This window comes from Vombatus ursinus, unplaced genomic scaffold (assembly GCF_900497805.2).
Source record: "Vombatus ursinus unplaced genomic scaffold, bare-nosed wombat genome assembly UNPS02005204.1, whole genome shotgun sequence".
Taxonomy (NCBI): domain Eukaryota; kingdom Metazoa; phylum Chordata; class Mammalia; order Diprotodontia; family Vombatidae; genus Vombatus; species Vombatus ursinus.
Genome location: NW_020944982.1, coordinates 149,435 through 221,523, shown reverse-complemented (window position 1 = coordinate 221,523; position 72,089 = coordinate 149,435). Strand labels below are relative to the sequence as shown.

Genomic DNA, 72,089 nt, shown 5'->3' with positions numbered 1-72,089 from the left:
GAATCCCATCCTTAACCCACAAGCCATGTTGACTCTCACCCCACCATCTGTTAGGGACCTGGTACCAGAGGCTCCCGAAAATCCAGAAACCCTCACTAACCTAGGTTCCCCCATTTTTGATACACTCTCTGCTGTCCACTCATTCCTAAATTTGTCTGATCCAAACATAACCACCTCCTGTTGGCTGTGTCTGAATCCTGCTCCCCCCTATTTCGTAGGAATTGCTATCGAACTCAACATCACCTCTGTGGGAAAGTTGTCTTTAAGTAAGTCCAAACAATCCTCTGCCATACCTGCCCGCTGTAACCCAGACAAGCCTAGACTTACCCTAGACGATGTCCAGGGCAAAGGAATGTGTTTGCTCGGGCCTGACTACCCGCTGCGGTCCTCCCCATTCAATGCTACGTGCACTTCAGTCATTCTTATTTCCCCCACATCCAAAAGCTCTGACCTCCTGTTAACCGCCCCACCTGGAGTATGGTTCGCTTGTACCAGAGGACTCACCACCTGCATACAGGACATTCGTTTCCTCAACCCGACCGAGCTCTGTGTAGTGGTGCGTGTCTTTCCTCAGGTATATGTCTACTCAGAGGAAGGGGCAGCTGAGCATATTGGCTTAACTCGCTCCAGGAGGGCTGTACCCTTTTTGGTTCCCATACTGGTGGGACTCGGAGTGGCCGGCTCCGCTGCTGTTGGGGCCTCAGCCCTGATACAGGGGAAAGCCAACTACGGTGCCTTGAGTGCACAGGTAGATAGGGACCTACGCTCCTTGGAAGAGCTAGTCTCACACCTTGAGACTTCCCTAGACTCTCTGGCCGAAGTGGTTCTCCAGAACCGCCGAGGCTTGGACCTACTGTTCCTCAAACAGGGAGGCTTATGCATGGCGTTGGGAGAAACCTGCTGTTTCTACGCCAATCGGTCTGGAGTTATTCGGGAGTCCTTGCAAGCCTTTAGGCAGCGGTTAGATGAGAGGGACCGCGCACGGGCAACGGGGTCTTTTTGGTATCAGACCCTATATAATTGGTCCCCCTGGCTAACCACCCTACTCTCCGGAGTGGTGGGCCCTCTGGCCCTTCTCCTCCTTGGGTTACTCGTGGCCCCTTGTCTCATAAAATGCATCACCCGCTATGTCCAGAAACGAGTGCAAGCACTCCAGTTGTTTGTCCTGCGTCAATCCTATGCTCCTCTGGACTCTGATGAGTCCCCCGTCTGACTCTTTTCGTCCGTGAAAAGGGGGGAGTGAAGTGGACTGAGTTGTCACAAAAAAAAAAAAAAAAAAACAACCCCCTAGCCTAACCTCCTCAGTTTCTACTTCAAAGGATCGCTAATCCCAATTGTAAACTGCTCTACCTCAAAGGATCGCTAATCCACAATTGTAAATTCCCCTACCTCAAAGGATTGCTAAATCCACAACTGTAAACTGCTGGGTATAAAGTTTTGTTATTTCCCTTGCTTGGGACTGCTCTCCTAGTATTGCATCCAGGGGACAGTCGCCGGCCGGCTCCAGTAAATGCTCTCTATTTTCTAATTTGGCGTGTGTCTGGTTACTCTCGGCCCGTCCATTTCAGTCACCCCGTTTGTCACATAAATTAAGTCCTCATCTACAAGGCTCAGAAGGATACAGGCAAAGTAGGCAGACTCGGTATGGTCTGCTTGAGAGACTTGTTTGAGAGATTCTGTATGTCAGAGGTTGAGATAGACCAGGAATGGGGAACCTGTAGTCTTGAGGCCATATGTGGCTTTCTAGGTCTTTGGGTGTGGCCTTTTGACTGAATCCAAGTTTTACAGAACAAATCTTTTTATTAAGGAGTTTTGTTCTGTAAAACTTGGATTCAGTCAAAGGGCCGCACTTGAGGGCCTAGATGGCCACATGTGGCCCCGAGGTAGCAGGTTTCCCACCCCTGTTATAGACTCTCACTTCAAAACTAAGTTTTGGAAGCATCTGTACAGTTCTTCAGCTTCTTTATCTGTGACATTTCTTGTGCCTATGCTGGTCTTAACATCAAAGTGATTGTTATTTATTATGATGCATTTGCCAACCTACTTGTAATCCATATCCATATTATATTGGAATTTGGACACAATTACTTGTTTATGATTGGTCAAGGATTGGTTTTGACTTCTTTGGTACATTCTCCCCCCCCCCCCCAAGTCCCAGTTTTGCATCCATCATCCTAAATCACACTCTCCCTGCTCCATTGAAGATTCCAGCTCATTTGCTATACTGAACACTGTGAATCCTGGAAAGGAGATGGAGGGAGATGCGGCAAACTGGCGGGGCATGCTGCGCCTAAATGTGAAATCGAAAATGGGCTGAGGGGCAGAGCTGAGGTCAGCTGCGGGGCAAGACTCCTCTCCCCCAGGGCTATAGCCTCCACCCTGGCTGTAGTAAGCCCTGTGGTGACAGGAGTGGGGAAAAGGAGGTGAAGCAGCAGCAGTCACTGCTCCAGTCCTGAGGCTTGGAGCCCCTTGGCTCTTTTTTTTTTTTTTAAAGGCTGTGGGGAAATGAATGAACTGGTCTTGTGATTTCATTAGTGCAGGGAATGCTCTGATTTCCAACTTCTCAGTTTAGAGAACTGCCCAGAACATGAAGAGGTAGTAAGCTGCAGATCAGTTCACTTTCTCCTTCTCCACTAAGCCTTTCTTGAAAAGAAGGTGCCTTGAAAAGTAATTACAAGAACATGAACCTAACGATGGCAACGGGACCTGGAGTATTTAAAAGTTTATGCAATTCTATAGTCAAGCCCACTTTTTTTTCTTGCAAGGCAATTGGAGTGAAGTGACTTGCCCAGAGTCACACAGCTAGTAAGCGTTATGTGTCTGAGGCCAGATTTGGACTCAGGTCCTCCTGACTTTAGGGCTGGTGATCTATCTGCTGCATCACCTAGCTGACCCCTATGCAGCCTATAAAACCCTTAAATGTAAAAGCTAGCTTTTTGGCTCTACCTTCCTGCCCCAACTCCCTCCACCCCAATCCCCTCCTCCCAACCCTCACAATATCAGACCAATAGGTACCAAACAAAATTCACTGGATCGGTATTATGGGGATATGGGTCACATTTTGTGGCTAGGACACTTGTGGGTTCCAAGGAGGGCTGCAGACCACTATGAAGGACAAGGTTCTGCTAGTGGCAAATATATCTTTCTCTCTATATATATTAAAACAAAAATTTAAAAAAGGAAACCTCAAAATTTGAGTTCCCTCCTGACAATCAAGTAAGAGGTTATGGTGTATTGGAAGCAATGGAACTTGGAGAGGATGTTTTGGTGTGACCTAGAGATCCAGCTGTCTTCTCACTGTGGTTAAGAGTAGCTGACTCAGTGTGGAACCTAAGGAAAGGCTTCTGCCACATTTGTGCCTTAGTGATCCCAGCTGTGAAATGGGGGCCTGGGACAGCTAGCACTCCCAGGAAACCAGGTGGAGGAGCTACTCTTTCCTGGATCAGGCAACAAGAAAAGAATAACCCCAAAATGCAGTCATGGTGCCATTCTCCAATTCTGTTGCTCTGGCTTACCCTCTGGTCACATTGGATCAATATTGCAAAGAACCATGATTTGCAAACAAAACCTATGACAGTCAAATTCATTGAAAAAAGGGCACTGGTATCAGTTTTTTTTTGAAATTGAGGGTTCCAATTACTCAGTAGCAGCATGTTTTTGTTTGAATGTCATAGGCCATGGAAGTGTAGCCACAGATTAGAGTGTTAATTGAGAGCTTTGGTGAATTTTGGAATCTCATGCAAAATATAAAATTACCACTCCTGGGCACCTCACAGGCAGAGTACTATCAATTGCTTTAAAAACTTTTTTTTTTTAAAGAAAGGAGACTTATTTCCTTGAGATCTTGAAGGCAGGATTTTGCATTTAGGCCAGGACCCAGGATAAGCTTGGGAATCAGTTCCCCACTGGAGGAGAGGCTACTTGCAGGGTCACTGCAGGGAAGGAAGACACCCGCACCTGTGTTTCCAGAGAAACTGTGAGATGTGCAAATTTAGTGACATCTCCCTCCTAAACCACCTTTTGGACTGTTTGTGCCCAACCTGTGGTAGAGCCTTTCGAGCTTATAGTGGTGTGATCAGCCATAGCCAGACACACTGTACATTGACCCCTCCCCAGCCCCACATTGTATTGTCATTTTGGAAAGGACAAACACCACCACCACCATAACTTACGGTCATCCATTAAATCATGGACACTCCCTCTAATTCCATTCTTTGCCACCTCTAAAAGAGCTATAAATATTTTTGTACATTTTTAGAGTTTGTTTTGCTTAGGACTAATCCCTTCCTTAGTCCACCCTCCCTCTAATTCCCTCTCTCCTTTCTTCCTTTCCCCTCTATTTTCTGACTGAGAGGAAAGTAGTTCTGCACTTCATTCTAAACCTAATTCCCGTGCATATGTATTTATTCTTCCTTCTTTTGACAAGTTCAGATGAGAGTAAGGGTCAAGTATCAATCACTCCCTTCAACCTCCTTGTTTGTGTAGATGTCTACTTCACACTTTGATCATATGAGACAATTTTCCTTAACTGTCTTTTTTCTCTCCACCCCACCCTTCATTGTATACATAGCTCTTCTCCTCTCCTTCCACTCTTAGATCATCAAGACTTAACAGAACCACTCCCAGACATTGTCTAATTGGACTTCCTCTATGACCCCAATGATGATAGCATTCAGAGGGGACACAGATATCATCTCCTCATATTTGAATATAAGCAATATGTCCTTGTTTAGTTCTTCATCATTGTTCATTCATATTTATGTTTTAATGTTTTTCTTTACTCCTGTGTTTTCATTTCAAAGTTTTTCATCTTTTCATCAAGAACGTTTGGAGATCCTCTATTTAACTTCTGTTTCAATCAAATAAAGGTCCACTCTCCCCCACCCCCCAATAGGACTATACTCAGTTTTTCTGGGTAAGTTTATTCTTGGTAATAAGGCCATATCCTTTGCCTTCTGGAATATAATCTCCTATGTTCTCCATTTCTTTATGGTGGTAGCTATAATCTTCTGTGGTTGTGACTATGGTTCCTTGGTATGTGAATTCTTTCTTCCTGGTTATTTACAGTAATTTTTCTTTGACCTGGAAACTCTGGGTTTTGGCTATCGTTTGGGAGTTTCTTTAAGGAGGTGACTAGTAGATCATTTTGTTTCCATTTTGCTCTCTGGTTCTAAGAGATCTGGGCAATTTTAAGATTTCTTGAAATATGATGGCTGGGTTTTTTTGTTTTTGGTTGTAGTTGTTATGGTATTTATTTGGATAGTTTCAATGATTATCAAATTTTTCTCCTCAATCCATTTTCTAGGTCAGTTTTCACTAAGAGACGCCTTACATTTTCTTCTGTTTTTCCCTCCCCCAGACTTTTGGCTTTGTTTTAATATTTTTTGTAATCTCATGGAGTCATTGACTTCTATTTGTTCATTCCAATTTTCAGTGAGTTTGTTGCTCAGGAAGGGCTTTAATCTCTCTTGTGCCAAGTTGTTAATTTTTCCCACAACTCTTTTGTCCATAGCTTTCTTTTCTTTTCCAATTTTTCCCAAGCGCTCTTATTTCATTTATGAAAATAACTTAAACATTAAAATATCTTTAAACTCTTTATCTCTTACAGGAATTCTAGTTGGATTTTTGCCCAAGCTGCATTTTTCTCTGAAGCTTTGCTTGTAGATGTTTCAGAGTCATTTTCTTCTTTTGGGTTTATGTTATGAGCCTCCCTGTCACTATAGTGAGGGATGTTTTTGATAGTTTTTTGGGGGGGCACATTCTTCTATCCTACCTCCTGATTTCAGACTTGATGTTAGGAATGGGCTTGGCTATGCTTCAGGAGTGAATATCTAGGTTAGTCCTGTAGCTGCTTTCTTGAGGTATTAAATGCTGATTTATTCTAGGATCTTAAGGACAAGTTCAAGTTGGAATCTGCAAGCTTTCACTGCCCTTACAGTGTTGTGATCCATTGCTCCTACCTGATCTATGTTCTCCAAATTACTTACTGACCTGGGTTTACTTGTGAGCAGCAGTAGACTGGGCAGCTAGGTGGAGCAGTGGATAGAGTGCTGGGCCTGGAGTGAGGAAGATCTGAGCTCAAATGTAGCCTCAGATACTTACTAGCTGTGTGACCCTGGGCAAGTTACTTAACCCTGTTTGCCTCAGTTTCCTCATCTGAAAAATGAGCTGGAGAAGGAAATGGCAAACTAATCCAGTATCTCTGCCAAGAAAACCCCAAATGGGGTCTCAAAGAGTAAGATACAACTGAAAATGATTGAACAACTGAAAAAAGACTGCTACTAGATTCACCTATCGTTAGTCAATTTGGAAGCTCTGCAGGTTCAGAGCCATGGAACAGCCGATTCCCCTTTGGCCTGGGATTTTTGCCCTGGTTATTCCTCTGCAGACTTCAGAGTGGACTAGAAGTTGAGACCCTGCTTTGCTTTTGGGTCTGAGCATCACTGCTGCTTGCCTTTGAATTTGCTCTTCTCTCCTTACATTGCCCAGGGACTGTGGCCACTCCATACCCTGGAACTCCTTCTCTTGGCACAGGTCCTCTTTTGCAATCTTTGCTGGACCTGTGACCTGAAATGGGGTATTGGGTAATAAATCTGCCAGATGGGACCTCTTCCAGTTAGAGTGTCTCAGTATGGGTCTAGGATCCCTTCTTGCCCCAGTGCACAGCCTCTCCCTGGGTGCTGCAGTGCCCTGCCTGGCTCTCCACTCCTGACCAAATTCTGTTCCCAGTGTTTGCAGATGTCTCTATTTGTGACAAACTGAGCCGTACAAATGACTCACTTTGACTTTTTCCCTTGGGTTTCCCCAGCAAGATTAGGCCTAGTGCATTTTCTAGACCTGTTTGAAAGACTTACCCCCTCCTTCTCCCCCCCCCACCAAGTGCTGCCTGCTACTCTGCCATCTTGGCTCTTTGTTATCAATGCTTACCTTTATAGTCCATGTCTAACAATTGTATGCAACTCTCTAAGACTTTAACTATAGAGGCAGGTATGTGGCACAGTAGATAGAGAGCTGGGCCTGGACTCAGGAAGATATGAGTCCAAATATCCCCTTAGAGACTTTGGTTGTATGACTTTGGGCAAGTCACTTACCCCCCCCCCCCCTTTTTTTTGTTTCCCCCTCTATAAAATGGAGACAAAAACAGCACTTACCTCCCAGGTTTATTGTGAGGATCAAATGAAATATTTGTAAAGGACCTAGTACAATGCCTGGTTCATAATAGTTGCTAAATAAATGTTATTATTATTATTACTTTTACAATCACTGTCAATTTGTATCAGTAGAAGGATTTTCCTCACAGGAATAATAGATTCAGATCTAGAAGGAATTTTCAAAGTCATTTAGTCCAACATTTTCATTTTATAGCTAGGGAATCTGAAGCTCATAGAGGTTAAATGATTTGTCCAAAGTCATAGAACTAGTAAATAACAGAGACAGAATTTGGACCTAGGCCTTCTATTATTGTTGTTTAGTTGTTTCAGGCATGTCCAACTCTTTGTGACCCCTTTTTGTTTGTTTGTTTGTTTGTTTTTTTGCAAAGAAATTGGAGCAGTTTGTCATTTCCTTCTCCAGCTCATTTTTCAGATGAGGAAACTGAAGCACACAGGGTTAAGTGACTTGCTCAGGGTGACACAGCTAGTAAGTGTCTGAGGCCAGATTTGAACTCAGGTCTTCATGACTCCAAGCCCAGCACTCTATCCACTCTACCACTGAGCTGCCCCTAAGGTAACTGTGTCATCTAACTGCTTCTAATTACTAATTTTTGGTCATTTTAATGATTTCCCACTATATCACACTTACCTACACTGATGAAATCATAGTTCTCAACTCTCCCTTAATGACATAGTGGAAAAAGCTCTATCCTGGGGTCAACAGACCTAAGTTCACATCCAGACCCTGTAACTTAGTAGGTACAAGGTCTTTGGCAAATTAAATAAACTCTTATTAGAGTCTCTTTCTTCACTTTAGTAAAACCTAACTTGTATACCTCACAGGGGTGTTGTAATGGTAAAATGAAGTAATGAATATGAAGCATTATATAAGTAAGAGTCATAAATTCTATCATTAAAAGTTATTTTTATTGAGAGCAACATGGTAGTGTGGTTAGAGATTCAGTCTTAGAGTTAGGAGGATCTGGTTCAAGTATTGCCTCTGACACATACTTGCTCTGTGACCCTGGAGAAATCACCTTGATCCAAGGCAAGTCAACAAGCTTACTTAAATGCTTACTATGTGCCAAGTACTGTGCAAAATCTAGGGCAGAGGTATCAAACTCGTGACCAGCAAAACTCTAGACCAGATCAGACCAAACTGTAATTGGAAATTGTTTAACAAGATAAATAAAAATAATATACAATATATAATGTTAATTTGTGTTTTTTTAAGTCAATATGCTGCTGCAAGAATATATTTAGAACATTAATTTGACACCACTGGTCTAGGGAATAAAGAATACAAGCAAAAAAGAATTAATAATTGTTAAATGATTGACTGGGGAGGCACTGTTACTATCAACAGAAATATGAAATCCTTAGGAGGAGGGATGACTTCAAATTGGAAAGCTGATGATTTCAGTCTTGGACATATTGATTTGAGGTGCTAAGTGTCATTGGAGATGTCTAGCAGGTAGTTGGAAATGCAGGACTGGAGTTCAGATGAGAAACCGCTTCAATTAAATTCAAATCATCAGACATTTGTTGCATTTTTCTGTTGTAATAACCACTGTGCTGGGTGCTGTGTATGCAAAGTTGAAAAAGATATATTTTCTGCCTTGGTTAGGAGTCCTGGAAGACTGGTATAATCATTGGGAGCTAAATCCCACACCCATCACTGATACTACTTCTGTATGTCATGGGGATCTTTGAGATCGGGAAGAGAAGTTGTAGCATTGGCTACATTCCAAGATGAAAAAACTCCTAAGGAAGACAAACATGGGTGTCTGGAGGTGGGAATCAACCATAGTGAGAGTGATAATAGTCAGGTTGTTGATGACACTGAACACATAGATGAGAAAGAGAAAGAGAAAAAGCACAACCTGGAAATCAGGGGCATCTGTGAGACCCAGAAGAATGAAGTCAGTTAATGTGGTGAGATTTTTCATTGTGACCTTAGCTGAATCTGAAGATGGAAAGGAGAGAAATCAGTGGTTCAGATGGGATCTCAGGATGTCAGGCTTGGAGAACCTGTGGAAATAGCTCATGATCATTTTCATTATTTATTATACTTTGTTGGTTCCTCCCAAACTCCTCTTTCACATATAGTGCAAATTGTCCTTAAGGTCCTTTTCCAGGGTATTCCTGTGCCACCTCTTCATCAAGGATCACTTGAGGAATCATTCTAGGAAGTACATCAATAAACTAAATAGCAGCCAGAGGAAGTTAACTTGGTAGTGGAACCTGAGGGATAATGCCATAATAGAATTGGCTGAATAAACGTGAGGTTGGGAATGTTCAATGTAACAACGTTTTAGGGAATATGAACCTATCTTCAAGTATTTGAAAGGATCTCATGTGGAGGAGAGATTAGATTTGTTTGTCTTTTTCTTAACCTTTTTTTTTTTGGTCTTGTACCCTTTTGGCAGTTTGATGAGACCTATGGACAGCTTCTCAGAATCATATTTTTAAGTGCAAAAACAAAATTTATCACTTTACAAAAAAAAACCCCAATTTTAAAATAAATAAAATTAAAAATCCAGCTGATGTGACTAACAAGATGCAGGATTAGACATTTTTTTCTGATCCTTGCTACTTCTCAAATTTCTCCAAAATTGGAATTATACTGAAGAGCTAAAGAAATTTCAACTTTCTTAATGATTTTTGACCCCCATAACCTAAATAAGGTAAAAAAAAAGCTTGATGCACTTAAAGTAGAAAATGCTCATGCTTAACCCCTTGCTTGTTTTCTCAATACCCTCTTTCCCACAATACACCACAATTCCAGTTTCTCTTTTGTGCAAGTTGAGCTGACCCATGTACTTGCAAGAGAACTCATCTCTATACCTCCACACTCCTCCCCCTACCCCTGTCTCTAGCACTTCTGAGAACCAAACGGCAGAATTTTTGTCAGAATGCATAGCAGAGTTGAAGAGTTATGTGATGTTGTGGAACTTGGCAAGAGAATGGAGGAACAGAGGGAAAGGGGGGTAGGCCACATGTTTGGCTACATGGCACTCCAGTAAGCCTAAGGGAAAGAGTGGAGCATATATTGAAGGCCAAATATGTACCCTCAGAAGTCACTTAGGGGTAGAGACTCAGGCTATTGCCTCATGAATTGCCCAGTTTGGGAGGAAGTTGAGAAGATTTGAGATCCAGCTCTTATGGAAACCACCATCAAAAGGGAATGCACCAGAGCAATAGGTGTGTTTGTGGGGGTGAGGGGGGGGGAGAGACTGAAATCACTAAAAATCCCAAGAGGAAGAAAACTCAGTTAAAGACCTTGAGAATAAACAGATAAACCAATTGAGACTATATTAATAGCAGAATGAATAATGTCCTTTAGATTAAGTAAACGAGTTCAGGCTTTTATGAACAAATATTGCAAGAAAAAGAAAAATAACTTAAAACCTGCATGTGCAGAGGACTCTGTGGATTCCCAAGAGAGCATGGAATCACAATATGACGTTCCTGAAATTTTAAAAAAGTGAAATAAAAATTATGAAAGCTGAATCTATGGGCTGCACAGCTGAAATAATAGAATAAAAATTTTGAATCTATGGTGGCAAGTCTTACCAAAGAAGCAAAAAAAAATATAACTAATTGGATGTACAAATACATGGAAATGAAAGACAATTTAGAACAAAGGAAAAAAGTCAGTAACATTAACAAAAAGTATGATATCTACACAAGCAAAACATACTCATCTAAAGATAAGATATGTATAGACAACAAAAGAATTATAGAGTTCTCAGAAGAACATCACGACTCAAAAAACCCGACCGTGATAGGGCAAGATATCACAAAACAAAACTTCTAGAACTTTTAAGCACTGAAAATAGAGTGCCAACAGAAAGAATTGCTTCCAGGAAAAAAAAAAAAACAAAAGAAACCAAAAACAAAACTATCTTGCAAACTTCAAGACAGTGATGGTTAAATTTAACATTTTCCTTGATAAACAGCAAGTTCCAAAATTGACCAGAAGAAAGATTTATAAAATATAAAGGATGTGAAATTCAAATAACACAAGTCTATTTTGCACCCACAAGAAGTCACAGAAGGTAATGGAGTAATGTATTCTAAAATGCAATGAAATTTTGTATGCAGCCCTTGGTGACCTTCCCTGAAAATCTGAGCCCAGCCACAAATGCAAAAAAAAAAAAAAAAAAAAAGCACAATTAATAAAAAAGGGCACTCAAATCATTCTTAGAAGAAAAACCAGACCTGAAGAGATCATTTGCTTCTCAAACAACCCAGACGACATAAATATAAGAAAGATAAACAAATCCAGCAATCACCAACAACATCAACAACAATAAAATAGTAATAGGGAACCAATTAATTTCTAAATGTGCATGAGAAGACAAGGATGAAAGTAGACATCAAATAGAAATAATGGGTAAAAAATAAGCCTGAAACATCATGGACTAAATCTCTTAATTCCCTCCCCACCGAAGGTGAATTAATTTTTTTTTTTGTAGGACTAAGTTACACAATGGAAAGGAGATTAAGAGAGAAGAGGGGAGGAAGAAGATAAAGGCTTTTTTCCTGGTTGGGCAGGTGTTCGGTAGGGCGCCAGCATGGGAGTCCACATCCGCCATAACAAGGATCGGAAAGTCCGGCGCAAGGAGCCCAAGAGCACGGACATCTACTTGCGGCTGCTGGGGAAGCTCTACCGGTTCCTGGACTGCAGAACCAACTCAACTTTCAACAAGGTTGTCCTGAAAAGGCTGTTCATGAGCCGGACCAACCGGCCCCCTCTGTCCCTGTCCCGAATGATCAGGAAAATGAAGCTGCCCGGCCGGGAGAACAAGACAGCTGTGGTTGTTGGGACCGTGACAGATGATGTGAGGATCCAGGATGTCCCCAAGCTGAAGGTGTGTGCCCTTCGTGTTACTAGCAATGCCTGGAATCGCATCCTCAAGGCTAGTGGGAAGATCCTTACCTTTGACCAGCTGGCCATGTGCTCACCGGAGCACTATCTTGTCTTCTGGTCCCCAGAAGGGCCCGGAGGTATACAGGCATTTTGGGAAGGCACCAGGCACTCTCCACAGCCACACCAAACCATATGTCCGATCCAAGGGCCGCAAGTTCGAGCGTGCCAGGGGCCACCATGCCAGCCGAGGCTACAAAAACTAACTCCCTTCCTCCTTGTTACATTAAAGATTTCTTGACAACAACAACAACAACAACAAAAAGAAGATGAAGAAGAATATATGATATATCTTAATGAAGTCAAATCTAACATTGAAGGGAAGATAACTCCTGTACTCTCTCGGGAAGAAGAGTGAATAGAGAAGAATGGCTAAGGAGTTAATCAGGAGGATTGAAAAAGTGGGAAAAAAGGGAGAAATCTTATTTCAGTTGAGGGATTGATTAATGCTTTCATGGTGGAAGAGAGTTATTTTATAAAGGAAGGTGGAGTGTGCAATATGTGCAATTTGCAGGAATTTGGTGCTTTGAGGGACTACTTATCTTGCCACGAAAGAATGTGAATCAGACTGTTAGAAAGATGGGAGGGCATGGAACCAGGGAGATTTTGTTTTATATTGATTCCTCTCTTATGTTCTCCTGTATACATGGAAATGTTCTTTTTTATTCTTGTCTCATTTTGTATTTAAGTTTAAAATGAATAAAAAATTTAAAAAATAAACAATAAAAGAAAATCAAAAGAATAAAAAAATAGAAAATGTGAAATATTTCATCAAAAAAACAAAAACAAAAACAAAAAAAAACAACTCACCTGGAAAATAAATTGATGTGAGATAATTTAAGAATTATTGGACTATTTGAAAGCCATGATAAAAAAAAGAGCCTAAACATAATCTTTCAAGGAATTATCAAGGGGAGGATTCAGGAAGATGGCAGAAAACTTTTAGCTCTCCAAATTTCCTCCACAAAAAAGACAGAACATTGCTTCAGAGAAGCAGAAATAACACAGAGTAAAACAGTTGTCTTCCTAAGACAATTTGAGAAGAAGGAAAGTCCACCACCTCTAGGCACTAGAAGGTTTGGCCTGAGTGAAGTGCAAACACTTCCAGGCTGACTCTGCAGAATCAACAAACAAGAAGCTCTGGGGGGCAGCTGGGTTGAGAGATAGCCTCAGCCTTAGAAACTTTCATTTTGCAGACAGAGGAGGGGATCTGATGGCACATTAGGAGACTGAAGGACCTTCTGCTGTTGAGGGATGCCAAGCACAGCTGTGCTGACCAGACTCATCCTAGGCTATGGTTTCTGGTAGAAGGAACTATCACACACCTGGTAAGAGCAGAAGTGAGGGACAGGGACCTTGTTGGCTGTGGGCACTTGCAGGACAGCAGAGTCTCTGGTTTTATTTCCAGGGCAGAGAAGACAGCTATAGTTTGCAGCCACCAAAGGGAGCAGGGAGCAAGATCATTTGTGAGACAGTACGGCTGGGGGCCCTAACCATGGTTTAGGAGTGGAGAGGAGAGCCTAAGGTTGGGCCCCAAGACAGACCTCAAAAAATAACAGAAAGAAGGACCTGAGACTTGGGACATCACTCCCCATATCTCCGTACTATAACTTGATTACATTAATAGCTGCTAAAAACAAAATAAAAAAAAATTTGAGCAAGCAAAGGAGAAAGAACCCAAACATAGATAGTTACTATGGGGATAGAGAAGATCTGGGTTCATATTCAGAGGAAGGTAATGGAGCTAAAAAAGCTGCTCCCTTTTCAATAAGAAATGCCAAATGGTCTCAAACATAAAAAAAAGTTCTTTCAAGAACTTAAAAAGGACTTTAAAAACCAAATAAGAGAGATTGAGGAAAAATTAGAAAAAAAATTACCAAGGAAAACTGACCTGATATCCTACAACCAGAGAGTAAAATAGAAATTAAAAGAATCAACTTATCGTTTCCTAAAAAGATCCCAAAATGAAATCTCTCAGAAATATTATAGCCAAATTCTAGAACTCCCAAGTTAAGGAGAAAATATTGTAGGAAGTAAAAAAGAAACAGTTTAAATATCATGGAGCCACAGTCAAAATCACAAAAGATTTAGCAGCTTCTATATTAAAGAGTTGGAGGGCATGGAATGTGACATTTTGGAGGGCAAAGGAGCGAGGATTACAACTAAAAATCACCTATCCAGCAAAAGTGAGTGTAACCCTTTGGGGGAAAATGGCTATTTAATGAAATAAAAGACTTTGAAGTATTCCTGATGGAATGAGCAGAGCTGAATAGAAAATCTGATCTTCAAATACAAGACTCAAGAGAAGCATGAAAAGATAAATAAGAAAGAGAAATCATAAGGGATGCAATAAGGTTAAAGTGCTTACATTTCTACATGGGACAATGATACTTGTAACTCGTAAGAACTTTCTCATTATTAGGGCAGTTAGAAGGAGCGTACATAGACAGAGAGCATGGGTGCTAGATGGCTATGATGGGATGATATCTAAAAAAATAAAATTAAAAGATAAAAAAGGGAGATGCACTGAGAAAAGGGAGAAGGGAGAGATAGAAGGAGGTAAATTATCTCATATAAAAGAGGTGCAAAACAGCTTATACAGTGGAGGGGAAGATGGAGGGTGGTGGCAGACAACACTTGAACCTTATTCTCATCAGAATTGGCTCAAAGATGGAATGACACACACTCTCAGTTGGGCAAAGAAATCTATCTTACTTTACAGGGTTGCAGGAGGGGAAGAGGTAAGAGAAGATGGGATACTGATAAAAGGGAGGGCAGATGGGGGGGTAATGGTCAAAAGCAAAACACTTTTGAGGAGGGATAGGGTGAAGGAAAGAGAAAGAAGGATAAACAGGGAAAAAGTAGAATGGAGGGAAATACACATTGATCATAACTGTAAAATTTTTTTTGATAGCAAGTTTCTCTGATAAAAGCTTCATTTCTCAAATATTAGAGAACTAAGTCAAATTTATAAGAATACAAATCACTCAGTTGATAAATGGTCAAAAGATATGAACAGGCAGTTTTCAGATGAAGAAATCAAAGCTATCTACATTCATATGAAAAAATGCTCTAAATCGCTATTGATTAGAGAAATGCAAATTAAAACAACTCTGAGGTACCACTTCATACCTATCAGATTGTTTAATATAACAGAAAAGGAAAATGACAAATATTGGAGGGGATGTGGAAACATTGAGACACTAAAGTACCATTGACAGAGTTGTGACCTGTTCCAACCATTTTGGAGAGCAGTTTGGAACTATGCTCAAAGGGCTATAAAACTATGCAAACCCTTTGACCAGCAATGCCATTACTACGCCTGTATCCCAAAGATATATATACGTATATACATATATATATATACACACACATACATACATACATACATACATATATATATATATATATATTTAGGCAATTGGGGTTAAGTGACTTGCCCAGGGTCACACAGCTAGTAAGTGTCAAGTGTCAAGTTTTTGGTCTGAGGCTGGATTTGAACTCAAGCCCTCCTGACTTCAGGGCTGGTGCTCTATCCTCTGCGCCACCTAGCTGCCTAGATTTTTTTTTTAAAGGCAAAAGACCTACACATACAAAAATACAGATCGTAGCATTTTTGTGGTGGTGAAGAATTGGAAATTGAGGGTATGCCCATCAGTTGGGGAATGGCTGAACAAGTTGTGGCATATGATTGTGATGGAATGTTGTTGTGCTATAAGAAATGATGAGAGGGTACTTTCAGAAAAAAACTGGAAAAACTAACATGAGAATAACCAGAAGAACATTGTGCACAATAATAGCAATTTTGTACAATGATCAACTATGAATAACTTAGCTATATATATATTTTAGCAATGCAAAGATCTAAGACAATTCCAATAACAGGACTTAGGATGAAAAATGTTATCCACCTCCAGAGAAAAAAGTAATGGAGTCTGAATGAAGATAGAAACATACTTTTTAAAAACTTTCTTTTTCTTTTTGCTTTTTGGTCTGTGGCTCATAAAGAAGCTAGTCAGCACAATTGATAGAGCACCTGCCCTAGAGTCAGGAAGACCTGAGTTCAAATCTGGCCTCAGATACTTAGTAGCTGTGTGACTCTGGGCAAGTTAATCCTGTTTGCCTTAGTCTCCTCATCTATAAAACAAGCTGGAGAAGAAAATGGCAAACCACTACAGTGTCTTTCCATAGAAAACCCAAGAGTAAGGTCATGAAGAATTGGACATGACTGAAACAACTCAAAACCAATAAAAAATGTTTTCTATGACTGCACATGTATAACCTATACAAAATTGCTTACTAACTCAGAGAAGGGTGAGTGGAGGGGAGAGGGGGGCAAAGAAGGGAGAGATTTGGAATTAAGAACTAAAAAAAGACATGTCAAAATTATTTTTATATGTAGTTGGAAAAAATGAAATATTTTATTAAAAAACAAAATTAATGAATAAAGAAAGTGGAAAGGGAGATGAGAAAGGAGATTTTACCTGACTACTTAGCTAAGAGAAAAAATGGATAGAATTAAACAACTACATAAAAGCAAGTAAGAAAAAGAAACTAATAGGCAAAACTCCAAAACTATGGAAAAAGATAACAAATTAAAGGGAGAATTGAGGGCAAGGGTAAGAGAATTAGTGAGAATAGGATTGCCTTAAAATAGATTAAGGTCAAATAATTGAAGAGACAATATTGTGTTTACAGAGGAAGAGGGAAAAAATCTAAATTGTAACCTTTCCCCCCAATATTAGAAATCAAATGGAGGAAAATATAAACCTAATGCATATAACTTTAAATGTGAATGGATTAAAAATCCAACAACATAAAAAGTGATAGATTGCATAACAAAACAAGACTCTACAATCCTTACCTTGCAAGAAACACATTAAAAACATAGATATACATAAAATAAAAATGAAGGGATAGAAAAAAATTACTGTACACCAAGTAAATCAAAAAAGTAGGAGCTATAATCATGTTATTGGACAAATCAAAAAACCAGATTTATAACATAAAAACAGATAAATAAGAAAACTACATTATGTTGAAAGGAACCAGACAGAAAACCGATAGAAAAATTAAACTTATATGCTCTAAATACCTCAACATCTAAATTCATAAAGGAAACATGAACTGAACTCTAACAAGACATAGGCTGCAACACAATAGTGATAGGAAATTTAAATGTCCCTCTGTCAGTTTTGAATAGATAAAACAAAAAGACAAATAAAATGAAAAAAAGAACTATACCAATTATTGGAGAACACTGAGCTAAAAGACTTGTAGAATCTATGAAAAAATGACTACCAAAGAATATTCTCAGTTTCACATGGAACTTTTTACAAAACTTGATCAAGTTTTAGGGCACAGAGATGTTTCAGATACATTAAAAAAGGCAGAAATAGTAAATACATCCTTTACAGACCATACTACAATAAAAATAATTATTAGTTCAGGGATCACAAACAAAAGACACAGATCCAAATAGATTCAACAATGAAATCCTAAATAATGAATGCTTCGAAGAACAAATCACAGAAACAACAATTATGTAAGAGAAAATTATGATGAAACAGCATACCAAAAAAGCAAAGCAATGATGCCTGTTGTTGTTATTGAATTGTTTCAGTTGTGCCCTACTCTCTATGACCCCATTTGGGGTTTTCTTGGCAAAGATACTGGAGTGATTTGCCATTTACTTCTCCAGGTGAGGATCTTATGTTTTACAGATAAGGAAACTAAGGCAAATAGGTTTAAGTGACTTGCCCAGGGTGACACAGCTATTAAACATCTGAGGACAGATTTGAACTCGGGAAGTCGAGTCTTCAGGTCTGGCACTATATCCATTGCTCCACTTAACTGCCCTTCAAGGATGCCCATTCTCCCCACTATTATTTGATATAAACCTGGAAACCCCAGCAAAATCAATAAGAAAAAGAAAGAAATTAAAGTCATAAAGAAATCTAAGGAGGAGATAAAACTAATCCTATTTGTGATGATATGATGGTTTAGTTGGAAAATCCTAGTGGATTAGCAAAAGTATTAACCAAGACAATAACGAGCAAAGTTGCAAGCTACATAAGAAATCTTCCAAAATCAGCTACATTTCTTTATAATAATAACAAAATCCATGAGGTAAAAATGGAAAGGAAATTGTATTTCAAACAAATACAAAATACATCAAGTATCTGGACAATAATCTATCAAAGTACACAAAACACTTGTATAGATTCAATTATAAAGTGCTCCTTAAAGAAATAAAGAACAACTTAGATAATTGAAGGAATATTCAATGCTCATGGTTGGACTTTGCCAACAATAAAAATGACAATACTACCAAAGAGAATTTACACTTCTAATGCTGTACCAATCACATTACCAAGGGAATACTTTATAGAACTTGACATTATAATAACAAATTTAATTAAAACACCCTAAAGAACTAGAATATCAGGGAAATGAGAAAAAAAGTTGGCATGAAGGGGGGGATAATAATCCCAGACCTCAAAGTATAGTATAAAGCAGCAGTCATCAAAACCAACTGATATTTACTGATTAAAAAAATAGAGAGGTAGATTAATATAACAGGCGACAAGGGAAAATTAGATACAACAAAACTCACCAACCCAGTTTTCAACTGGAAAACATAAATTACTTAGAAAAGAGATCTTCCGTTTATCACAAAAACATCTGGAAAATCTGGAAAGCAATCTGAAAGAAATTAGGCTTAAACCACCTCCTCATACTATATTTTACAATATATTCTGAATGAATATGTGTCCTTTATATTAAAGGTCATACTATAAAAATATTAAAAGACAAGTAGATCACACGCCTCCCATAGCTATGAGTAGATATTATCAACCAAACAAGGTATAGAAGTATGTATAAAAATAAAATAGATAATTCTGATTATGTGAAACTAAAAAACTTCTACACAGACAAAATTAATGCACCTAAGATAAGAAGGGAAGAAATCAAATGGGGTAAAAAAATCTGTTTATCAAATTTCTTTATAATGGTTTGGTATCCAGGATATAGAATCCATTAAATAAAAGCCATTTCCTGGTAGATATATAGTTAAAGGCTATGAACAAACAGTTCTCAAAGAAGAATTGCAAGCTATTAAAAACTATACGAAGGAATGCTCCAAATTACTAATAATAAGAGAAATGCACAAAAAAACCCTGACGTTTCACTTCACAGTCTGCAAAATGGCAGAGAGGAGAAAAGACAATGTTGGTGAGGTTGTGGGAAGATGGGCAAACTGCTGCATTATTGCTGGAACTGTGGATTGGTATAGTAATTTTGGAAAGCCATTTGGAATCATTCAAATAAATTAACTAAAATGTCCATATCTTTTAACCCAGAGATTATTACCAAGCTCCAAGTAGGATGTAAGATTAGACTAGAAGAAAGTACCCATATATACCACAATTTTTATAGCAACTTTTTTTTTGGATTACAAAAAACTGGAAACAAAGTAAATGCCCCTCAATTGGAGATGACTAAACAAATTGTGGTACATCAATGTAATGGAACATTTCTGTGCTGTAAGAAATTATAACTATGATGAATACAGAAAAGCATGGACAGCTCTACATGGACTGATGCAGAATTAAATAAGCAGAGTCAAGAAAACAACATACACAGTGACTACAACGATGTAAAATGGAAACAACCACACATACACAAAAAATCAAAAGTGAATGCTGCAAAGTTATAAAGAAAATGCATGACTTGCAAGAAGTTATATGAAGAGACACTTCTCATCCTTCCCGTTGTGGAGGTGAGCCAAGTGTTGCACATTGCAAATAATTTCAGACTTTTTTGATATATGGATGTTTATGCTGATTTTTTTCTTCTTTATCTATTTTTGTCTTTAAAAATACTATTTGTTACATGGGATGGCTCTTTGGGAAGTGGTAGGAGTAGGAGGCTACTATGGTGATGGAAAAAACCTCCAAATATATGAATTCAAAAAACTTTAAAAAGAACAAGTTCCTGGACCCCAGGGTTAATAAATGCCTTTTATTCCCTAATGAGCAGAAGAACTAGGAGCAATGGATACAATTTGTGTAAAGGCTGATTCAGGCTAAACAGAAGAACAACCTTTCTACTGGTTTCCAGAATGAGGGTGAAATATCTCAGGAGGTTGTGCATCCCCTCTCATGGAAGATTCTCTCATGGAAGATTCACTAGATGACTGCTTGTTGGATCCATTGTAAAAGGCATTCTTGTTTATGTTGAGTTTATATCAAGAAGCTTTCGAACTTTCTTGCAACTTTGTAAGATTCTTTGATTCTATCATTTTATATATAACACTTCCATCTGATTTTTTTTCTTACCTATTTCTTATTTCTATTCCTTTGTCATGGCTCTGAGGATCACTAATTTCCTTTGATCCCTCCATTTTTGTAGTTATTTCTTTGTATCTGATACAGAGTGTCCATGTCTCCTTTTCACTGCCTTCCCATTATGGGGTGGGGAGGGGTGTAAATATAAATACATGTATATGGACATATAGAGTATTATTAAAGTTTTAGTGCGGTGTTATGCCAAGACTTTTGGGATACCCTATATATACACAGAAATGTTCACATAGAATTTCTGATGCTATATGTCATTCCTTCCTAGGAAACAGAAATAAGGTGGATCTTCTTCAAGACAGATTATGAGGAAGGTAGTAGTAATTCTTCCCATTTCTCTAGCTTTGTTTTCAAGAGCATTCCAAGAGAGGCCTACATGGTACTATTTCCGTTTACGTTTACAAGGATTTTGGAAACTGTGCATTAACACTGTGATGTCTTTCCTTATGCATGACTAGAGTCAAAAAACTGATAAATGACAATCATTGATGACTACTCTTCAGTTTGCCAGATGATTTCAGGATCTCTGGGGTATTTCAGAAGATCACAGAGTTTCAGAACTGGAACGAACCTTGCAGACCATCTAGTCCAACCAGTACCTGGCTGATGCTCCTCTGTACAAAATCATTTGAAAATTCTCTTTAAATGGAAACCTACCAATCTTCTGAGGCTTCCCAGTCTACTTTTAGATAACTCTAGTCATCAGCAAGTCTTTTGTTATGTTGAGCTGAAACTTGGCTGTGTGATTCCCATCTTAGCTCCAAGTTCTGTCAAAATCCTAATGGATTTTCTGCTCCACAGACTAGGAGGACAAAGGATCTTGGTAAACAGGTGACATACTCATATACCTGAAAATCCAGATAGATTAATGGAGGTTTCAATCCTAAGTGTTCTGACGGGTGAATCAAAGATGAGAGAACGTATTTGGTGTTAAAGTAGTATTACATACAGCATGATTTCTCTGAACTCTTGACCAAGTCCTACTTCTTTTCTTCCCATAAAAACACAGTGTTATACAAGTTTTGCAGTAAAGGTATTGAGATCAGCTAACCTTTACCCATGGCAGCCTTGTGGGCATTTTTAAATATCTGTTTCCTGTATTAATGCATCTTCAAACTGATTCAAAGATTGTGGGAGAGTAGACCTTGTCTTATGTAAGTGAGCAGGTAGATTGAGTCAGAAGGGAAGAAATGGGACTGAGGTCAGAGTATATTCCAAAAGGAAAGATGCTGGTGACCTCTACAGGCCTCATGGGGTCTCTTTGGCAGGTTCAAAACTAATCTGAATCACTCAGGTTTTATTTGCTCTTTTCAGTATAGCACTGGGAGTTCATCTGGATGAGTCATCTAAAGGTTCCCTGGGGGATGCTCATTCTGAAGATGTTAATGAACTTCCTTAATTGGTAATTTTGGAAATAAACCTTGAATAGAAAGAGGGTCCAGAGAGGTAGGGGAATTGGTGCTGGGAGAGAATCAGTTGAGTTTCTGGAGGCTTCCATTGGCTTTGAGCATCCTCAGCAGTGCACAAACACCTGATATCCAAATCAAGAGTAAAATTGTTCTGTGATGAAGACTATCCCTGGAAACCTTTCCTGCTGTTCCAGGTGATGGGAGATGCTGGAAGTTGTTGTTTTAGAGTCAGATCATTAGGACTCATCTACTCCATCCCTCTCATTTTATAGTTGAGGAACCTGAGGTCCATATATTAAGGGACTTAGCCAAGGATATGCAAGGAATAAGTAAGAGATCTGGGATTTTCACTTAGGTTCTCAAACTTCAAATCCAGCACTCATGTTATATTTGTTTTGGAGCAGTCCTTTCTATCTCCCTTACAGTGAATTGTCCACTAAATGCTTTCTCTTTGATGGAAAACAGGAGACCTTCTGGTCCAATCTCCCATTCTTGTTTCATTCAGTCATTTCCTATCCACACTTTTTTTTGTCCCTCATAGGCCCAAGCACTCACATGTCATTACCCTCTTATCCATTCATGCATTATTCATTGCTATTCTTCATGTGGCTCTCAAGTCCCTAAGCCCGTTGTCCTATCAATGCTCATGCAGTGCCACACCCCAAACTTCAAGCAATTCCAATATCTTCTTTGTCCTCCTATTCATATTCTACTGAAGAGAACCAGAATCATGCCATTGAGTCAACTGGGTTGACTACATATTTATGTTAGTAATTCCAATTGGACCTTCACTGGAGCAAGGCAATCTTTGAACTTCTCTCTAATTGATTGCCCATCCCACTCATCACAGAATCTGTTCCAAACATTTTTTTCCTCAAGCCTCTCCCATTACCTTTTACACTTTCATTTGAGGACCTTGCTTCATACTTTACTGAGAGAATATAGACAATTTTCTGAAAAATCCCTCTTCTCTCCTTGTTTACATCTTACAACTCCTTGACATCATCTTGACATAAAAGATTAGGATCTTTTCTCTTTCTTATGAAGATGTGTGTGAGGTCATTGTGGGTGAAGAGGTACCAGAAGAAATATAAGTGCTCAAAAGATAACAAGTTAGTCAGTTAATTACTTGCAGGCATGCAAACATGTAGCTACGTAGACCTACAGGGGCATGATGGTGGAACGTACACTCAGATCAAGAGCCCAGATCTCTGAGTCTCTATATATCTGACTGTTGTTTCTGGGCAGATTCATAGGGACCAGGTTGGAGAGGAACCTTGGTGACAGTCAACCAGTGGGTTGTATGAACAATTTCCTCCCACCCCCTTTGCCATTTATCAACCACAAAGCCATTGTGATTAGGTAACCTTGTATACATGGATTAGGTGAAGTTTGCTAAACTGATAATTTGCTAACCTGAAATTCCTTGCCTAAATGTAGCTCATCAAGCCAGTTATTGGGTACATAGGAACTTCATAATACATAGGCAGGTCAATCAGTGGTGAAACATGGAGTTATTTCTGTGAGCTGGGGTCTAGCAATAGGCCAGTTTTCATAATGTCACTCTTTTTCTCACCAAGGCTAACTCTTCTAAAAATACCCTTGATTCTATCCTTTCCTATCTTTTTCAAGCATATTTCCCCAATATTCATTCATTCATTCATTCATCCATTCATTCATTCATTCATCCATTCATTCATTCTCTGTCTGTCTTGATCTCTCTTATCTTTAGTCTTTCCCTTTTTGTCTACTAGTTCCTTCCTTACTACTTACAAATACGTTGAAATTTTCCCCAATCTTTAACCTCCCCCCTACTCCCACTCTGATCCAACCATCTCCTCAAGCTATCATACTTTTTCATAGACAAGCTCCCAGAGAAAGTTTTCTGTAAGCAGATGTGTAAGGAGACTGCTTAGAGAGGTACTCAGCTGAAAGCATAGAAGGTACATGTCTGCTTTAGGCAGCTAGGTGGCAAAGTGGATAGAGCGCCAGGCCTAGAGCCAGGAAGACCTGAGTTCAAATCCAATCTCAGACACTTACTAGCTGTGTGACCCTGGGCAAGTCACTTAACCCTATTTGCCTCAGTTTCCTCATCTGTAAAATGAGCTGCAGAAGGAAATAGCAAATCACTCTAGTATCTCTCCCAAGAAAACCCCAAATCGGGTCACAACGAGTTGGACATGACTAAAGCAACGGAACATCAACAAAAAGGGAAATGCCTCAGAGAGACAGATTATGGAGCACACATATTAGCTACTGGGGCATTCAAAAAGACCTTCTAAACTTCAACTGCCATCTTTTTGCTTTATTCTCTTTTGGGGAATCTTAGGTGACCATGGTGTCTAGTGAAGAGAATGGAACCTTGGAAAAGTGAGACACAAATGTGAGTTGGGATCCAGGTTAGGTTTTACAGCCAGATCAGAATAGATGGCATGATGAGCAAGGATCAGTCTCTGGCATTGGCTTTTGAGATCCTAGACCAAAAGAAGGACTCATCTGGCAGCCACATACCCTTTAGACATGACCTTGCTGATTACAATACTATGTAGGAACTGAGCTAAGTTTTGAGCATAATCTCTCTCCCCCAGAGTGAAGTGATATAGGGAGGATATGCTCTGAGGCATTGGGGGAAATATCTGTCATTTGTTCTTGCTATATTAATTCATGTTAAGTGGCTAAATGGAAATGTGGTGCTAATTTCTGGCACCATCACAAGTTGAGGGGATCATAGCCAGCAAAGCCTCAAGCTGATGAGAGAAAAACTCCCCTGTCTCTCAGGGTACCTTAGAACACTGAGTGGAGATGTAGCCTGAGAGAGCAATTCAGAACATACATGCAACATATATGCTACACTGGCTTCTATATAGTGCTTTAAGGTTTGCAAAGCTCTTTATATTTACTATCTCTTTGGATCCTTGTTCTCTCACTCTTGTCCCCTGCTGTCACTTGTGGGATCTTGCCTCCTCAATTGTACTGTCTCTTTCTTTTGTAACATCCAAATTACTCTCAGGTTCCTGTCTCTGCGTCAGATTTTAAAATATCACCTGTGTTCATAGTAATTCTGCTGTCAACATGTAGTTATGTAGTGGTTCATGCTTATGTCCCCAGTTAGAGAGCAAAACGCTCTTAATACTGGACTGATGGCTGAGCTGATAGTGTTGTGCAATGAAGTTCACTCTACTGAGTGGCTTCCATTGGGTCCTCATGATGTAAAGAAAGTGACACCACACAACACAAGGCTAGGGTCAACCACAGGCATTTATCAGAATATAAAATCAGGCAAATGTATATTTTTTTAACAGAACAGTAAAGTCACAATTAAGTGGAAATAAAGCAAGGATTGTTATGTAGGGAATGCCTGTTCTTCAAGACTTGTTTTGTTTTTTTCAGTGATCCTACAACTGTATCAGGGACTCCTGATAAAAACACACAGATATGTTCCTCTCTACTTATAGAAAGAGAGGTCATCTTTCATGGACTTGAAGAGAGGAACTGAAGACATGGTACACATCTGCTGGTGCCACAGTCATGCTGCTGCCATGGGATGAGCATATTCTCTCTTCTCCCTCCAGTCTCATCTGAGGACTGAACTCCTGTTTGAGAAGAGTTTTCTTTCTTCCTAACTTAGGAGAAGTACAAATCCCAGGGTCTTTGTGATCAGTCAGCCTCTTGCCAGAGGTTGTTCCACTCTCATTATTATGCTCTTCTTATCCACTGGTTCTTTTCCCAATGTCTACAAAATATTCCTGAGTTTCTTTCATCCTTAAAGAAACGACAACCAAAAACCAAACCAAAACAAAAAACCCTTTAGTTGACTCTGCCATCCCCTTAAGCTGTTATTCCATACCTTTTTCTCCTTGTCATTAGCTAAATTCCTAAAAATGGCTAATTATCACCTTCTACTTTATCTCCGCTTTGCAATTTTGATTCCACCCCTCAATTCAACTGTTTACCTTAAGATTCCCCATGGATCTCTTAAAATCCTATGGCTTTTTCTCAGTCCCCATTCTATTTTACCACTCCAATTTTTCTTAGACTGTTATTGACTTCCTCCTCTTAGACAGTCTCTCCTCACTGGTTTTTAAGACCTTGATCTCCTTTCGTTTCCTCTCATGCCTGTCTGACCATCTCTTCTCAGGGTTATTTTTGTTGCTCACCAGCCTGCTCTTGCCCACTGTTTATGCCTCCAAAGTTCTGTCCAGAGGCCTCTCATCTTTTTCTATTCAATTCCCTTTAATTCAATTATCTTTAAGCAGGTCCAAAGTCAAACATCTAGCCCTATTCTGTACCCTCAATCCTAGTACTACATGAGACCTATTCACTTGGATATCTCATAGGCAACTCAACTATCCCATTATACCTTCCACTTTTTCAAACTCCCCACTCCAGCCTGCCCATTTTTATTTAAGTCTCTATTATCCTTTTTGTTTATACCTTCAGGGTCATCCTTGATTGAAGTAACATTATCTCGCCCCCTTACATCCTATCATTTCTCATCTCTTAGAATAAAATTCTGACATCTTCTATTTTTTATCATTATAAGTTATTCTTAGTAACCTCTCCACTTTCCTCTCAAATAGTTATCCCATATGACAAATTATATATATATATATATATATTTTTAAAAAGGAAAACAATCAGCACAAGTGATAGATACATTTAATCCATCCAAACACATGTTCAATGTGCACCTGCAGACCTCTAACCTCCATGAAAGGGTAGTGTGGGGGCATTCTCTCACATTTCTTCATTTGAGTCATGTTTGATCTTTATAATTTTGTTACACTCATTTTTTTTCTGGTGTTGGTTATTTTCCCCAATGTCATCTCCATTCTTCTTGCACAACCTCTAGAATCTGTTCTGTTCTATCTGTTGACACATTCCCTGCCCTAGTGCAGATTCTCATCCATTCTAGTTTGGATTGTTGCTGCCAGTTTCTTTCCTCACCAATCCATCTACTTATGGATGATGAATTGATGTTAAGAAAACACAGATTCAAGCATAGATAGGAATTTCTGCTCAAATATCTTCATTGCCTCTAGGATAAAATATGAAATTCTTAGTCTTGCATTTGAGCCCTTATAGTCTGCCTCTCACACACCTTTCCAGTCCTACCATATGTCGTATCACTTGTTTTCTCTATTTTCTAGATACGTTGACCTGATAGCTAGTATGTCTATCCAATCTTCTGCTTTTGTACTTTTACACATGAGGCTCCCCATGTCTGGAATGTATTCTTCTCTTACCATTGCCTCTTAAAAGTCTATCTTCCTTAAGCACAGCACATCCCCAGTTTTTAATATTCAACCTCCTGAAATTACTTTGAATACCTTTGGCTAGATTTGTAATTATTTTTCTAAGCAGATGCACTTCCCCAGCACAATGTAGTTCTTTGAGGGTATGTTTATCTTTTCATCCCTAGCACCTAGCACAATGCTTTGCATGCAGTAAGAATGTTAAAATTTTGTTGAATAAATTTAAGTCAGAGAAAGTATTTTGGAATGTCTGTTGCTTCATTCATCTGTTTTCTTCTTGTTTTTCATGCAGACTTGAATTTTGTATCATATCAATGATTCATGATCTTTTGAACCAAATTCTTGAAGGCTTGTATCACTTCTTTGTTCCTGAGGGTGTAAATGAAAGGGTTCAGCAGGGGGGTGATTGTTTTTGGGAATACACTCACTTCCTTTTGGAAGGTGAAATCTTCCTTTGCTGAGGGTTTGATGTATATGAAGAGACAGATGCCATAGGAGAGAGAAATGACAATCATATGGGAAGAACAGGTAGAAAAGGCCTTTTTCCTTTGCTGGGCAGAAGGAAATCTGAGAATTGTCTGGATAATATTTGAGTAGGAGAAAATCACTAACCCTAAGGTGGTCATCAATGTCACTATGGCTAAGAGAGAATCAACTAGCTCTACAAGGCCTGTGTCTGAGCAGGAGAGCTTTAGAAGGAGAGTAGTATCACAGTAATAATGATTTATTATATTAGATGAGCAGAAGTCCAGGAAACTAGCCATTAGGATTGCTGGGGCAGCAATCAGGAACCCAGCCAGCCAAGAGCAGAGGACAAGCAGGATACAGACTCTGCTGCTCATGATGGTTGTGTAATGCAGGGGTTTTCTGATGGCAACATAGCGATCATAGGACATGGCAGCCAGAAGGTAAAACTCTGTGGCCCCCAGAAATATGGCAAAAAAGTACTGAAAGAAGCAACCAACAAAACTGATAGTTTTGTTGCCTGTTGAGATGTTCAGTAGGATTCTGGGAGTAAAAATAGATATGTAGAAAATTTTTAAGATGGAAAAATTCCGAAGGAAGAAATACACAGGTGTCTGGAGGTGGGAGTCCAGTACAGTGAGAGTGATAATGGTCAGGTTGCTGATGATGCTGGATATGTACATAAGAAAAAGGAAGAGAAAAAGTACAACCTGGAATTCAGTGACATCTGTCAGCCCCAGAAGAATGAAATCAGTCAATGTGGTGAGATTTTTCATTGTGACCCTGGTTGAATCTGAAGGTGAAAAAGAGAGAAATCAATGGTTAGGATGGCACCTGAGTATATCAGATCGGGATAACCAGCTCATGATGATTTTTATTATAGATCACAAGCTTTGGTTGCTTCCTCCTAGACTCCTTTTTCGTGACAGATTGTCTTGAAAGTTCTTTTTTTTTTTTAGGTTGTCCTTTTGTCACCCATTGGAATTATTCTAAGAAGGAGGTTGATAAGTGACATGGAAGCCAAAGGAGGGTAGGAACTAAGGGATAATGCTACAATAAGATAAGCTGAATAAACAAGGGGCTAGGGATGTTTAGTGTGAGAATACTTGAGGCAATAGGAAATTGTCTTCAAGTATTTGAAGGGATCTCATGTGGAAGTGGGATGAGATTAATTTTGTTGGGCTCTTAACATTTTTTGTTTCATGGATACCTTTGGCAATCTGGTGAAGCCTATAGACCCCTTCTCAGAATCATGTTTATAAATGCACAAAATAAAATATAATATTACAAAGGAAACCAATTATATTGAAATACAGTTACCATAATAGTTAAAACAAACATACAAAAATGGACAAATTCCTAAACCTCAGGTTAAGAACCCTAATTCACCTCTCTAGTGGACAGAAATAGGAATATTAGCTAATAGTTACAGAATGACTGATTCAGGCCAAATGTTAGAACAGACTTGCTACTGGTGGCTAGAAGGAGGATGAGGTATCTCAGGAGGTCATGTTTCCCCTCTCACGGAAGATCCCCTTGAGAAGGCTGGATGACCATTTGTTGGGCATGTTGTAAGCAGCATTCTTTTTTGGGTAGGAATTGTACTAGATGGCCTTTGAGATCCCCTTGGAACTTTGTGAGATACTATATTCTGTTATTTTATGTGTGACATCTCCATCTGATTTTTTTGTTATCCACTTCCCATTTCCATTCCTTTATCATGACTACAAGGCTCAGTTTTCCTTTGATCCCTCCATTCATGTAGTCATGTCTTTCTTAGATTTATATCTTCTTTTTTTCCCTTCCCCATTATTGAGGGTGTTTGTATGTGCTTTTGTTTTTGTATGTGTGTGTGTGTGAATACTCACATTTATGTATATACTGCATGTCCTGAAAGTTTTAGTGCAGTTTTAAGCTTTAATAACTTTAAGATATTAATAGCTTTATTTAAGCTATTAAAGCTTAAAACTGCACTAAGACTTTTGGGACATCTGTGTGTATATATGTGTATGTGTGTATATATGTATGTATATAAAGTCCACATATGTATGTGTGCCTCCGTGTGTGATTCCCCATGTCTACTTGTCATTATCTATTATTTCTTTCTAGCCCATCTCTAGAAATGATAGAGAATTCCTTCAAGATAGGATATGAGGGAGCAAATAGAGATCTCTCCCATCTCTCTAGCTCTTTTCCCAAGAGTACTTCCAGCAAGCCTTCCTTCATATTTTTTCCATGTATGTTTGAAGAGATTTGGGGGCCTGTGCATTGGCAGTGTCAGAAGACAGAAATGGGTGTATGGGAGAGACCTTGGTAGCTGATTGGATATGGGAGTGAGAGAGTGAGTGTTCAAGGATGACAATTAGTTTGAGAGCCTTGGTTATGAAGAGGATGGTGGTACTTTTGGCAGTAATAGGGAAGTTAGGAAGATGGGAGGGTTTAGGGCAAGGGAAGGATAATTAGTTCAGATTTGATGTCTACAGGAAATCCAGTTTGAGAATTCCATTAGGCAGTGGGTGATGAGAGACTGGACATCAGATGAGAGCTTAGGGCTGGATAAGCAGATTTGAGAATTATCATCAGAAATGATAATCGAGTCTATGGAAGTTGATAAGATCGCTAAGTGAAATAGTACAGAGTAAGATGAGAAGAAGGCCCAGCAAATGATACCTTCTGGGATACCCATATTTAGCAGGTATGACCTGGATGAAGAACCAGCAAGGCAGAGTGAGGTAGATAGTTAGACAGGTAGGAGGAGAGTGATATCACAAAACCCTAGAGAGAAGAGAGCACAAAGGAGAAGAGGGTGATCACCAGTGTCAAAGATTGCAGAGAGATGAAGGATGAGGATAGCAAAAAGGCCATTAAAGTTGGCAGTTAAGAGAGCTTTAAGTACATTTGGAAAGAGCAGTGAATGATGAGGTTAGAAGCCAGACTGTATGGAGTTAGTAAGAGAGTGAGAGGACAGGAAAAGGAGGTAATTGTTGTATATTAATTAGTTAATTGTTACAGATTAATATGTTTAATCTCAAAAGAGAAGAGAAAAATGGGACAAGATCTAGAGAAGATGGATGGATCAAATGAGGGTTTTTTGAGGATGGACACATAGGCAAATTTGTAAGCAATAAGGGAGTGTCCAGTAGACAGGGAGAGATTGAAGGTAAGTGAAAGGGGAGAAAATAGAAAGGGCAATCTTTCAGAAAAGATTGGATGGAATGAGATCACTTGTGCATGTAGAGAGGTTTGTTTTGATGATGAGAAAGGCTACCTGATTATAGGAAACAAGGGTCAAGAGGGTGGAGATGACGGCAGAAGGCATGTGGGATGGGTTCTCCTAGGTCTATCATTCACTTGGCTCACCACTATTCTAATGACTGGTATTTCCAACTGGTGGCCTTTGTTTTCTTGGGAGTTTCTTAAGCATTCCATTAAATGTTTCTATCATTCCAGCAGCTTAGAGATTATAAGAGAAATGAAAATTCTGTGGTTCCTTGGGATTCAGTCCAGATTTTGACTTTGTGGGCAGTGAAGGGTGATCCTTGATTCCTTGCCACCATCACAGGCAAACTATAATAGCCAATCAATAAACTTAGTCTTTCAATATGGGAGTCACTGTCTACTTGTGGACAGGGGAGAACAAAACTTAGTCCCACACACATGTGAATGGCATGCAAATTGATGCTAAGCATTAGTTTTTGTTATTGAATGGGCCAATATAATCTTTTTGACAGACTGGTTCCAGTATCCCATCTGGTGATGAATCTGGGTAGTGTTTCAACAATGATCTTACTTTTTGGTAAATAGGGAAGATTAGTAGGAAAAAGGTAAGCATTTATTAAGCCTGCATACCAAAAACTGTGCTAATCACTTTACAAATATTATATCTCATTTGATCCTGTGATGTAGGAACTATTATTACTCCATACTTTACAGCTGAGGAAACCCGAGGTTTATGATTCTCCTGTGTTTTATTTTTTCCTAGTTTAGGTATTAGAACTATATTTGAATCATAAAAAGATTCTGGTAGAATGTTTTTTCCCTCAGTTTTCAAGAATAATTTGCACATTAATTGTTCTTCAAAAGTTTGATAGATTTTTTTCTTTGAATACGTAAGGCCAAGAGTTTTTTCTTTGATAGTTCCTTTACAGCTAGTTCTATTTCATTTTCTGATATTGGCTTATTTAACATCTCTATCTGGTCTTCTGTCAGTTTAAGTATTTAGTATTTTGAAGACACTCATCTATTTCTTCTGTATTCTTAGTTATGTAAGCATATGAATAATGGATTCTGATTATCCTTTTTATTTCTTCTGGTTTTATTGTAATTTCCTTTTGTTCATTTGATATTTTGTTGATTTAGTTTCCTGCTCTCTTCTTTTTATTCAGATTGGCTAACGCTTTTCAATTTTATTAGTCATCAAAGAACCACAGAAAGAGAATGAAACTTAAGCTATTTGAGCAGACAGTGCAAAGTAAAAAAAAAAAAAAAAGATCCAGGGTGCAGTATGCATAAAAATATAGTACAGATCAGTTATTCTACTCAGAAAGCAATGACTACTATACAAATAATCATAGCATACATTATAGAATGATTAGAACCAAATTCAGAAATTTAATCTGGTGTTACTATTAAAATCTATTGGCAAGCTGTTAGGACAGCCTCATCATTGCATAAAATAGTGTTGCAATAGTGCTAGTCATTTTACATTTCATCTTTGCTTTGCACTATCTACTCAAATAGCTAAGTTTCATTTTCTTTCTGTTGGTCACTTCCCTGGTCTTTGCCAAATCCTCCTTTTCAGGAGCTTTTCCTGCCACCAACCACTGCCATCCAGTGGACACCACTGTTGTTGCCCTTCAAACCTGACCATCGATGGAACCTCTGATGAGATGTCTAGATCTTTTGAACTTACAGCATCTTTGGGACACACCCCTTTCAGGTTACTAGTTCATGTGAGACCAGGAAAGAACAAAAGCAAATGGGCAAAGACTGCCAAGGGGTTTATATACTTTATATGGGAAAAGGTGGTAGTGGTATCCACATGACATCATAGCAGACGACTGTCCTCCATCTCTCACTAGAATCATACCTTGATGCTTAGAGAATCTCACCCAAGAGGCCAAAGCTGAAAACTGTCTCCTTTTAATAGCTCCCCTGAGTCATCAGGTTGTTGGGATTAGCAGTTAATTAAGGGACTCAGTGATGCATCATACATGGCCAGAAGCCAGGCCACTCTAACTTTTTCCTGGTCCTCAGGAATATTGACTGAGCAGGTTTGGAACTGTGTGGGAAGGAAAATGAAGGGCACCTGCTACATACACATGTCCCCTAAACACCCTGACTTTTTAGTTCATCAACCTCCCAAACTCCCCTGATCTCCACCTTCACTTTCACCTTAACTAAACACAGGGATGACTACACCCTTGATTATACCCATCACCCATAACTGTACTGATTCCATAATCCATTAATCTGAACTTCTCTCTAATCAAGGTCTAATAACCTTGAATTTCTCCATCATACTTTTTTTAAATAAATTTTTGTTTTAAATTTAAATACAAAATAAAAAAAGAAACAAACAAATACAAAATAAGAAAAGGAAAAAAATTGCCATGTGCACAGCAGAACATAAGAGAGGATTCAAAGTATAAAGCAATAAATTTCCATTTCAAGAAAGCCTATGTAATAAATGCTATACGTTGTGTTCAGTGCTGTCCATTTTTTCTTTACTTCCTTGTAGGTTTTATTTTGTTCTCTACTGTGCACTTTTCACTTTGTTCTTTTCCCTCCTTCCCCCCTCAAGAAGGCTACAATTAAGTGTGTGTATATACACACACACACACACACAATACATACACATATATACACACACATATATATGAATGTATATGTGTGTGTACACACACACACACACACACACACACACACACATTATTCACTGTTAAATCCATTCTTTGTTCTCTCTTTGACTTTTCTTGTTTTCCAAATCTATTCTCTCTTACTCTGGTCTCGTTTTCCCCTCTTCACTACGTAAGACCAGTGGTGGACTGATTCAACTTTGCCAAATTAGTTTTCTCTCCTTAAATTCTTTGCTCTTTGGTCTTATTGATAATAACTTCATGCCAACCTCTAACTCTGAATTATCCTTCTCTCTTCTTTCCTATTTTTATTGATGTGTGATTGAAAAGTTGTGGGGAAGGGGGAAAATCATGCAGATATGTCTGAATGAGTTTATTATAAATTTTTATTATCCAGTCTCTAATTGCTGCAGGAAAATCCTCTTATTTTTGTTCAACTAACTCTTACATTCTCCACAGTACCTATTTTAAACCTTTTCCTCTTTCATATCTTATTAACCCACCTCATTTTCTCCCTTATCAGTAGTCATCATTTTCTATTTTTTAAAAATAAGTTTCTGTTGATATTTTCTTATTTTTGCATCATCATAGTTATTCCAAATGTACATTTTTTGGGGTAGGAGTGGGGCAAAGCAATTGGGGTTAAGTGACTTGCCCAGAGTCACACAGCTAGTAAGTGTTATGTGTCTGAGGCCTGAGTTGAACTCAGGTGTTCCTGACTCCGGGGCCAGTGCTCTATCCACTGCGCCACCTAGCTGCCCCCCCATCATAGTTATTCTAACTCTCCCTCCTGTTTTCTCTCCCAGAAGAGTCCTCTTATATGACAAAAAATATGGAATGTTTCATGAATTTGAAAGTCATCCTTGTATAGGGATCATGCTAATCTTCTTTGTATCATTCCAGTTTTAGGATATGTGCGTCTGAAGAGCACTCTCATTTCCTATTTTACTGAGAAAATAGCGCACCTGCTGTGCACTCCGTCCTATACCCCACACCTCAAATTTCATCTTCTTCACCTTCCTGTCCTCTCATGCTTAGTTTTAGTCTTTGATGAAGTGGTTCCTTCTCCCCTTCTTTTTTTTTGCCAAGGTCAACTATTTAATATAAAAATGATAGCTATTCTAATAGGGGTATGGCTCATGCATATAGTACCTTAGATGAAATCTTCATGTGAAGTATTCTGGAGAGTTACTTCTGGGAGAAAACTGATGATGAGTAAGGGAAGTGCATTGGTGAGACAGGTCATGGAGCATGCATAGACATTCTGTAACTGGTTTTGGTTGACTAACCATAGATGTGGAGTTATTAAAAAAAAAACCAATTTGCTTCAGCTGTTTATTCACTTCCAGATGATCTCAGTGACTCATTAGGTGCCTGGTAAAGGGAGAGTAGTCTCCAACATTGGGAGAGCAAGGCACAGAAATCTGGGAGTTGGGATCCAGGCTGGCTTTTACAGGTAGCAGGGCACAGAAGCCCTGAGAAGCAAGGTGTAATCCTTCGTGATCCCAACCCAGGTGAAGTACTCATTTGGCGGCCATGTCACCTTTAGACATGAACTTTGTGGGACCAAAACTATATAGGAAATGAGCAAAATTTTGAGCCTACCCTCCTCTTACCAGATGGAGGTGGTATAGAGGGATATGCCCTAAGATGTTGGGGGAAATGTTTTTCTGTATTTGTGAAGTAAATATTACTTTGTAAAAACCAATTGATGTTAAGTAGTTAAATGGAACTGAAATGTTAGCATCTCCCTCCTTCACAAGTTAAGTAAAATAGGAGAGACAGGAAAGAAATACTCCCTTATTCCTCTGTTGCCTTAAAACCCTAAGTGAGATGTAGCCTGTCTGGTGGTTGAGCTCCCAGTGGAGAGTTAGGAAAGGTCACTCTCCTGTGTAGCTCTGATAAACAATGGATGGGGTTGACCACAGAGAATATGAGAATATTTTAGGAGAATGTTAAACAAGAGAAATACATCATTAAACATTATTAGAAGACACAATTAAATAGAAGTGAGGCTGGGGCTGGGCTGGGATGACCCATTCCTCTTGCTTTGTTTCTCTGTGTTCCTCTTACTGCAATAAGGGCCTGTGATAAAAACACAGTCGTATACCTCTCTGCTTTTCCATGTAGAGGTCATCATCCTTCATGCTCTTAAAGAAGGGAACTGCAGACATTGCAGTCACTGGCTGTTGCCATGGTGATGCTGATGGTAAGGAACAACCCATTTCTCTATTACTTCCCTTTGAAAGTTCCAAACTCCCATGATACTTTGCATATGAATAACCTCCATTTACCCGCCCATCTGAGGGCTGATCTCCCATTTGTTTTTTGTTCTTTTTCAAATGAGAAGAATTACAAATCTCAGAGTTTTGTCAAACTCCTTGACTGAGGTTGTTAAACCCTTATCATCAAATTCTGCTTATCCACTAGATCCTTCCTAGACATTTGCAAATATTCCCAAACCCCTTCATTCTTTAAAAAATAAAAACAACTTTATTTGGCACTGTCATTCCATCAAGCTATTTTTCTTTATTTTCTTCTCCCTTTCATTGGCAAAATTCCTATAGAGGGCTATGTTTATTGCTGCCTCCACCCTCTTTTCACTATCTTGCAGTTTGTTTTCTGACCCTATCTCCCAACTACAACTGCTCACCCCAGTGTTGCCAAGGTTCTCTTAACTATAAAATCCAATGGCCTTTTCTCAGTCACCATTCTATTTGGATGCTTCAATGATTATGTGACTGTCAACCACCACATCCTCCTAGACAGTCTCCCTTTGCTGGTTTTTATGGCCCTTATCTCTTTTGGTTTCTCCTCATACCTCTCTGACCATGCCTTCTCAGGCTCCTTTGTGGATTACCTTCTTGCTCTTCTTGCCCACTAAATGTTTGTGCTTCTCAAGGTTCTGTCCTGAGGCCTCTTCTCCTTCCTATACTCACTTTATTGTTTTTCTTATTAAGTCCCATGAGCTCAATTATCACCTCTGAGCACATGCTTTTCAAATCTAAACGTCTTGCTCTATTCTGTACCCTGAATCTTAGTCCTACGTGAGATATATTCACTCAGATGTTGCATAGGCATCTCAAACTCACTGTGTCCTAATAGAGATATTATGTATTATCCCCTGATACGTGCCCCTTATCCAAACTACCGCTTCCTTACTTTGTGTTGAAAGATCTATTGACCTTTCAGTTTATAACCTTGGAGTCATCCATCTACCCTCTATGTTACCTCATTTCCCAAGTCTTTTTGATTCTACCTGTACTACCTATCTCACATCTGTCCTATTTTCTCTACTCGCAGATTCCCTGCCCCAGTTCAGGTGCTTATTGGTTCCAGTTTGGACCATTAATGTCAATCTCTTTCTTCACCAATCCATGCTCCCATAGCTGCCAGTGCAGCTGAAGTACAGAAAACACATATCCAACCATACAGAGGAGCTCCTCTGCTCAGACGTCTTCATTGGCTTCTTAGTGCTTCTAGAATAAGATACAAATTCCTCATCCTAGAATTTGAATCCTTTTAGTTTGTCTCTTGCCTACCTTTCCACTCTTACTGTATCTCATATTACTTATACTCTATTTTCTAGATAAATTAGCCTCATAGTACATGACATCCTATCTTATGCTTTTGCTCTTTTATATATGGGGTCCCCCATGTGTGGAATGTACCTCTCTCTCACTAGTCATCTTTTTTAATAGTTTAAAAATATTTTATTTTTCCAATTACATGTAAAAACAATTTTTAACATTCTTTTTTTAAATTTTGAGTTCCAAATTCTCTCCCTCCTACCCGTCCTTTCACATTCTCACTTCACCCTTCCCTGAGATGGCAAGCAATTTGATATAGGTTACACATTTGCAGTCATGCAAAATACATTCCTATATTAGTAATGTTATGGTGTGAAAAAAAATGCAGAGCAAAAAAAAAACCATGAAAAAATAAAGTAAGAAATAGTATGCTTCAGTCTGCATACAGACTCCATCATTTCCTTCTCTGGAGGTGGATAGCATTTTTCGTCATAAGTCCTTTGGAATTATCTTGAATCTTTGTATTGTTGAAAATAGCTAAGTTATTCACAGTAGATCATCATACAATGTTGCTGTTGCTGTGTACGATGTTCTGCTGGTTCTGCTTATTTTACTTTGCATGAGTTCATGTAAGTCTTCCCAGGTTTTCTGAAAGCATCCTGCTTGTCATTTCTTATAACAAAATTCCATTACAGTTACACAGCACAACTTGTTCAGTCATTTCTCAATTGATGGGCATCCCCTTGATTTCCATTTCTTGGCCATCACCAAAAGAGTTGTATAAATATTTTAGTACATATATGTCCTTTTCCTCTTTTTGAAAAATCTCTGTGGAATACAGACCTAGGGTCAAAGGGTATGCATAGCTTGATAGCCCTTTGAACATAGTCCCAAATTGCTCTCCAAAATGGTTGGATCAGTTCACAACTGCACCAACAATGCATGAGTGTCCCAATTTTCCCATATCCCCTCCAACATGTCATTTTCTTTTTCTGTCATGTTAGCCAATCTGATGGGTATGAGGTGTCATCATTCATCTTAGAAGTCCATCTTTCTTAGGCTCGGTATCTCTAGTTTGTAATATCCTCTCTTGAAAATATTTTGAATATGTTTGGTTGGATTGTATTTTTATTTATCTAGGTATAAGTATTTCCCCAACACAATGTAAGCTCCTTGAGACAACTTTTTGTCTGTTTGTCTTTGCATCCCCTCTGCACCTATCACCATACTTTGCATGCAGTAGGCCCTTAACATTTTTGTTAAATAAGTCAGAGAGATTATTTTGAGACAGCTATTGCTTCATTCACCCTTTTTCTGCTGGTTTTTCATGCAGGCTTGAATTGTATATCTCATTAATGATTCATGATCTTTTGAACCAAGTCCTTGAAGGCCTGTATCACTTGTTTGTTCCTTAGGGTGTAAATGAAAGGATTTAGCAGGGGGGTGATTGAAGTTGGAAACATACTTACCTCCTTATGGAAGGTAAAATCTTCCTTTGCTGAGGGTTTAATGTACATGAAGACACAGCTGCCATAGGAGAGAGAAATGACAATCATATGGGAAGAACAGGTGGAAAAGGCCTTTTTCCTTTGCTGGGCAGAAGGAAATCTGAGAATTGTCTGAACGATGTTTGAATAGGAGACAATCACCAACCCTAAGGTGGACATCAGTGTCACTATGGCTAAGAGTGAATCAACCAGCTCTACCAGGCTGGTGTCTGAGCAGGAGAGCTTTAGAAGGGGAGTAGTATCACAGTAATAATGATTTATTATATTGGATGAGCAGAAGTCCAGGAAACTAACCATTAGGACTGCTGGGGCAGCAATCAGGAGCCCAGCCAACCAAGAGCAGAAGATAAGCAGGATGCAGACCCTGCTGCTCATGATGGTAGTATAATGCAGGGGTTTTTTGATGGCAATATAGCGATCATAGGACATGGCAGCCAGAAGGTAAAACTCTGTGGCCCCCAGAAATATGGCAAAAAAGTATTGAAGAAAGCAGCCAACAAAGCTGATGGTTTTGTTGCCTGTTGAGATGCTCAGTAGGATTCTGGGAGTAAAAACAGATGTGAAGAAAATTTCTAAGATGGAAAAATTCCGAAGGAAGAAATACATGGGTGTCTGCAGGTGGGAGTCCAATAGAGTGAGAGTGATAATGGTCAGGTTGCTGATGACACTGAACATATAGATGAGAAAGAGAAAGAGAAAAACCACAACTTGGAATTCAGATGCATCTGTCAGTCCCAGAAGAATGAAGTCGGTCAGTGTGGTGAGATTTTTCATTGTGACATTGGCTGAATCTGAAGGTTAAAAGGAGAGAAATCAGTAGTTAGCAGGGGACAATCAGTGGAATCAGCTAATGGTGATGATAATAATAATGCTTATAATAATAATAATTAGCATTACATAGTGTCTACTATGTGCTAGGCATTAGGCTAAGTCCTTTACAAATATCTCATTTGAACATTAAACAATTTGGGAGTTAGGTGCTATTATTATCCCAATTTTATAGTCAAGGAAACTGAGGAAGACAGAGGTTAAGTGACTTTATCAGGGTCATGCAACTAATTAGTGTCTCAGGCCATCTTGTTGGTTCATCCCCACATCCTTTTTCATGTGCAGTACAGGTCATCCTGAATGTCTTTTTATCATGGTCTCCCCTGCTATCCCCCTCCCCACAAATCATTTTGAGAAAGACATTTATAAACTGAATGACAGTCAGTGGAGGATAACTCAGATAGTGTGGCCTGAGAGACAAGGACAAAGTAGGATTGATTAAGTAAATGAGACATTGGGGATGTTTAGTGCAAAGATGTTTGGAGCATTACGAAACTGTCTTTAAGTATTTGAAGGTATTTCTTGGGGAAGGCAGATGAGATTAGTTTTCTTTGGCTTAGTGTAGGGGTTCTTAACCTATTTTTTTTTGTGCCCCAGACCTGTATGGCAGTCTGGTGAAGCCTATGGAGCCCTTCTTAGAATAATATTTTTAAATGCATAAGATGAAATATATAGTATTAAAAAGGAAACCAATTACATTGAAATATGGTTGTTGTAGCTATATATATGTATATATATATATACATATATATTTATGTACACACATATATGAACAGACAGACAAGGTCCTGGATTCCAGGTAAAGAATAGTCCCCTTTTTTCACCCCCTCAGTGGACAGAGCAATGGGTGGAACTTACAAGAGGGATGATTTAGGCTAAATGTAAGGATGGTCTTTCTACTGGTGGCCAGAAGGAGGATGATCTATCTCAGGAGGCTGTACATTCTCTCTCATGGAAGAGCTTCTTGTGAAGGGTGGGTGACCACTTGTTGGACATGTTGTAAAGAGATATTTTTATTTAGATAGGGGTTGTACCAGGTGGCCTTTTAAATCCCTTGCAAATTTGTGAGATTCTTTGATTTTGTCAATGTATGTTTGATTTTTTTTTTGGTTACTTATTTCCGATTTTTGTTTCTTTGTTCCAAGGGTCACTGGTCTTTGATTCCTCCATTCATGCAGTCATGTCTTTCTCTTTGTCTTCTTTCCCTCTTCATTATTAGAGGGAGAATACACATACATACATGCACATGTATGTATATATAAATCATCTAATATATGTATATATATAAACACATACATTCGTGGAGGGAGAAAACATGCATATATACATTATCTAATACATATATATGTATACATACATACATACATATGTGTGTGTGCATATATGTATATATATACAGGGTGTCCCAAAAATCTTAGTGCAGTTTAAAGTTATTAAAACTTAAATATGGATGAAGACTTTGGGGGTATCCTGCATATATCTATATACAGGAATGTGCTGGTATATGTTTAACTGGCTCTTTGAAAAAAATTCATTCATGACACACTTTTCACTTTAATACACTTCTTAACACTTCTTCTTCACTCTCTTAAGTCTAGATATCAAGAGAACAATAAACCAAGCTCTGATTTGTAGCATTTGCCTATTTCTGAGGTGTAAGTGTTCACACTGACAATTAACTCTTGTGAGCTGGTTTAACTTGACTCACGACTTACTTCCTTACTCCTGAATATATATGTATATAAACTTTCCTATGCCCCACTTGTCATAGCCTGTCATTTCTTCCTTGCCCTCCTTTGGAAGACAGAGGGAACTCCTCTAAAACAGGGATATGACTTAAGTATTGGTGTGGGGAGGGCACATAGTGATCTCTCTCATCTCTCTGGCTCTCCTTCCAAGAACACTGACTGAGTAACCTGCATGGTGCTACTTCCCTATGTGTTTGCAGGGATTTGGAAGCTGTGCATTAGGACAATGGCTAGAGGTGAATCATTGGCAAATAATAATCATCCATAACTACTCCTTAGTTTGTTGGTTGACTTCAGGATCTTTCTCTCTCTCTTTGTCTCTGTCTCTGTCTCTGTCTCTCTGTCTCTGTCTCTCTCTCTGTCTAGAGGATCACAGAGTTTCATAACTGGGAGATAATGTCTGAAGCTATTTAGTCCAATCAATGACTGGCCAAGACTCCCTCGAACAAGTGATTGACAAGTGATCATCCAGGATCTGCTTAAAAATCTCCTTTGAATAAAAACCCACTAATCTGAGGCTGCCTAGTCTAGTCGTGGATAACTCTGTCGTTATAGTTTGGTCAATCAGTCATGTCCGACTCTTTATGACTCAGTGGACCATATCACGCCAATACTGTCCGTGGAGTTTTCTTAGCAAAGACACTGGAGTGGTTTGCCATTTCCTTTTCCAGTGGATTAAAGCAAACAGAGGTTGAGTGACTTGCTTAGGGTCCCACTGCCAGTGAGTGTCTGAGGTCAGATTTGAATTCAGGTCTTCCTTACTCCAGGTCCAGAGCTCTACCCATTGAGCCACCTAGCTGCCTCCAAGGCAAACAGAGGTCAAACAACTTGCCCAGGGTCACACAGCTAGGAAGTCTGAGGCCAGTTTTGAACTTAGGTCTTCCTGACTCTAAGCTCAGCACTCTCTATTAATTGAGCAACCTATCTGTCCCTTAGATAGCTCAAAAAACCAGGAAATCTTTTTTTTTTATATTGAGCTGAAACTTTTCTATATAATTCCTACCTGTAGTGCCAAGTTTTGCTCTTTAATATGGTTGTGCCACTGAATGGGAAGGAACAAAAAAGAGGTTTCTAGGAGTAGTTTTTAATTTCCATTTTAAGGCACCCCAGGGATTTCTAAGGAGGAGTGTTCTAGCACCTCAAAGTTTCCATTCCCCTGGATCACTTCTGCCCTGATTCACTACATTGTTTTCCTCAATTCCTAGATCATTTATGCAGGCATGGATGAATTGAGCTGCAACTGAGAATCTGGGGAAAGAAACAAATGGACATTGTAGACTTTTCTAGGAGAATGATGGTGTCTTGAGGAAGGGGTCCTAGGATCTGTTTGACATATTCTTCTTGTCCTTATCTCCGTGGAGAAGGGCACATGTGGGTCCTTTGCTGCTTTCCTCTCCATAACTTTTGCAGTTATTGATCTAAAGCAGTGGTGTCAAACTCATATAGAAATGAAGTCACTAAAGCATACATGAGGATCCCTATGGGCCATAGATTGACTTAGAAAGCCACACATTAATATTATCTATGTTGAATCATATTTTTACTTATTTTGTCAAATGTTTTCCAATTACATTTTAATCTGGTTCAACCTTACTCAGGAATGTTGTAGGAGATGTGTTGTTTCAGGTCATATATTTGACACCTCTGGTCTAAGATGTGTGGGCTCTTAAGAATAACTAACATCACCTATCTACCTAGATACCCAGAACTGAAGATCTGGAAACTGGAAGTGACCCCAGGGCTTCTTCATGCTCTGGTCACCCACCTTTGACCTTTGGCTCCCAATAATGTCCTACTGCAAATGCACGTAACAATAGATAGCAATGATGTGGCTTGTTGAGGTTTGCACAGAACAATGTTATTTCATTTTATCCTCACAATAACCCTGGGTGATAGGTGCTTTTATTATCGTTAATTTTTAATTGAAGAAATTGAGGGACAAATAGAGGTTGAATGACTTTGCCCAGGGTCACAGAGCCAGTGTCTGAGGCTAGACTTGAACTCAGGTCTTCCTAACTCCAGGTCTAGCATTCTATCTACTGTACTGCCTTGCTGCCTTATTGGCCTGTGACCCCAATGAATTTTCAACTCCACAAATTCAGAGGACCTAGTAAAAATGGGACTTACTCACGTACCTGAAAATCCAGAAAGATAAGTGGAGGTTTTCAATCCCAAGTGTTCTGAGAGATGAATCAAAGATGAGAATTCATATATTGGTGACAAAGCAGTACTGCATATAACATGTTTTCTTATTACCAAGTCCTGCTACTTTATCACTGTAAACCAAATAGGTTTTGCAATGAAGCAACAGAGCTCAGCTCACTTAGACCCATGACAGCTTTGTGGGAATTTATTTTATCTCTATTATTCCCATTAATACAACCTCCAAATGTTTCAAAGACTGTGAGAGAGCTGACCTTATCTTATGCAAGTGGCCAAGTAGATGCAGTCAGAAGGGAAGAAATGGGACTGAGGTCAGAGGATGCTCCAAAAGGAAAGATGCTGATGACCTCTATAGGCCTCAAGGGGTCTCCTTGGAAGCTTCTATGTTAATTAGAATCATTCAGATTTTGCCTGCTCTCTTCAGTCTAGGCACTAGGGGATCATTTGGGTGAAACAGTCAAAAGTGCCCTTGGGATTCATATTTGGAAGTTACTAATGAACTTCCTTAATTGGCAATTTTGGAAATAAACCTTGAACAGGAAGAGGTTCCAGAGACGCAGGGGAATATGGTGCCAGGAGAGCATCAGTTGACTTTCTGGAGGCTTTTGTTGGCTGTGGGCATCCTCAGCTCTGGACAAAGTACCTGATGTCTAAATCAGGAATAAAATTGTTCTGGGATGAAGGTCATCTTTTGACATCTTTCCTACTGTCCCAGCTGATCCTGGAAGTTATTATTTTAGGATCATAAGATTTAGAACTTAAAGGAATATTAGAACTCAGTCCATCTTTCTCATTTTATAGATAAAGAACCTGAGGCTCCAACATTTGCATCAGATGTTAAATGACTTAGCTAAGGACATGCAGGGCATAAGTAAGAGATCTGGGATTCGAACTCAGATCCTTAAACTCTAAGTGCTCATGTTATACTTCGTTTAGTCTTTGACTAGTTACTGGTTCCTTCCTTACTAGCTACTAATGAGATACTGCCATCATCTCAAGCTATCACCCTCTCTTTCTTTCCTTTCACAGACAAACTCCTAGAAAAATCTCTTTGCACTCATAGCCTTCACTTTTTCTGTCCTTACTGGCTTCTCAGTGTTCAGTAATCTGGCTTTAGACCTCATCGCTCAGTTCAATGTATTCTCTCCAGAGTTACCAGTAATCTCTTTATTGCCAAATCTAATGCTTATTTCTCAGTCCTCCTTGACCTCTCTGTAGACTTTGACACTTTCATCACCCTTTCCTGGTTATTCTTTTTTCTCTTGTTTTTTTGTGTTCTCCCTTGATTCTTTTCCTACTATCTGACTACTCCTCAGTCTCCTTTGCTCGTCCATCATACGGGTTCTATGCTCTAACTGGGGATGTACCCCAATTTTCTGTCTTCAGTCCTCTTTTCTCTCACTACATACTCTCACGTTTTGATTTCACTAACTCCCATAAGTTTAATTATCTCTTTTCAAATGACTTACAGATGTATACATAACTCCAGTGCTATAACTCCAAGAAGCATCTCAAATTCATCATATCCCAAAACAGATCCCTTATAACAGGACTCTTTTTTTGGCAAAAGAACATGAACTGTTTATTGACTTCTGTGGAAAAATTCTAAATTATGGTCACACTATGGTTCCACCAAGCAAAGAGAAAGAAGCAATTATGGTCCATGATAATACCTGTGCCACGAGAAAGAGAAAAAAGCTCCAAATGAATTAAAATAGTCGAAGTAAGGCTTTTATAGGATGGATACAATATTTAATAGCTTTCTATATATTTGGATTTCATGGTTATTTTGCCATAGACTTCCCCATGGGGGAAAAAGTTAAACATATAGGTATATGTATATGTGTGTGTGTGTGTGTATATACATGTATTTAATTTTTGGTGAGGCAATTGGGGTTAAGTGAGTTGCCCAGGGTTGCACAGCTAGTGTCAAGTGTCTGAGGCTAGATTTGAACTCAGGCCCTCCGGACTCCAAGACTGGAGCTATACCCACTGTGCCACCTAGGTGCCCAAAAGTTAAATATTTTTACTTAGTTTTCAACTCCTTTTTCTGATACAACTATCAAAAAAAAAAAAGCAGAAATTTTATAGAATAGCTTAAGCTTTCTACTTACCACTTATGTAGTGGACATATATTTATTTTGTTCCACAGGATGGGGGAAGCATTTTTTGTTGTGAATACAAAATTTAGAATGTTTTAAATTATATTTAAAGGTTTCTTCAAACAGAAAGCACTAACCTCAGATTATTTTCCTATGTAGAACAAAAGATTTCCTGTGTAACATAATATTGGGTGGCCTTTGTGTCACAAGGACTTTGTGGTAGATCTGGAAGCCCAACCCCTCATCTTGGCTTGACTGGAGTCCCACCTTTGTGGGGAGTAGGAGGAGAGGTATCACTGGCTGATCAGTGTCTTACTCTCATCTTCAAGAGGAATATGGTAGTTGGAATTATTTCTACCATGCATCAGATATTTATAGTCTAGGGTTTTTTGGGGGGAGGATTCAGGACAAAAATCACTCCCCTAGTTGCTTGGGAGAGGGGCAGTATTTCCATCTCAGACCTGGAGAGTAACAGTTTAATTTAGGTTGGATTAGCTTTTCCTTCTATCAAACATTTAAATCAGGTTGAAGTAACTCAAATCTATCAGTGGGAATGCCTATTCCAAGCATGTGAAGACTTCCCCCTGACTAAATGGGCAGATGAGAGCAATTTGTTCCAATGACCATAAAGGCTGCTGAAGCAGATGCTGTGAAGTTCTTAGGGCTTGGGCAGGCATTGAAGACACTAAGGTCATCCACTGAATTCCAGACTATCACCAGTTGTTTCGAATTTTGTCCTGCCACTCGACTTTAATGACTCTGGAAGAGAAAGTGAGGCTGTTCTCATAGTCTCTCTTAAATCCAATTCATGTGCAAGTTAAGACATTACTTGTGATATCATTGGTACTCTTCAAAAATGAAGGAAAAATAGCAATGATATTACACAAAATACAATCATAGATAATGAGCAAATGTATTTATCAAAGCAAACAAGAAAATACGGTAATGGAGAATCGATACAGATTTGTTTAGAAGATAGACTAAGCAATACTTAGGGAGCTCTATGAAATTTTAGCTCAACACAGTCAGTCAGCCAGTCAATAAACATTTATAAGCATCTACTATATGCTAGGCACTATGCTGAGTTCTGGGGATGCAAAAAAATAGGCAAAAGACAAGCTCCGCCCTCAAGGAGCTCACAGTTTAATGGGGAGAAAACAAGCAAACATATATGTATAACAGGGAATCATTAAAAGTGGGAAAGCACTAGAAATAAGAAGGGTTAAAAAGGGCTTCCTGTACAAGATGAGATTTTTTGTTGAGACTTAGAGGAAGCTAGGGAAGCCAGAAGATGCAGATGAAGAGGGAGGGCATTTCAGGCATGGAATTCTAGCCAGAGAAAAGGTCTAGAATTGGGGAGCAAGAGTGAAGGTACATTTAGTACTAGAAATGGTAGCCAAGGGAGGTTGTGTAATCAGGGAGGAGCCACATTTCATTAATAGCTCAAAGATAGTAGGAGTGGGAGAGGAAAAAAATTAGGATGAAGGGAAGTTTGTTGCCTATGGAATAGGCATTCTCGAGGGCACAGAGGAAGGGGAGAGTTGTGTTTGGTTAGCACTGTGGAGTAGAAGTGTTGAGGGGGATGGAAATAAAGAATTTGGTGGTTTGGGATGGGGAACAATATTTGAAACCTACAGCGGTTAAGAATCACTGGGATGTTGTCGGGTATGCCGGGTATGAAAATGTTTATCATTGAGCGGAAGGTGTCACTCCTCTTCCCAGAGGAGGCTGAAGATTGGTCTGGAGATGAGTACAACATGAGATGGAAGGCACACCATCAGATGGTCAGATGAGAGCCGCTGCTTCATTACTCCTTTCCCCTCTGAAGCCTGGAGATCAGGCAGGAAACGGCACAGCAGGAGGTGGAAGCGGAACTTGCATAGCAGGAGAAAGAAGTCCTCCCCCGCTGACTTTCCTCTTCCTTTTCCCTCAAGAGGCAGGCATAGCAAGAGACAGAAGGTCTGAGGTCAGACAAATTTGTTCCTCTTTGCACTGGAGGTTCTTCATGTGGAAGTTGGGAGATCAAGCTGGATCAGGAGGTGGAGGTTGCCTTGGCACAAGATGGAAGTTGGCCCAGCCTGGCCCCTTGTCACCATCCTTCGGGGACACATGTGGCAGGAGATGGAAAGCATGTGGTTGGGGAAGGTTTGGCTTCTCTTTACAAATGGCATTAGAGACCAGGTAGGGCAGCCATGAACTGTAACCTCCTGATGCAGGGGGAAGTTGCTTTGGCCAGGCCAGGCCCCTTACCATCTTCCCTCTGGGGACACGCACAGCTGGAAGGTGCTCTGTCAGGGGAAAGTGGGGCTTCTTTTTTCACCTGTGTGCAGAGAACAGCAAGTGGTCAGTCAGTAACTATGAGGGGGGAGAATGATTTCATCCTGTGAGTCCATTCTTAGCAGGTTCTGGGGAGGCAGGTTCTGGGAATTAGGGAACACGGGCTGCTTTGGGGACCTTCGCTTATTATTCAGACTTTGTCTTCTCTTTTCTCTCTCCCCTTTCTTCCTCTTGCTTCCTTCTCTCTCAGAGGTCTCTCTGTCAATCAGGAATCTTGTCTTCTCACTATTGAAGAAAAATACTAATTATTCCTAATAATTAGTTAATAATTTTAATTATTAATTTTAATAAATTAATTTAATTATTAATAATTAATAAAAATTAATGCTAATAATTCATCTGCATTTAGGATTGTCTTCTAGAAACAATTGTCTTCAGCTTATCATTAATCTGTATCCAAGCCTTTTCTAGGAGAGAGAAAGAGAGAGAGAGACAGACAGACAGATAGAGACAGAGAGACAGAGACAGAGACAGAGAGGCAGACAAATACAGAGACAGAGAGACAGAGCAGAGAGACAGAGAGTCAGAGTTGTCTGAACTGGCACGGTTCCCTCATGCCTTCTAACATGACTCTTTGACAATTTATGACCATTTAAGGTAATATTTATAGGGATCTTGAACAAGGAAAAGATCATAATCTAACATTTCAGAATTGTTACCTCTTAGCTCTTTCCTGGACTGCTTCCCCTTCAGAGTTCCTCTCTGTGATCATATCTTAACTTTGACTTTCAAACAAGAAGACATTGTCACCAGGTGAGTCATGGTGCCAATCACTGCTGGTGGACAGGAAATCGATCATACCATCTAGATAAGAATGAAATTTGGTTTTCACCCTTATTCCATTTCAAAGGTGAGAGGCCACGCCCGGCAGGCCTTGTGGCCCTGCTGCAGTGGGCCAACGGCCAGGCCCAACAACCCTGGTAAAGCTAGTGACCACATTCAGAGGCCCCAGCACAGCAGGTGACCTGCCAGCCCAGGAGGCCCTGGCACAGTAGGTGAGCATCCAGGGCCAGAGACTATGGCACAGCAGCCCAGGGGCCAGGATATTAGCCCCGGGCGCAAGAAGCTTAAGACAGTGCTCCCTGTCCCCCAGATGCAGAGCTCAACTTTAAAAGTGGTGAAATAGGTTGGAAAATGAGCATAAACAACAACAACAACAATAAAAAAACTTGGTCATAAAAAGCTACAAAGGTATGAGGAAATATCAAAACATGAACTCAGAAGAGAAGAACAATGCCAAAATGCCTACATGCAAAGCCCCAATGAGACATATTAATTGATCTCAGTCACAAAAAGGACTCCTGGAAGAGCTCAAAAAAGGATTTTAAAAATCAAATAAAAGAGGTAGAAGAAGAATTGGGTAAAGAAATGAGAGTTACGCAAGAAAATCATGAAAAAAGAGTGAAAAGCTTGGTAAAGGAAGCACAAAAAATGGAAAAAAAATGTACAAAAATTTACTGAAGCAAATAACTCCTTAAAAAAGTAGAATTGGCCAAATGTAGAAGGAGGTACAAAAGCTCACTGAAGAAAACAATTCCTTAAAAATTAGTCTTGGGCGAGTGGAAGCTAATGACTCCATGAGACATCAAGAATCAATCAAACAAAATTAAAAGAATAAAAAAAGAAGAAAATGTGAAATATCTCATTGGGAAAACAACTGACCTGGAAAATAGATTGGGTAGAGATAATTTAAGAATTATTGGACTACCTAAAAGGCATGCTTAAAAAAAAAAAGCCTGGACAGCATCTTTCAAGAAATTATCGAGGAAAACTGCCCTGACATCCAAGAACCAGAGAGTAAAATAGTATTTGAAAGAATCCATTGATCTTTTGAAAGAGATCCTAAAATGAAAATTTCTAGGAATGTTATAGACACATTCCAGAACTCTCAGGTCAAGAAGAAAATACATTTAATAAAAGGCCATGGAAAGATGGATTAAAAGTTAATTGGAAACTAAATAATCTTTTCCTAAAGAATGAGTGGGTCAAATAATAAGTCATAGACACGATCAATAATTTTATCAAAGAGATAAAACAACAATGAGACAACATATCAAAATTTATGGGATGTGGCCAAAACAGTACTTAGGAGAAATTTTGTTTCTCTAAATGCTTACATAAAGAAAATAGAAAAAGAGCAGATCGAGGAATTGGGCATGCAACAACAACAAAAAACTAGAAAAAGAAAAAATTCAAAATCTCCAATTAAACACCAAACTGGAAATCTTAAAAATCAAAGGAGAGATTAATAACATTGAAAGTAAGAAAACCATTGAACTAATAAATAAAACTAGGAGCTGGTTTTATGAAAAAAAATAAAACAGATAAACCATCGGTTAATTTGATTTAAAAAGAAGAAAACCAAGTTACTAGTATCAAAAATGAAAAGGGTGAATTCACCACCAATGAAGAGGAAATTAAAACAATTGTTAGGAGCTATGTTGCCCAATTGTATGCCAATAAATATGACAATCTAAGTGAAATGGATGAATATTTACAAAAAATATAAATTATCCAGATTAACAGAAGAGGAAATAAAATATTTAAAGAACCCCAATTCAGAAAAAGCAATTGAGCAAGCTATTAATTAATGAACTCCATAAGAAAAAAACCTCCAGGACCAGATGGATTTATAAGTGAATTCTACCAAATATTTAAAGAATAATTAATTCCAATACTATATAAACTATTTGGAAAAACTGGCAAAGAAGGAGGTCTAACAAATTCTTTTTGTGACATAAACATTATGCTGATACCTAAATCAGGAAGAGCCAATACAGAGAAAGAAAATGATAGACCAATTTCCCTAATGAATATTGATGCAAACATTTTAAATAAAATATTACCAAAGAGATTACAGCAATTTATCACCAGAATAACACACTATGACCAGGTGGGATTTACGCCAGGAATGCAAGGCTGGTTCAGTATTAGGAAAGGTATTAGCATCCTTGACTATTTCAATAACAAAACTAACAGGAATCATATGATTATCTCAATAGATGCAGAAAAAGCTTTTGACAAAATACAGCACCCATTCCTATTAAAAACACTGTAGAGCATAGGAATAAATGGAGTTTTCCTTAAAATGATAAAACTACCAGCAAACATTATCTGTAATGGGGATAAGCTAGAAACTTTCCCAAATAAGATCAGGGGTGAAACAAGGATGCCCATTATCACCACTATTATTCAATATTATACTAGAAATGTTAGCTGTGGCAATAAGAGAAGAAAAAGAAATTGAAGGAATTAGAATAGGCAATGAGGAAATAAAGATATTACTCTTTGCAGATGATATGATGGTATATTTAAAGACTCCTAGAGAATCAACTAAAAACTACTTGAAATAAATAACAACTTTAGCAAAGTTGCAGGATATAAAATAAAGCCACATAAATCATCAGCATTTCTATATATTACCAACAAATCCTAGCAACAAGAGATAGAAAGAAAAATGGGAAGAATACCAATTGCTCTTAGGTAGACTGAGTTAATATAATGAAAATGACAATTCTACCTAAATTAATTTACTTATTCAGTGCCATACCAATCAAACTGCCAAAAATTATTTTAAAGAGCTAGAAAAATAATAACAAAATTCATCTGGAAGAACAAGAGGTCAAGAATATCAAATGAATTAATTTTAAAGAAATGCAAGAGAAAGTGGCCTAGCTGTATCAGATCTAAAACTGTATTATAAAGCAGCAATCATCAAAATTACTTGGTACTGGCTAACAAATAGAGTTGTGGATCAATGGAATAGGTTAGATACAGAAGACACAATAGTCAATGACTATAGTAATCTACTGTTTGATAAACCCAAAGACTCCAGCTTCTGGGACAAGAACTCACTATTTAACAAAAGGTGCTGGGAAAACTGGAAAATAGTATGGCAGAAACTAGGCATAGTGTAGACCAACATCTCACACTGTATACCAAAATAAGTTCAAAATGGGTACATGATTTAGACAAAAAGTATGATACCATAACTGGTATGATAAAATTAGGAGACTAAGGAATAGGTTACCTATCAGATCTATGGAGAAGGGAAGAATTTATGATCAAACAGGAGACAGAAGTTCATGAAACGCGAAATGGATAATTTTGATTACATTAAACTTAAAAGTTTTTGCAGAAACAAAGCCAACCATGGAAAGAAAGCAGAAAGCTAGGAAACAATTTTTACAGCCAGTGTTTCTGATAAAGGCCTCATTTCTAAACCATATAGAGAAAGACAGAGATAGAAACACAGTTATTTGAATAGGCTGTAGAAATAGGTTCAGATTTCTAGAGAACATATCACAAACTTGATTTCTGTTACGTATAATCATTCTCTACATTTACATTCTAAATCCCAGGTTCAGGTTACTGGTTTTTTTTTTTTTTTTTGGGCTAGGCGATGGGGTTAAGTGATTTGCCCAGAGTCACACAGTTAGTAAGTGTCAAGTGTCTGAGGCTAGATTTGAACTCAGGTCCTCCTGACCCCAGGGCCAGTGCTCTATCCACTGCTCCACCTAGCTGCCCCCCAGGGCCCTGTTTTTAAGGTATATTCTTAATGGCCAATGCTTAGCTTGTCTACCTAGAAATCATTCATAAATTTGTGGAGTCCAGGTAGCTTTAAAATACAATATCACATATTTTGAATAATATTTTATTTTTCCTCAGTTACAAATGAAGACAATTTTTAACATTGATTTAAAAAAAATTTGAGTTGAGTTCCAATTTTTTTCTCTCCCTCCCTTACCTCTTCTTTCCCTGAGACAGTAAGCGATTACATACAGGTTATACGTGATCAGCCATGTAAAACATATTACCATATTAGTCATATTGTGAAAGAAACACAGACCCAAAGGGAAAAAAAAGCATGAAAAATGCAGAAAGTTAAAAAATATGCTTCAATCTGCATTCAGAGTCCATTAGTTCTTTCTCTGGAGGTGGACAACATTTTTTATTATTAGTCCTTTGGAACTGTCTTGGAGCATTGTATTGCTGAGAATAGCGAAGTTATTCACAGTTGATCATTGTACAGTGTTGCTGTTACTGTGTACAATATTCTCCTGGTTCTGCTCACTTCACTTTGCATCAGTCCATATAAGTCTTTCCAGGTTTTTACAAAATCAGCATACTTATCATTCCTTACAGCACAGTAATAATTCCACCACGATCATATACCACAGTTTGTTCAGCCATTCCCCAATTGATGGGCATCTGTTCCATTTCCAATTCTTTGCCACTAAAAAAAGAGCTGCTTTAAATGTTTTTGTACAAATAGATCCTTTCCCTTTTAAAAAAAACTCTCTGGAATACTGACCTAGTAATGGTATTCCTAGATCAAAGGATATGATAACCCTTTGGACATAGTTCCAAATTGCTCTCCAGAACGGTTGGATCAATTCACAACTCCACCAACAGTGCATTTGTGTTCTGATTTTTCCACATCACCTCCAATATTTATTATTTTCCTTTTCAGTCATATTAGCTTATATGATAGGTATGAGGTGATACCTCAAAGTTGTTTTTAATATGAATTTCTTGGGTCAATAGTCATTTTGAGCATTTTTTCATATGGCTTTAGATAGCCTTGATTTTTTTCATCTGAAAACTGCCTATTCATATTCTTTGACCATTTATTATTTGGGAGTGACTTGTATTCTTATAAATTTGAATCAGTTTTCTATATACTTGAGAAATGAGGCCTTTATCAGAAAAACTTGCTATAAAAATTATTTCCCATCTTTCTGCTTTCTTTCTAATTTTGGTTGCATTGGTATTGTTTGTGCAAAAACTTTTAAATTTAATATAATAAAAAATTTATCATTTTATATTTAGTAATGATATCTATCTCTTGTTTGGTCATAAATTCTTTCCTTGTTCATAGATCTGACAGGTAAACTATTTCATGCTCTCCTAATTTATTTATACTATCACCTTTTAAGTTTAAATCACATACCAATTTTTATCTCATATTGGCATACTATGTAAGATGTTGGTCTATATCTAGTTCTGCCATACTGTTTTCCAGTTTTCCAAGTAGTGTTTGAGTTCTCATCCATAAGTTTTGGGTCTTCTGGTTTATCAAACACTATATTACTGTGGTCATTTATTACTGTGCATTGTGTACCTAATTTATTCCCGCTGATCTACCCCTCTATTTCTTAGCTAGTACCAAATTGTGGACTTTACTCACTGAGTAAGCCATTGGGCTAGGACCTATGGATTCAACGATAGAAAACTATACTGTCTATTCTTTTGGGAAGATTATAGTCCAATAGAGGGTTTCAGACATATGCACAACCTACTCTAATTCTAAAATGCTAAATTCTAGTATGTTAAAAGTGCAAAGAAAAGGTTCAGATAAAGTGCTAGGAAAAAATTAAATAAGTTGAAAGACCTTTCATCTGAGTCAATCAGAGAAGGCATCATAGGTGAAGGAACACCTGATCTGGGCCTTGAAGTAAGAGAAGGATTTTTACCAGATAGGATTGTGCAGATTTTTCAAGGCCAGGGGTATGTCTTCCAGGAATGGTTAATGACTAAGTCAATACAGTGATGTAGGAGAGGTCAATATTGGACTGGAGAACTGATAATTCATTGTTCAATTTGACTTGCAGAAACTAGAGTAGGTGAAAGAGTAAAGAGAAATAAGGCTGGACATGGAGGTTGCAGCCGGATTATGAAGGGTCTTAAAAGATAGGACATCCAGTTTGCATTTTATTTGCTAGGCAAAGGGAAGGTAATTGTTTTTGAGCCAAGAGTAATGTGGTCAAAAGTATGCTTGAAGAAAATTATTCTAGGGGCAGCTAGGTGGCGCAGTGGATAGAGCACCAGCCCTGAAGTCAGGAGGACCTGAGTTCAAATCCTGCCTCAGACCAAACACATGACACATACTAACTGTGTGACCCGGGCAAGTCACTTAACCCCAATTGTCTAAAAAAAAAAAAAAAAAAAAGAAAATTATTCTAGTGACCATATAAAGGATATATTAGAGAGTGGAGACTACAAGTAGGAAGTTCATTGAGGAAGTTGTCAGAGAAATAGGGAAAAAAGATAATGAGAGCTTGACCTAGTGTGCTGGCAGTATGAGTAGAAAGGAGAGGGCTAATTGGGAGAAACACTATGTAGATGATGGGGGAGAGTATGCCCTTCCAAGGTGTTGTCAGGAAATATTTGTACTTCTTTTCTGTTCTTTTAAAGATATATCTTTAAAAGTAATAATCTCTTTGCAAAAGTTAATTGCTTTTTGCTTATTGTTGTATTATAGTTATATTGCTTATTGGTTAAATGGAACTGGGTGCTAGTGACTGGCAGCTAACAGTGTGGAAATACACTAGAATTGGGGCTTGTGCTTATGTCATTGGAAAAAGATACCACAGTTCCTCAGGGGTAACCCTAGGACTTTAAAGTGGAGATAGAAGAGTGAGGTCCAAGTTCTCACTATATTTCCATTTAGGATGACTTTGAGGGATGTGTGATCTCATGGATGGGAATACTATTTCAATAGCGCTAATTGTAACACATCCACTCCTTCTTATCCAGTGTGATTCATGCCTGTGTCATATAATTTTGACTCAGGAAGACCTGCGCCCCATAAGCTGAGGGCTTTCTTCTGGATCCCTTGATATTCAGTGGCTATTCATGGAGTACACATAAGCCATCTCTCACTCTTTTCACATGACTAGTCTATCTGATTTTAATGAATTTGTTTATTCAGTTTCATCTAAGAAGATTCAGAGTACTTAACGTCCAGCCTTTACTTACAGTTGCTTAGATAGCCCAAAGAGAAGGTGCGTGAGTACGTATATTTTGGACAAACATTGCAAATGGATAGCTAACTGGAACAAGAATTGGATGAAAGGGAGATGGGTTGGATTACAAGTGAGTTACAAATTATGTAGTATTTTCAGTGATTTCAAATACTTCCCCAGAACACAGGTCCATCTTTTTAAGACCAGTATTTTTCCAGTGATTCTCTTTTGCTTCAAAACTTATCACAGTCTACAGTGGATAAGTGCCAGGTCACCCAAAGAGCAATGGAATGACACATTGTGGGCATTAAGTAGGTTTGATATATAATCAAGGAAAAGATACTCAAGAGAAGTGATGCAAAAGATATACACTATCTTCCCTATGTCAGTCCTGAATGTATTGGAAGGCCATATTCATGTTTCCTTCTGAGATGCCTTTCCCCTAGGCTAAGCAAAGACATTCATTTCGATTGATCCTTCTATGGCCGGATTCCTAGTCATCTCGCCTATTCAACCTGACGACTGAGTGGGGTGGGTCACCCTCTTCTCTGGTCAAACCTTGCCTTGTCAATCTCCACACTGTTTGAGGCAGAACAAGCCTTTTTGAACTTCAGTTATTTAATTCTCCCTAAGTTTTGAGGCTCTGCTCTTTAAATCTATTCTCCACCAGCTGTTAATATGACATTCCTAAAATACAAGTCTGACCCTGTTACTCCTCTATTCAAAATTCACCAATAGCTCCCTATTGCCTCTAGAATATAAAATGCAAAAATCTTCACTTTAATTTTTAAAGTTCTTTACTCCCACTTACATTTGTGTTCATATTTTCTATTTCTCTTCTTCATGCACAATCCGTTTCCATCAGAATGTCCTGCTAGCTGTTCCCTATGCAAGACATTCCATGTCCAGACTCCGTGCCTGAGTGTTGTTGGTCTACCGTGTCTGGACTCTTGCCTCTTAGAACCTCTAGCTTCCTTCAAAGTTTAACTCAATTGCCCTTGCCTAAATAAGGCTTTTACTGAGGCCTCCCTCCTCCCACAGGTGTTCTCACTCCCCTTTGAAATGATTTTGTATTTACTTCTCTGTATATGTATTCTATTCCTGCAGTAGAATATAAGTATCCCAGGGGGCAAGAATGTATTTCCTTTTTGTCTTTGTCCTCAGTGTCTGGCATAGAGACTTGTACATAGTACAAAAAAAAGAAAAGGTTTATTGAATTGATTTAAACTGAATTAATCCGCTTTTTTGTTCTATTTTCCATCTAGGCTTGAATTCTATTAATTCATTAGTGACTTGTGATCTTTTGGATCAAGTCCTTGAAGGCTTGAATCACTTGTTTGTTCCTTAAGCTGTAAATGAAGCGATTTAGCAGGGGAGCAATTGAAGTTTGGAGGATCCCCGCTCCCTTATGGAAGCTGACGTCTGTTGTTGAGAGATTGGTGTACATAAACATGCAGCTGCCATAAGAGAGAGAGATGACAATCATGTGGGAGGAACAAGTAGAAAAGGCCTTTTTCCTTTGTTGAGCAGAAGGAAATCTAAGAATTGTACGGATGATGTTTGTATAAGAAAGAAGCACCAGCACGAGAGTGACCAGAAGTGTCCCTAAGGCTAAGAGAGTATCGACTAGCTCTGCCAGACCTGTGTCTGAACAGGAGAGCTTGAAAAGAGGAGCAGTATCACAGTAATAATGATCCATGGTATTGGATGAGCAGAAATTCAGACGACTTGCCAGTAGAATTAATTGGCCAGAAATCAATAACCCAGCCAGCCAAGTACAGAGAATTAGCAGGATGCAGACTCTGGTGCTCATGATGGTTGTGTAATGCAGGGGCTTGCAGATGGCGACATACCGATCATAGGACATGGCAGCAAGGAGGAAAAACTCAGTGGCTCCCAGAAATATGGCAAAAAAGTACTGAAGGAAGCAACCAACAAAACTGATGGTTTTATTCCCCGTTGAGATACTGTACAGCAGTCTGGGAGTAAAAACAGATGTGAAGAAAATTTCTAAGATGGAAAAATTCCGAAGGAAGAAATACATGGGGGTTTGCAGGTGGGAGTCCAATAGTGTGAGGACGATGATGGTCAGGTTGCCAATGATACTAAACATGTAGGTGAGAAGGAGAAAGAAGAAAATCACAACCTGGAACTCAGGGGCATCTGTCAGACCCAACAGGATGAACTCAGTCAATGTAGTGAGGTTTTTCATTGTGACTTTGGCTGGATCTGAAGTTGAATAAAAGAGAAATTAGTCCTGGGGACAGAAGAAGCAAGCTGCAGGTTTGGAAAGTCAATGGAATCAACACACGAGCATGTACACTTCTGATCATGCTCCGCACAAGCTCTGCTTTTGGATGGAAGACAGTTTATCTTGAAAGTCCTTTTCAGGACCTCCCTATGCCAACATCTCCCTATAGCTCATTTGAGATGGATATTGATCAGCTGGAGAGCTTCCAGAGGAGGATGACCTGGATGGTGGGAGTAGTAGGATTCCACACTGGTAGGTGCTTTTGGCTACCTGGGGATGCTTTGCAGTTTGGGTGGCATGATTCAGGAACTGTCTTCAAGTATTTGATGTTATGTCATGGGGAACTTTGGACTTGTTTGGATCTAGAGAGGAGAATTGCCCAACAGCGGGCATGTATTTTCAAGAGGTGGATTTCAGCTCAATGTAAAAAAAAAAGTGGTTAATAATGATGGCTCTGTCAGAGTAGAAAGGATAATGAGTTTCCCCTCCCTAGAACTCTTCATGTGAAGGTTGACTAACCATTTAGTGGAAATGTTGTGAAGGGAATTACTGTTTAGATAGGGGTTAGTCTAGATGGCTCAAGTTTGAAGTCCCTTCCAAATCAGAGATTTCATGCTTCTTTTGGTCTATTTCACATCTCCATTTTTAACATATCACCCATTTCATATTTCCATTCATTTGTCATGTTTTGGGATCTACAGTTTAAGAAGGATATTGAGAAGAAGGAAAATATCTAGAAGAGGACAATCAGAATGGCGAAGGGCTTTGGACCCAAGATATATATGGATTGGTTGAAAGAACCAGTTATGTTTAGCTTGGAGAAGACAAAACACAGGGGAATATGATAGCTCTCTTCAAGTACTTGAAGGGCTGTCATGTGAAGGAGGGATTCAGAGTGTCTGTTTGGCTCCAGAAGGCAATTTACAAAAAGGCAAATTTAGATGTAACACCAGAAAAAGCTTCCTACCAATCAGAAATGTTCAAAAGTTGGATGGGCTTCCCTGAGAGCTGATGGATTCTCCCTCCTTGGAGATTTTTAGGTAGAGGCCAGATGACTACTTGTTGGGTATGGGATAAGGGGATTCCTTTTGTGTGTGAGTTTGCCTAGATGTGGCCACTAAAGTCCCTTACAACTCTCAAATTCTGTGATTCATGACTCCAAGCTCTACTTATCTTCCTTAATCCCTCCATACCTGCAGGCATTTCTCTACCTGTGTCTCTTTTTCTTGCTTTCCTTTCTGTATTCTCTGGTGTTTCCCCACATCATACTTATAGGAACCTGTCATTCTCTCCTTTTCCTCCTCTTGGGACCAAAGGGAACTCCTCACAGATAGGTGTTGAGGAAGACAGTGAAGTAATATACAGCGATACCTGCCAACTCCCTCATTCTTTCAGTGAGAATTCCTAGTGAGATCTGCACATGACTGTATTTCTGTAGGGATTTCAGGGCATATGAGCCAGTACTTTGAGACTTTATGCAAATACAAGTCACCTCCAATTAATAATTAATAATCCAATATTAATAACAACAATCTGATTAAATAATCATCTCTAGCTACTCCTAGGTTATCCAGCAGCAGATTTTAAAAAATAATTGGAATCACAGAACGTCACAGTTGAGACAGACTTTTGGTGATATTTAGTCCAACTCATATTTGACCAAGAATCCCATCTAGAACAATGCTGACAAGTGATTGTTTGGAATCAGAAGGCCTGAGTTCAAATCCTGACTCATCTACATATTCTCTGCACAAACTCGAACAAACCACATAACATCTGGGCCAGTTTCTTTATCTACAAGAATGAGGGGTTTAGTTTGGGGAAGCTCTAATATCCTATCTAACTCTAGAAAGCTTGAAAAGCTTGAAAACATTCTTTTTAACATCTTTTTAACTTTCTTGTCTCTAAGTCTCTCCCTCACTCTGCTCCAGTCCAGGCTTCCTCCTCCTGCATCTTAGTGTGGAAAGAAGACCCAAATCTTAGTGTCTACTTGGGCAGGAACAAAACATTTTAGTTTTCTGGTCTACTCCCTATCTACCCCATCCCCTGCAGTGGGAGCCCACGGGCAGTCCTGTCCACTTTTGGACTGCTCTAATCATTATTGTCTTTCCTTTTGTCAAATGGAAACGTGTTGCTGTGCCCCCTTTACCTGATTCTAATTAGGCCCTTTGATGTAACTGAGCTCTTGTCAAGGGCCTTGTAAGGGACCCCAGAGGAGTATTTCTAGGGAGTGTTTTTCATTCTCTGTTTTAAAGTGTCCCCAGTGCGATTTTGCAAGGAATGTCAACAGCATCTGAATCTTTCCCATTGTGTGGTGCCTTCCTTCCTTCTTTCTGTTTTCCCTGATCGCTGTATGATAAGGGTCACTCTCTGCAACAAAAAGTACCAACTCAAAATCTGGAGCAAGTGGTACATGTATCATCAGATTAATAACCTTTCTAGCAGAGTGTTGGGGCTTCAGGAAATGTGACCCAGAAGTCAGTATCCCTTCGGCACCTTTATTCTGTCCTAATTCTGTAGTGTCTCCAAAACAAAGGGTACATCGTTATTGACCCCTCTCTCTCTGTTTGTGCCCCACTCCCTCCCCTGTCCAAACTGGAGTTTTATTGTTGATTCCTCTCCATGACTATTATAGTCATTGGTCAGATAAACTTGGGCTCTCAGGAAATAATTGTTTCTTGTTTGGTTGAGTACTCCAGAGTTTCTCTGCCCACTTGGTCATCAACTTCGGGCCTTCAGTTCCCAGCAGAATCTTTCCTTTAAGGACTTTACATACAAATTATTTTCCTGATTCACAGTTGCAGAAAGAAAGAAAAGTAGGTAGAGAATATGGGTTGCCTGAGAGGCAACTTGCTAAAATAGGGACATTGACTCCTAAAAACCCAATTATATTAATTCAGGTTATTAAGCCTAAATATCATGAGAGGTGAATTAAAGTTGAATTCATAAATTGGAGACAAAGTAGCAACCCAAGAAATGTATTTATGTGAACTCCTCACCAAGACCTGTCCTTCCCCTGGAAGGGGAATGTATCCTGGAAACGTATACTTCTGGAAATGTATACTTCTACTGCTAAAAAAGGTTTAGCAATAAAGTAATGAGCACAACTTGCCTAGTTCCATGCCAACCTTGTGGGTATTCATCCCATTTCTGTTCTCCACATTTATGCAATATAGAAATGACTCTAAGACCCCAGAAAAACAAGCCCTATTGAAAGAGACAAATAGGTTCAGTTAGAAAGAAAGAGAAAGGATTATAAAGGTCAGATTATGCAATCCTGGAAATGTATACTTCTATTGCTAAAAAAGGTTTAGCAATAAAGTAATGAGCACAACCTTGCCTAGTCCCATGCCAACCTTGTGGGTATTCATCCCATTTCTCCTCTCCACATTTATGCAATATAGAAATGACTCTAAGACCCCAGAAAAACAGGTCCTATTGAAAGAGACAAATAGGTTCAGTTAGAAAGAAAGAGAAAGGATTGTAAAAGTTAGATTATGCCTGTACTCTTTGTATTCCAGAAGAATGATGCTGGTGACCTCTGAAGGCAGCCCATGAACTCTGCCAGGACTCACACTAACCAGAAAGGCTGAGCTTTATCTGCTTTCTTCAGAACAGGCACTGGGGAATCAATTGAATGAACAAACAAAGATACCCTGGGGAGCTACCTTTGTGGGCAATTTTGGAAATGTACCATAAACAGGCTAAGGGAAGAGAATCAGGAGAGAAAGGGATTAAGATACCCTGAGAACATTATTCACAAGTCTGGAGTGTGGTAATAGCAGGAAAGACAGGCTTCCAGACTTGCTTCAGTCTAATTCAGGAGTGAAATTGTTCTTAAAAGAAATCATCTCTGGGGTGCTTACTATTGTCCTAAGGAAATCTGGAACTTACTAATTTCTCGTCATAGGATTTAGAGCTTCTCCAATCTAAACCCCTCATTCTTACAGATAAAGAAACTGGCCCAGATGTTATGTGGCTTGCTCAGGTTTGTGCAGAGAATATGTAAATGAGTCAGGATTTGGACTCAGGTCCTCTGATTCCAAATCCAGTATTTCTACTCTCTGGCATCACTGTGTCTCAGGTGCAATGAACTTCAGGTGCCACAAGAAGAGTAAAGGAGCCGATGTTGCTGCAAGAGGCTGCCCTCTGGAATTGGCACACAAGGTTCTGCAAAGCCTTGTCAATCTTCCTAGTTTGGTATGGGAATGGCTGAACCCCGTTCTTTACAGAATATGGCAGCTTGCCCATGCAGACGAGGGACAAGACTTTTATATTTTTATAGGGAGGGTAAAGGTCTTTCTCATAAATGTCAAATTAGTTTCCCACCTCCAATGTTATAGGCCAGGAGACAGAGGGGATTACATATGCTGTCTGGTTGAACATAGCTTAGGGAAATTCCATACCCTAAGTTTCAGGAAGGTTCAAGCGATAGACCATCTCCAAATGGTAGGGTGTGGTAAGAGGAATATCCTAAGTGCCCATGCAGAGTAGGCTAGTTTTTCCTTAAAAAGCATTCAAATTGTCCTTGAGAATTAATTACCTCAAGGTACAAAGGTTGGTTATAGAGCTATCAGTATAGCTTCCTGGTCATCAGGGTATAAAAACACTCAGCATACAAAAGATGTGTACTCTTCCTTCAGGTTTCTGACCACATACCAATAGCATGATCAACACTGATTCAGGAAAACTTGTGTTTAGCTAAATTTAGGCTAAATGAGCATGTACTTGGTGCAGTGGATAGAATGCTGGGCTTAGAGTCAAGAAGACCTGAGTTCAAATCCATCCTTAGACACTTACTGTGTGACCCTGGGCAAGTCACTTAACTTCTGTTTGCATTAGCTTTCTCATCTATAAAATGTGGATAGTAATATCACCTACCTCCCAAGGTTGTTGTGAGGATCAAATGAGATAAAAATGATAATAACTAGCATAATTCCTAGAATATAGTAAGCACTATTGAAATGTTAGTTACTATTATTATTCTGGACATAATTTCTCTGCACTGAATGTCCTTCCTCTGTTATAGCTAAGTAAATCTCCCTTCATTAACAATATATGGAGTTTGACTACCTTATTTTGTTTCAATTTTAAACCTGAGGTATGTAAATGGCTTGGTTAGACTTGCTCAGGGCAGCTAGGTAGTGTATGGATAGAGTACCATGCCCAGAATCAGGAAGACCTGAGTTCAAATCTGGCCTCAGACTCTTACTAGCTGTGTGACCCACTTGCCTCAGTTTCATCATCTGTAAAATGAACTGGAGAAGGAAATGACAAACCTCTTGAGTAACTTTGCGAAGAAAACCTCCAAAAGGGGATACACAGAATTGCACATGACTGAAAACGACTAAATAACAGGAATGACAACAGGACTTGCTTGGCTTACCACCTAGAAGATGTCAGATGGGAGAAGAGGGTAGTCCTAGAATAGAGAAAACTCATCAAAAGAATGGCTGTGCTCCTCCTTCCATCCCTCTCACCCCCAAACATAGTATTTTTTAGACTATTGCACTCGATGAGGTTTAAGACCCAGGAAGAGGTCCTTTATAGGAGGAAGAGGAAAAGTTAATATCTACTTCTGAACCCAAAGAACTCACAACCAAAAAGGTCTGAGGCTTGGAGCTTTAAGCTGGAAAGAGATTAGCAAAAATCAGGTTGTAATAAGAAAAACATCTTAGGCCAATGGCAAAGGTTGACTGGATCATTTCCTAGAATGAGCAGATGGCTGGAGAAGATGATGTGTTCTATGACGTCTACAGCCCAAAACTAGATCTTTCACAGAGGTAGTTGGCATAGGAACCAGTGTGGGCAAAGACTTGGAGATGAGAACCTTAGCTCAGTCTACATCTGACATTATTTTTATAGGCTTATCTCATCCTCTTTTATATGTCCTCCATTATCTAGCCTTCCATCTCTTCTACATTTCTTTTATTTTAAAAATTCTTTGTCACTTTCACTTAGTAGTTTTTTTCTCTCTCTCTCTTAATTTTATTTTTGGAGCCAGACATGATGAATGATTACAGTCCAACTGCTCTTAAAACATTTATTTGCAGGACAAATCCTCTTTATCACTGATCCCAAACTGATCTCTTTTTTGTTTTTTTCTTCCTTTTTTTAAATACACCTACTACCAGGGCTGAGTGGATGGGAAGCGAATAAGTGGGGTGAGGAGGAGGAGTCCAGGAGGCCAGAGGAGACAGAATGCTATAAGCCATAGTAAGAATGATCTGTATTCAATATGAAATTGCCACAAATGATATAGTAATAAGGTTATGCAATTAAATCCCACAGCATCACTAAAGACTTTCATTGTGTTTGACATTATCACAATGGAAAGCATAAAAATGGAGTAAATTCTAATGTTGATGCAGTCCAATCTAGTCCTTTAGGCAAGATGGAGCAAGCAGTCATTTAAATTAAAAATGCCCAATCCTTATCTAAACGGCTAGCAGACATGGAGAACACCAAGGTGGATCATCAATAGAACTTTCTCCATGCAGCTACAAAATGTGTTGTTACATTGCACATTTTTAACACTGGAAAGAGGTGCCACAGTAAACCTCTCTCTTGCTCCCTCTCTCTTGCTCTTGCTTGCTCTTTCATACATATGCCAGATTCAACTATCTCAGCTATGTCAGAAATGGACTCCTCTGCTACGAATGCCAACCCTAGTTCACTTTGTCATGAAAGATATATACATATACATACATTTATATGTATATACACACAGACATAGGTTGTTTGTAGTAGATACAGCTACTACTTGGAGTGCCAAGGTTAGTTGAAGTCTAGGCTATTGACACTTATTTCATCTTTCTTTTACTTGCCATTTTGCATGACTTCAAAACCAACCTTGGCTTATTGTGTTCCTGGGATACCTCTGGGGTGTTGTCTCATTTTGTATTTCTGTCAAACATTCTGGAGAAAGATTATTGTAAGATCACCTCATGATAATACTGTCAGATACATTCCAACAACACTCCGATTTGTCCAAAATGCAGTCATTTTCATGTAGCGAGCATAATTTACTTCTGAGGCATATATGGATTTGGTAGTTTCCAGTGGTCTATTTTCTATATTTAAATCTCAGATCTTTCCTGACAGATTATCTCTTGTAACATATCAACCACTATGGCTGACTTTTATATCAGACATGGAGGAAATGATTTCAGAGAAAAAGGATCTTTTACAGGTATCCTCAGGTTCTTCAAGCAACTTAGAATACTGGTCACAGAGTTTAGATGCTCTCACATCACACAACTGAATTATCCCTTTACTGCTGTCATGCACAAATGTGCTACAGTTGTTTAGATTGAACTCTGCTGCCATTATTACCTCTATCAGCCCTTCTATGTGGGCAGGTTTGATACTTACAATATTAAAACCTCTGTCCATAATTTCAAGGTGCCAAAGATTAATCTGCAAATCATCTGCACATAAATATGTTTCATAATCACTATTGATAGATAGAGTTGGTTGTGATACATATGAGAATTGACAAAGTTTTTTTTAGATTTGCCTTAATATCAAATCCATGGGTCTGAACACTAGCTCCCATAGTGTAATAACTATTGTAGCATCCCTAAATTGACTGTCTTCTTCCTTCCAGTTATATCCCTCTGGGGGCAACTAGGTGGCACAGTGGATAGAGCACCAGCCCTGAAGTCAGGAGGACCTGAGTTCAAATCTGTCAGACCAAACACTTGACACGTACTAGCTGTGTGATGTTGGGCAAGTCACTTAACCCCAATTGCCTCACTAAAAAAAAAACACCCAAAAAACCAAAAAAAACCCCAGTTATATCCCTCTGGTCTTTTGTCTCTTTCAGATATATTCTATAACTTCATTGTTTTATAATTGATAGACAATAAAAATTGAGTAGCATTTTTCTAAGGCAACCACTTAATTTTGATCCTTTCTTCAATTTCTAAGTTTTTCAAGCAGTCAAACTTAAGTTTATGGCTTTGGAAAGTGTTGTAAACTGTATAATCTTCTGCTATGTGTTTTGGCTTTGTTCACCTGCCTCTGTTGGAAGATGATGACTCTACCTCTTTATCACCTGTATTTTAACATATGCTTAGTTAACCTATGTATTTTATTTTATATATTTAAAAACATGATTCTGAGAAGAGGTCCATAGACTTCACTAGACTGCCAAAGGGCTCTGTGACACAACAAATTGTAAGAACTATTTTTCTACCATGTAGAGTAGCTATACTAGTTCAGAGACACCTAAAATTCCACAGGAGAAAAAAATCCTAAAAAGGAACTGGTAGTAAACCTCAGTGTCTGTTGTTCATATATAGATGCATAAATCATGTATTCCAAGAAAAATAAACTAGATTTTTAAATACAATAATTTGACTCATAGGCATCATTGAGACATGGGGGAGGATGACTAATGACTGAAATATGACTCCAGAGAGGTATGACCTATTCAAAAGAAAGAGGTGGGAGAAAATAGCATATATGTTAAGAAGATATATTTATTTGAGGATATCCAAGAATTAGAGTAAGTAAATACAGTGGAAATCATTTGGATGAAGGTAAATGGAGGCAAAAATAGAAGCAACATTGTTATCAGAATGTACCACAGATCAGCTGGCCAAAAAAAGTAATAGATCACGAATTCAGGAAACAGGTCACAAATATGGTACAGGAGTATGATGTAGCTGCGATGGGATGCATGCTGGGACACTCTTTCTTCTCTGAGCACAATAGCCTCATTTTATCTTGACTTGCTTTAATGATAATTTTATCCTTCAGAAGGCAGAGAACCAGTGACAGTGAATTTTGTTCTGGAACAAGTTCTCCTGAACAAGGAGGAACTGTTTATTAGAGGGAACTAGAGTGTGAATGACTGCTATATCTTATGTTTTTAGATTACGGTAGGGTTAAGGATGGTTACTAGACCTATTACTTTGGCATAGGGAAAACTGCCTGTTCATATCCTTTGACCATTTATCAATTGGTGTATTCTTATAGATTGGACAATATTCTTCACATATTTGAGATGTAAGACCTTTATCTGAGAAACTGTCTATAAATCTATCCCCCCCTTTCAATTTTCTTCTTTCCTTCTGATCTTGGCTACATTTATACAAAACTTTTTAAATTTAATGTCACTGAAATTATCCATTTTATGCCTAACTTTGTTCTCTATCTCTGTTCATTCATAAATTGTTCGACTATCCATAAGTCTGATAAGTAATATGTTCCAAGTTCTTCTACTTTTCTTGAAATCTCTCTCTTTATATCAAGGTCATGTAACCATTTTGACCTTATCTTGGTAAGTCATATAAGGGATTGGTGTTTGCCTAGTTTCTGCCATACTGCTTTCCGGGTTTCCCCAATAATTTTTTACCAAATAATGAATGCTTATCCCAACATTTTAAGCCTTCACACTTGTCAAATACAAAAGTATTATATTTATTTGCTGCTGTAACTTGTATGTCTGCTCTGCTCCAATTTTCTATCTTTTTATTTCTTAGCCAGTACCAGATAGTTTTGATCATTATTGCCTTATAATATATTTTAAGATCCGGTACTGCTAAATCACCTTCCCTCACATTTTTCCTTTGATATTCTTTAGTTCTTTTGATATTCTTGAGTTTTTATTCTTCCAAATGAATTTTATTATTATTTTTCTAATTTGGCAAAATAATTTTTTGATAATTTAACTGGGATGATGTTGAATATGTAAATTAGTTAAGGTAAAATTATCATTTTTATTATATTGGCCCTGCCTACCCATGAACAATTAGTATTTCTCCAATTATTTAAATCTGAGGTTATTGGTATAAAAAGACTTTTTTACAAAATAATTTTATTTATTTAGTTCTTGGGGTTTTTTTTTCGGCAGGCATACTCCCAGGTATTTTATACCGTCTAGAGTTATTTTAAATAGGGTATCTTTTACTATCTCTTATTGGAGTGTTTTGTTTGTGATACGTAGGAATGCTGATCATTTATGTGGATTAATTTTATATACTGCCACTATGCTAAAATTATTGTGTTTTAACTAATTTTTAGTTGATTCTTTGGGATTTTCCATGAAGGACTAACTTTCAAACCTGGTCACTTGTGGAGAATACTCAACAGCTTCTCCTTGAACTCAGAATAAAAATTCCTTTGACAGTAGGGGAAGGAGCAGTCAGGTAGCAGATACCTACTTGTCAGTTCCACAATGTGGTTAATTCTATGATTGTACCTTCCTGACTCTGAAGGTAGTGAATGGTCCCACAGTTGCCTCTTAAAAGTCTTTTGCTAAAATTATTTACATAGGGGTTTGATTAGTAATTTAAAAACTGGAATCCCCAATGACCTTTTTATTATTCACCTAGTTGATCCCCTTGCACCTGTTGCAGATTAAACAAATAAACCAGAGATCATTGGCTCTTCGTATTTCATTTAGAGGGAAACCTGTGTCCTTTCCCAGATTGTACATGTTTTCTCTATGATGCAAACAAAGTCAGGTCTTGAAGTTCCCTTACCTTTACAATCCCTGTCCTCCTTTCTGCTATGTAGAGAAAATGGAAAGATGTCCTACTCTCAAATTGGACAGGCTTCTTGATGAGACATCATTTTAGAACGTGAGGGTGGGAGAGCATCTGAGGGTGGCTCAGGATTCTTGGATGTCTGAAGATATGGGAGAGCTGTGGCAAAGCCTACACTTGGTTGTGAGTGGGAGGACGGGGAGCGTAAGACAAAGTTTTCTCAGAAGTGCACATGTGCTCCCCCACTAATGTGTCATCTCTAAGCTTTGTGTCACAGCAGAGTTAAAGTGACAACTGAGAAAATGAAGTACAGTCAGAAAAGTAAGTATGAGAATGATTTCTCTCATCATGTTTTCCCTCATGGGGGCTGTGGTCATAGAACATATGTTATTCTTTCTCTCATATCTAGGCACAGGGATTTGAGATTGCTCTCCCTGCTCCCAAATCCCAAACTTAGAAAATGACTGGATTTTTTTCCAGTGAGGGGAATCAACATATATGAGATGTGCTGTTTCTCCTGGTCACCCAATTTTCAAATTTTCCCCTTGGATGAGAGTGACTTTGTGGGGACCAGCTTTTGTGTATAGGGATTAGATAGCCTTCTATGAAGTGTACAGGAGACCTCTGGTTCCCAAATTTCTTTTCCATGCTCACGTTATACTCTTCCTAAAGTTCAATTCAATTCAGCAAACATTTATTAAAGGCTTAAATTGTGTGAAGTACTCTGCATTTAGGAGCTAGAGTTGCAAAGATTAAAAAAAAGATAATCCCTGCTCACAAGGAACTTACATTATAGCATAGGGGATGTAGTCATCATAAACCAGGTTTTTTTTAGCCTTTTTTACATCATGTCCTCTTTTGGTAGTCTGGTGAAGCCCATGAATCCCTTCTCAGAATTAAGTTTTTAAATGCATAAATAAAATACACAGGATAACAAAGGAAACTAATGATATTGAAATACTTATCAACATATTTTAAGAAACACACACATACACATGGACCCCAGATTAAAAACCCCTGTCGTACATATATTCCCTGTGTGAGAATATAAGCTCTTTGTGGACAGAGTTTTTTTTTAATCTTTGCATTAACAGATAAATATAATACATGATAGAGTGTATTGGAGAAAAAGGAGAAATTCTGAGAAATTCCTCTAAGGAAAATATGAGGTGAGAGGACACTTGAGCTAAGCCTTGAAGAGCTAGGTGGCTTTATGAATGAAAGGAGATGATAAACAGCATGCTAAATTAGGGAAATGGGTAGAAGTATAGCTGGAACATAGTGTGAAGGGAATAAATATGAAATACAGCTGGAAAAGTAGGCTGGGCCCAGATTGTGGAAGACCTTCAATCTCAGCCCAAAGAGTTTGTAGTTGGTGCTGTAGGAAATAGTGAGACACTCAGTTTTTGAGAAGTAAAATGACATGGTAAACATTGAACTAGGAAATTTATTTTGGACAGTTATATGATGGATGGAAAGATGAATATTGAGGGAGAGATACTTAGGACAAGGAGATTAGGTAGGAGATTATTTCAATAGTCCAAGAGGAAAATGATAAGTATTCTTCTAGGTAAAGTGTTCTTAACCTGGGATCCATAGATACATGGGCATCTGTGGATGTGAATCAGAAAAGATTCCATCTTTGTTTTCCAACTGAAAGTAAGCAACATCTTTATTTATTTATTTATTTATTTATTTATTTTTGGTGAGGCATTTGGGGTTAAGTGACTTGCCCAGGGTCACACAGCTAGTAAGTATCATGAGTCTGAGGCTGGATTTGAACTCAGGTCCTCCTGACTCCAGGCCCAGTGCTCTATCCACTGTATCACCTAGCTGCCCCTAGTCATTTTAATACATTATTTGAATAAAGGGTCCAGAGACTTCACCAGATTGTCAAAGGGGTCTATATCACAAAAAAGCTTAAGAATCCCTAATCTAGGAAGTAATTAGAAAGAATGGAAGGATGGAGGAGAGGTCTTATGGGTAGAATTAACAGGACTGGGCAAATGGTTGACTTGGGGTGGAGGAAGTGAAAGAGAAGGAAGAGTCAAAGATTATTTTGAGGCTCTGAAATAAGGATCATGGTGCCATTGACAGGAGGAGGAACAGGTTTATTGAGGATCAATGTTGAGTTCAGGTTTGGGCATGTTGAGGTTGAGGTGCAAATGTCCCTTATTGGAAGTATGGAATTGGAGAGTTCAGAAAGCTCTTCCCTTACAATTCAAATACTCCTGAGAGGATTACCAGAGCATTGGAAGGCGTGGAAATGATTTCAGTTGACATGAACAGGTAACAGGACACTGAGGGATTGGGAATGTTGATGAAAGAGAAGGGAATTGTGGAGTTTGGCACACTGGCTAAGGAAGGTAGAGCTAGGAAATGAGAAGGCTCTTGGTTTCCCGAGGATCAAGATTACAGGAAGGAGAAGTAGGCAGGACCCAAGATGACTTATGGCCAGCCCGTAAATTTTGTTGGCTAGGCATTCCCTATCTGAGTCTTCAGTACCTGACTTCTCCACTAACCAGAGATTTCACATACTGAGGTCAGTGTCCCTGACTTGTGATATTGTCTGTAAACACTGAATAATATAAATCAAGCACATGGGTGAGATGATGACAAACTTATTAGTGGAAAGACAATATTGTTCCTTTTCTAGTCTCAGGGAAAACACTCTCGAGGGCTCTTTGTGGGAAATGTTTTAAAATGATCAAGTACAATCCATTCCTTTAATTAATTGGGGTCTCCTGAGAGGAGCTTATTCCCAGCATATGGAGGGAATATCCAAACCTAGTAGAAATTGATTATAGATGGACATATTCAAGTATTTGTAAATATTTGAGTAACTCCCAATTTAATTAATTGGTAAATTTTGAGGAGCAACTGAGCTCCAACCAGAGTATTGGAATGCCTTCCACATGACTTTAAAAATCACTTGACCAGATAGACTAACCAGCGGAAGTGGCATCAGCAAAGAGATGCCCTCACCAGAGGAAGGAGATACTTGAGTATTGCTGTCACCTAGCCAAAGGACTCACTTTTCACTAATCCCAAGAAATAATATTTCTGAAAGCCCCATGATGAAGCATTTCTACTAAAAGCATAATCATTATTAAAAGGTCATCTAAATCTCTATTTCCAAAATAATTCTGCTTCCTATCCTGAGTTCTGTGGTTCAGTGAATCTGGTTTGGGTTTGTTTGTTTGTTTGTTTAATGAGTCTTCCTAATTCACCCAGGCTAAAATTACCACCACCTCTCATGGATCCCTATTCTAGGGCTGATCAACATGTAAACTTTGACTCTGCTCTGTTTCTGACCAAGAGAAGCTTCGAGCTACTCTGTTTCCATTCTGACCTAGGTGATTTCTCCTCAGGCAGCCTGGTGTCCTCCTTGCTCTTGGGGTCTCATCATACTATGCCAGACTTAGTGAGGACACCCGCACTCATGACCCTTAAACAATCCACTGGCCTCAGCTTCCCCCAGCAGCAGAGATTACAGGCAGGTACCACCACATCTGGCATTCTGTGGATTTTTGACACTTCTCATGCTTAGGCAGATTTTTACTAGATCGTGCTAAATTTGTCTCTTACTTTCATCCATTACATCTGCTAGAATAAATACTAATAGTTATCTCCTCTCTGCTAGCATTTTCCTTATTTTATGTGGAAAAATAAGTATGCTTCAAATGCACCAAGTAAATAAAGACTATGAAAATATGCGAATAAAAATAACTGACATTTACCTAGACTCAAAAGACACTTTTCATAAAGTATGTTATTTAATAAATTAAATTTCTTTGCCTTCTGTTTTAGAGCAGAGAAAGTTATTCTGGTGGTTTGTTTCTTCCAAGGTTTTGGATGTCTGGTGGTAAAACTCAGAATTCTCTTTTTCCCACAGGGTATTGGTGGGCTGCAGGAAGGGGCAGAGCAAAGATTATTCAGAGGTA

At 38.7% G+C, this 72,089-nt stretch overlaps 4 protein-coding genes, 1 non-coding gene and 2 pseudogenes across 5 annotated transcripts in view; 2 read left to right on the top strand and 5 right to left on the bottom strand.

The window, feature by feature from the left end:
• Positions 1 to 1,213, top strand: part of LOC114029785 (endogenous retrovirus group S71 member 1 Env polyprotein-like) — a 1,932-nt gene extending 719 nt beyond the window's left edge. The window contains exon 1 of the mRNA XM_027844432.1: positions 1 to 1,213. This exon is cut by the window's left edge and continues 719 nt beyond it. Within this exon, the coding sequence (XP_027700233.1) occupies positions 1 to 1,213 (1,213 nt within the window).
• A 10,515-nt stretch (positions 1,214 to 11,728) lies between these two features.
• Positions 11,729 to 12,302, top strand: LOC114029925 (annotated as a pseudogene).
• Positions 12,303 to 27,422: 15,120 nt separating this feature from the next.
• LOC114029943 (olfactory receptor 2AP1-like) lies at positions 27,423 to 28,352 on the bottom strand. Its single transcript, XM_027844595.1, has one exon. It carries the CDS (start codon positions 28,350 to 28,352, stop codon positions 27,423 to 27,425), a length of 930 nt encoding a protein of 309 aa, XP_027700396.1.
• A 5,908-nt stretch (positions 28,353 to 34,260) lies between these two features.
• LOC114029951 lies at positions 34,261 to 34,365 on the bottom strand. The gene has a single exon (XR_003567541.1). It is a non-coding gene; the product is annotated as a U6 spliceosomal RNA (small nuclear RNA).
• Positions 34,366 to 38,316: 3,951 nt separating this feature from the next.
• Positions 38,317 to 39,246, bottom strand: LOC114029914 (olfactory receptor 2AP1-like). The gene has a single exon (XM_027844557.1). The coding sequence runs from the start codon at positions 39,244 to 39,246 to the stop codon at positions 38,317 to 38,319; it is 930 nt and encodes a 309-aa protein (XP_027700358.1).
• A 17,437-nt stretch (positions 39,247 to 56,683) lies between these two features.
• On the bottom strand, positions 56,684 to 57,610 carry LOC114029932 (olfactory receptor 2AP1-like). Its single transcript, XM_027844573.1, has one exon. The coding sequence runs from the start codon at positions 57,608 to 57,610 to the stop codon at positions 56,684 to 56,686; it is 927 nt and encodes a 308-aa protein (XP_027700374.1).
• A 6,707-nt stretch (positions 57,611 to 64,317) lies between these two features.
• LOC114029777 lies at positions 64,318 to 71,664 on the bottom strand (annotated as a pseudogene).
• Between the last annotated feature and the right edge of the window lie 425 nt (positions 71,665 to 72,089).

Coding starts and splice junctions, on each gene's coding strand:
- LOC114029943 (XM_027844595.1), bottom strand. CDS start 28,352: ATGAAAAATCTCACCACATTGACTGATTTCATTCTTCTGGGGCTGACA.
- LOC114029914 (XM_027844557.1), bottom strand. CDS start 39,246: ATGAAAAATCTCACCACACTGACCGACTTCATTCTTCTGGGACTGACA.
- LOC114029932 (XM_027844573.1), bottom strand. CDS start 57,610: ATGAAAAACCTCACTACATTGACTGAGTTCATCCTGTTGGGTCTGACA.